At 40.7% G+C, this 56320-nt stretch overlaps 3 protein-coding genes across 4 annotated transcripts in view; all 3 read right to left on the bottom strand.

Annotated features, from left to right (window-relative positions):
* Window positions 1–2844: 2844 nt before the first annotated feature.
* Window positions 2845–13749, bottom strand: mmaa (metabolism of cobalamin associated A). The gene is made up of 6 exons (XM_085163152.1): window positions 12936–13749; window positions 11272–11394; window positions 10513–10683; window positions 9923–10008; window positions 8788–8937; window positions 2845–3858 (listed from the first exon to the last, which is right to left on the bottom strand). Exons 1-6 carry the CDS (start codon window positions 13333–13335, stop codon window positions 3562–3564), a joined length of 1227 nt encoding a protein of 408 aa, XP_085019278.1. The 5' UTR covers window positions 13336–13749; the 3' UTR covers window positions 2845–3561.
* Window positions 13750–15659: 1910 nt separating this feature from the next.
* On the bottom strand, window positions 15660–32700 carry smad1 (SMAD family member 1). 2 transcript variants are annotated; one of them, XM_085163150.1, is made up of 7 exons: window positions 32544–32700; window positions 23631–24189; window positions 20515–20778; window positions 20297–20422; window positions 18303–18524; window positions 17832–18088; window positions 15660–17253 (listed from the first exon to the last, which is right to left on the bottom strand). In XM_085163150.1, the coding sequence occupies exons 2-7, from the start codon at window positions 24028–24030 to the stop codon at window positions 17110–17112; spliced, it is 1413 nt and encodes a 470-aa protein (XP_085019276.1). In that variant the 5' UTR covers window positions 24031–24189; window positions 32544–32700; the 3' UTR covers window positions 15660–17109. The 2 variants fall into 2 exon arrangements, with proteins under 2 accessions (XP_085019276.1, XP_085019277.1); XM_085163151.1 differs by having other exon boundaries at window positions 20306–20422; window positions 32544–32692.
* A 16727-nt stretch (window positions 32701–49427) lies between these two features.
* The window catches only part of LOC146517100 (epidermal growth factor-like protein 6), a 16290-nt gene continuing 9397 nt past the window's right edge, over window positions 49428–56320 (bottom strand). The window contains exons 6-7 of the mRNA XM_085162967.1: window positions 54962–55090; window positions 49428–54298 (exon numbers count right to left, since the gene is read on the bottom strand). Coding sequence (XP_085019093.1) covers window positions 54090–54298; window positions 54962–55090 — 338 coding nt within the window. The 3' untranslated portion in view covers window positions 49428–54089. The remainder of the gene's footprint in view (window positions 54299–54961; window positions 55091–56320) is intronic.

The following is a 56320-nucleotide window of genomic DNA, read 5'->3' as shown; positions in this document are numbered from 1 at the left end:
TCATTAGGATAATGAACCCACAGCTGAGTGGGATTTGGGAGACCTCTAGTGGCTGAAGAAAGCACAAACTTACATTTACAGAGCACTGATTGTACGATAAAGATTATTTACATAGTGTATAAAAGCAAATCCAGTTCTTAGTGACCTGGAGGAAATGAATCACGCCTTCTTGATCTTGTGACTGCTTCAAACTACACCTGCCAGCTTTTAAAGGTGAGATATTTCAGGCATAAGTAAGTCAGATGTACCATTTTGGTTACATAACAGTGATTCTTCCACACTAACAGAAAGACAATATCTAAAATACAAATTCAGTAGCTTATTGGACTTTTTCTCATTTATGCAAATGTGTGAATATTTAATGAGAACATCTCATTTGCATATGATATCCATGGTGGTACGTTTTATTTGAAAACCATAAATATTAGTTTTTCAGTGACGTGACATTACAACAAGCTTGAAAGGCCACATTCAGAGTAATTGTGTTTATTCCAAGCAAGAAATCTCCAACTCAGCTCTTACATCAAACTTCGTTTATATTTCTAAAGCTGCTTTTTTTTTTTTTTAAACAGATGGATTTTATTTATACAGCATTCAGACACTGATTTATGAACATTTATTCATATTTTTCTGATTTATCAAATGATAAAAACTGATTTTATAAAGACTCTAATGACCTTGGCTTTAGTCATTGTCCAATTCGATTTATGATCTGCAAAACTATGCCAATAACAGGGGTGACAATGCCTCATCAAAAATACATTTTCATAAAACTTGCAATACAGAGCATTAGACAGACTGGAAATTTTCATGAGAGATGAGTGAAAATTTCAAGTTATTATTGCAAAATGTTGACTTAATGAGTCAAACTTCTGGGTGAGTTGAAATTTTGACTAATAGATGACCTGTTTTATCTGCCCAGTGGCAGAAACAAGCTTCCATATGCTTGTCTTTTTGGGAAGAGAAGCCTGATTACCTGGAAAGACCTCCCTCAGGCACTGAGAGGAACATCCAAACTCCACACTGAAAAACTGTTGGATCTGAACCCAGGATCTTGTTCCAGCAGGATTACAATCCTACCTCCTTGAGCACGCCTGATCTCGGACACTGAGCAAGGGTCGGGCCTGGTTAGTACTCGGATGGACCGCCTGGGAATACCAGGTGCTGTAAGCTTAGAGTGGCTGCGGTTCAGGAGGTCGAGCAGGACATCTACTAATTGAAAGGTCGGGGGTTCAATTCCTGGCTGCTCCAGGTCTGTGTGCCAAGATGATGATCCCGATGCGTTCATCGGAGTGTGAATGTTGGATAGAAAGGACTTGGATGTACTAAAAAATGCTTGTGTTGTAAAAACTGCTTTTAGTGCTCAAGTAGAAAAGTGCTATATAAGAACCAGCCCATAATGCAAAAGGTAATAAGCTCTCAATACCAGTTGAAGTTACTTACTGTGTGTCAGAAGTACCAGCAAGTTTACACAAATTTAATGCCACGTGTACACAATCTCATAATTAGACCAACAGGACAAACACAAGGGAGTTCTTCAACATCATTGTGTTGACAGCCTCGACTGTTGGACTATGATGGTTACAGAAACCAAACAGCCTGCCGACTTCTTATGTTTTATTTTATATCTCATAGATATATTTTTGTTTTAGCATTTCTTGGCATTTTCAGTGAGCTCAGGGGGTTTTACACTGTAAGGTAACGATTCTACAGTATTAGAGAAAAAACCCCAACAATCACACGACTCCCCGTGAGCGAGGAAACATCTGACAGAAGCAGGCTCAGGGACAGGCGGCCATCTGCCACAACCGGTGGTTAGTGATGGAGAGGAAGAGAAGAAGAAAGAGAGGATAAGGAGACAGGGCAACCTGGGACAAGAATGTTACGAAAGGGATTCTTTAGACTTTCAGAAAACTTGACCTCTGACCTTGACCTTTAGATTGAGGTCACCGGGATTTGAACTCATCTGAGATTTTTAGTAGATGCACCTATGGCATCAATTTGAAAATCCTACGTCGCCTAGTTCTCGAGTCATCGCATTCACACACCTGCTCGCCCGGTGGGTTGAAGACAATACTCCAGTGTGCAAATTCAGAAAATCGAATCAACAAACTGGATTTGAACTTTATGTGACTCGCATAATCTCGCATTTTCTTCTGGTTTAAAGAAAACTTACAACCCCACAGGAGAAACTTAATTTGTGGCTCCTGGACTAAAACCGGAGGCCACAACCAGGCTTTCCTTCAGTCTTCAGATGTCAGTTTGGAGTCTGGAAATTATGATGTGTACGTTTACATAAGTTTATATATTAAAAAAAAAATAGCTGACGGATTAACAGACACTAAAAATAACAGGTGCAGCCTACGAATGCATAATGGGTGGGAAATACTCTGTGTATAGATTAGACTGTATAAGAATATGCCGCTGATACCGGCGTCTGCTGCGGGGTCCCTGAATAAAGCAGCTGCAGCAGCCTCTTTAAATAATAAAGTAATAAAGTAGCTGCACCGGCGTTATGAGTGCGTGACTTCTCTTTGTGTTCAGTCCTTCGGTGGTGTCCGGGAGCGCAGCGCAGTATGAACTTAATTCTGGAAATATTAAAGTGTGTTTTGCCTGAATTCGAAGCAACCGTACAGCTGAGTCATTCAGACGAAGCACAGCGCTGACATTTCTGGCTCCGGAGAGCCGAAAAGAAATGTCATTAAATCTCTGACAAATCTCAGGGCTAATATTCGTAGAGGTAACATTAATCACTCGGCCCTTTTTCATATCGTGAGCAAACACGCAGCGGTAGAAGAGCTCGGCCAACTGCGCCGGCAGATTTAATGTAATTCACTTGTCCACTTAAGATTCAAATTGTTCTTTAATAGAAACCAAACAGTGGATTAAAAAACAAACAAAAAAAAAAAAAAAACAGATTCAAAGCCTCGATGCTTTCCTGAGGAAAACCTGTTATTAGAGCAACATCTTCAGTAGTTCAGCAGCAGGAACACGGGGCCCTAACTAAATCGATTCTACCCAAGCCCGATCCTTTCATTAACGCTTTGTGGCTCACAAATAGGCTGTTATTACTGGTATTACTGATCGTGAGGAACGAGTCACAGCTTTACTGTAACACGCCGTTCATAATAGTGAAAGATACCGCTCAAACTATTCTTCAACTGCAACCACACGACTTTTGAATCCTCCTTCACTGATCTCGTTAAAACTTGTCTGTAGTGTCCAAAAGCGACGGTCGCTTCCGCGTTTCACATCTCGCAGCTCAAATGAAACGCGTCTCATTTTTGCCAAACGCGAGTGCGTCTCGAAGCCGCTGACGAGAAATGACGACTGTCAGCGCTCTTCCTGCTCTTGTGACTTGGATGAAAGCAATCAGAAAGCGAAGCCTCTGTAGACGGGGGGTGACTCTCACGTATTTAAATTTTTAAATCGTGTGTTAAAAGAGCAGAGATCGAGTCTTTTTGTGCAAACCGCAGAGCCAAGGTCATTTTCTCGCTCTCCTTTTCAGTGAGTGACCCTGATCAGCTATCTGTTCCTTATCTGACAGTGCAGTCCCAGTGATTACTGTGATGAAGAGGATGAAGAAAAGGCTCTGAGAAGCAGGTCAGCAGCCAGTCCTGGAGAGATGGCTCCTTTGGTGACCCTCTCCTCGAGGTGGGGTAGAGCTTCTCTGACACCGGGGTGATTTTGGAAATGGCACAGGACGCTCTCCTGGATCAGACTCCACATCCACACCTTCTGCTGGGCCGTCCGCCTGCCCTGCAGCTCACCGCTGGCCAGCGCGGCCTCCCGGTATGCCTCCATCTTGGCCCAGACCTCTGGGATGCCCTCGAAGGTTTGCGAGGAAGCCCGCACCACCTGTGGGTGGAGAAGGTGAGGGGTGGGAAGATTCATGATTCAGCTGTTCAAAATGAGCGTTTCAAAGTCACAGCAAAATATACAGAACAGAGAAAGTTTTATATTGTAAATGGATTTTTATGCCTCCTGTATGTCATGAAGTCTTTAAAGCAAATGACGGCAGCTGCCAGAGGTAAGTTCAGATCTCTGGAAGAGTATGTTTAAGAAAGCTGAAAGGTTCCAGAGCTGAAAGGTTAAGTAAGAGAGCCAAAAACCGCAGTTCCACTAATGGCCACTTGAGGCTGACCCCAAAACCGAAACAATCCCCATTGAATCTAATGTTAAACAGTATCAAAAAGCACATTTACAGCTCCATATACTTTAGACTTCTATGGCAGTTTCCTCTCTTCATGACAGCTGAACAGTGGAGGATTTTTTTTTTAATTTTTAAGACAAATCAACAGATCTGGATGCTGGTAAGATGTGGGCTGTTTGGAAAAAAAATGAAATGGCCTTTAAAATGGTAAATGGCCTGTATTTATAGCGCTTTACACTACATTCAGTCATCCACACATTCACACACTGGTGATGGTAAGCTACATTGTAGCCACAGCCACCCTGGGGCGCACTGACAGAGGCGAGGCTGCCGAACACTGGCGCCACCAGGCCCTCCGACCACCACCAGTAGGCAACGGGTGAAGCGTCTTGCCCAAGGACACAAGGACCTAGAGCAGTGGTTCTTAACCTGGGTTCGATCATACCCTAGGGGTTCGGTGAGTCGGTCTCAGGGGTTCGGCAAAGCCTCCACCGTGACGTGCACGGCTCATTTTGTGCACCAATATCCCATATGTATGTCTTGAATTTCAAAAAAAAAATCATATTTTATTTTTCACTAAAGAGGGGTTCAGTGAATGCGCATATGAAATTGGTGGGGTTCGGTACCTCCAACAAGGTTAAGAACCACTGACCTAGACTGTCAGAGCTGGGGATTGAACCGGCAACCTTCCGATTACAAGACAAACTGCCAACTCTTGAACCACGATCGCCCCAAGAAATGAACTGAAACAATTTTGTGAACTTGGAAAACTAACTAAAATAAAAACAGAGGAACTATCTTTAGCTTCAGCATCTGTTAGCTTGGTGAAAATGCCGAGGCATTGATGAATGTGTTTACTGAAACTCAGGGCGTCTACAAGACTGTGAGACAACCGCATTTGAAAAGTTTTGTGTTTCTCTCATTCTGTAATTTTTTTAATTTTTTGACAAACACTTTCCTTAAAATAATAAAAGACTGAAACTAATAAAAACTAAACAAAAACTAAACATTTTCAAAGTGTAGTAAGAAATACTGCAACTAAACTAAAGTCAAAATAAAGTCAAAATGAAATGAAAATTATTAGATAGTTCACATGAAAACATTCAGCCCGTTGCAGGATTTCCATTAGTTTTACGGACAGTTGCTGCACTTTGTCTTCTCTGCATGCATGCATACCTGCACATCTGGCTACAGGAAGGTCTTTTGCATACACCTGTTAGTTGGGTCTGACTGAGCTTGGATGGGGGACCACCACCACGTCTCCCCAAACAAACCACGCCGGGGTGGGAAAACAAACCAGAGCTCGTCCCCATGCGACCAACAGATATGTTTATACGTTCACTTTGATATACCGATACATGTGTGTTTTTATGTTTTAAAATGTCTCATTTTTTCCTGTCGACTTCAGCTTTAATGTTTTATTTTTCAACTACAAGTGCAACATGCACTGCTGAGCCAACCGTGGCACATTTACATTGACGTTTTTCAAATGCCAGTGATGATTAAATCCTGAGCAGGTTACCGGTTCACCAGTACAGACTGCTGAACAGGAAGTCTTCTTGGGAAAAGCCAACCTGAGCTTCCTACAATACACAATAAATGTAGAGGTTATTATTAAAAATAAAGGTTTAACCGAAGACAGGCTTTAAAACTGCATTAAGCTTCCCCCCCCACCCCCCGCGCGATCATTAAGAGAACATTTTGGATGCGGTAAATGCATCAGAGTCTGGGAGTTTTGCATTTAAGGTTTTTTCCTTTCAGTGCACCTCCAGCCTACAAGAAGCTGTCAAGTCACTACGCAAATATCAAGCAGTCGTCTGTCCTTAACACCTTGTTCACGCAGGCAATCCGAGGATAAATGTCACTTATGTGTTTAGTACTTCGGCTGCACGTCTCTCCTCAAAGCTTAATGCAGATTCGAGAGCGCATGATGAAATTCAGAGTAACATTGAGTTTGTTGAAAGCGGGCTCCAGGTTTACAGGAAGACACAAAGCTCCATTCAGATGTGCAGATCCTTTCATTGCCGTCTTCTATTAAATGAAGTGATAAACAAATCTCTTCATTCACTCTTCAGTCACTTAAACAGTTCAGAATATAAATGGCAGCTGTGATCAAAATCCACTTACACATGTTCCAGTTACAACGTTAAGGTGAGAAGAAGAAAGATCATGTGACTTACTGTACTTACAGCATATTCTCTCATATAAATGATATTTTTAAAACTACTTAATACATTCACAGACCGCCTTACCTCTGCTGGTATCTAGTTACACAAATGCTTGTAGTTCTCCAGGTTTTCAGGTGTTACACAAATCTTTCTAATATTCGTCTCCGTGACATTGGTTTTGTTTCCGCTGGTCGCAGCATTGAAAGCTTTAAAGCCACTCTCATTGTTCCTCCGTAAGAAATCATCAAGAAGCCACTAAAAGCTGAGAGGGAAAACAAGCTTCTTGTAATCTGGATGTAACAGCTCTTAAAGAGGCACTTGAGGAATTTTGTATCGCATTTCTAAAACACCAGGGAACAAAGAAAGCTTCAATGACCCTACGGCTTTTGTGACATCTAAAATAGATTTGTGTTAACCCAACATGTCTTGGAAATGCCATTCAGAGACGTCGGTCTGTCCGTCTCCTGGTTTTACAATAAAGTAGCCTTGAAGCTCAAACTGAAATCAAAATTAATCTGTCTAATCTTACAAACCCAATATTAGAAGTGCTGTGAAGTTACAAAAAGGGATTTAAAACTCATCTGAAACAACATTTAAATCTAAAAGCACCAAAATAAAATCGGAAATACGAAAGAGCAGAGACATAAAATCATAGTGTTCCTGATTTCTAATTTTTTTTGTATATTTGTCAAACCTGCATTATTTAGATCATGAAACACATTTTATTATTAGACGAGGATAACCTGAGTAAATACAATATGCAGTTTTTAAGCGATGATTTTGTTTATAAGATGGGAAAAAAGTTATCCAAACCTGTGCGGCCCTATGTGATAAACTATTTGCCCCCTAAACCTGATAACTGGTTGTTCCTGGCTTGGTAGTAAGAGCCGCAATCAAGTGTTTGTAATAACTGGCGATGAGTCTTTCACATCGCTGTGGAGGGATTTCGTCTCACTCTTATTTGCAGTGTTGTTTTAATTCAGACACATTGCAGGGTTTTTGAGCATGGCAACGGCCTTTTTAAGGTCACGCCAAAGAATCTCACTTGGATTTGAGACTTCGACAATGCAGCGATGTGAGACAAGCCTTTGTGTTCTTTTTGTGTCAGCAGTGGTTTTTACCTTGAACTCTCTCATGGTTGCCTTTTTTGCCCAGACTCATGTTGAATCATGAACTCTGACATGAACTGAGACATGTGAGGCCTTCGGTTCTCCGAATGTTGTTCTGGGTTGTTCTGTGACCTCCTGGCTGAGTCCTCGATGAGCTCTTGGAGTAATTTTGGTAGGCCGGTCACTCCTAGAAAGGTTCACCACTGTTCCAAGTTTTCTCCATTTGTGGATAATGGCTCTCACTGTGGTTATAAGTCCTGAAGCCTTATAAACAGCTTTGTAACTCTTTCCAGACTAATAGATATCAACGAATTTATCTCTCAGCTGTTTTTAGTTTCTTTAGATTGTGTTGCTCTTTGAGATCTTTTAGCCGGCTTCACTTTATCAGACAGAGTCTGTTTAAGTGATTTCTTGATGCAGCCAGTCTGGCAATAACCAGCGCTGGGTGTGACTAGTAAAACTAAGCGCAGGTTTCCAAAAATGTGATTAATCACAGTTAATTCATGATGTGCATGCACTGTGTATATGAATGTAATTGTTTTTTAAGCAACATGTCTAAAACCTTTTTCTAGTTTCACAGTCCAAAATCTGAGGTTTGCCATTTTTTTTCTGATGACATCAGTGTAATCAGTCTTTGGGGGTTTTGGGTTGTTGGATGGACAACAAAGATTCAATTTAATTTAATTTACTTCTGAACTCTGGGACCATTTACCTTTTGCAATTTCCTACATAACATAGACCAAAGGATTAAGTGATTGTGAAGAGAACCATAAAAGTCGCCTCACATGCCACCAAGAATTTAATCATCAAGTCAAAATAGTATTTATGTCAAATCATAGTGCCACACAAAGCAGAGCAAGAGACTAAATCTCTGCCATACAGTCGGGAAACAGACAAATATGCACAACAAAGCCGAGCGTGAAGCATAAAGAGAGAGGAGCTGTAAGAGAAGCCTATCAGATTTTATGAGAACGAGCACTTTTCTAATCAGTGAAATGCATGACACAGCAGCCGAGTATCCAGTGCATTGGGAGCGGGGGGTGGGGGTAATAAGGGCTGGTAGGTGGGGGTGCTTCCTGGCTGCTTGCCCGGTGGGCAGATGCAGCACTGGGCTGGGAAAACAAAGGGACAGGGCTAGCCAGGCGAGCGGGTGAGGTGGGACACTGCAGCACTGATGCCGTAATGTTATGATGACCCACCCCCACACTCCTCCTCCTCCTGGGTCAGCTGACCTCTCTGTGGGATATCTTGTTGGGTCCATGTGCTGCAGCTGCCCAGCAGGGCAAACACCAAACACCACCAAATCCTTGTTACCGACTCCTTGCATCATTGCATCACTACATCACTACACACACACCTTAGGGTTCCAGGATTTGGACTGTCTCCTGAGCAGTTTGAGTGCGCTGGTGTATTCCGCCTGGATCCTCCTGGCTGGCACCACCAGGTCTCCGTCTGACTTTGTCACCACGACCAACTCGGCCCTTTCGATTATGCCCCTCTTGATGCCCTGAACAGAGATTTTGTCATTAGAGAGGAGGATGATTAAACGATGAAAACGCTGCCTGATGCCTGAGCTCCTCAAGGCTCCTGCACGGAGCTGCGGTCAAGCGTTTTCAAGCCTGAGACTTTAAAAGTCTTAAGACTTTCTTTCCATTCAACATGGCTGATTTTTGCAGTCGATATCCAAAGATAGATGGAATCTAATTGTATAAATATTTTCTTTCTGTACAGAACTGTGCTAAAGTAAATGGCCGACCCTTAACCCTAACCCCAGGTATGAGAACTGGACTGAAAAAGCAAAGGAAAACTTTGAAAGTCCTTCAGAAAGCCTGGAGAAATATTGCTCATGACCACTTAAAGAAATGAAACTTTTGCACATTACAACACCTCTGATATAGTTAGGTTTTCTATGATTAGCTCAAATAATCCCATACCTATATAAAAATATATGGTGGTATGTGTAGACCATGAGCTAACTGTACATTTTGACTCTGAGTAACACAGGTTGATTATTAAGCACTAATTTACTGGAATGAATTTTCAAGCGTGCTGCTTTCCTCATGTGTTCATGTCCGAGTGTTTCCACATTACCAATAGTTATTATAATTAAAACAAATGCCACTTCAACTACCTACTGTCCCACCATAATCACTGTAGCATTAATCATCATGAGGAAGGCTAATGAAGTGAATAATTTTCCTAATTAATTAAGTGGCAAGCATATAGTTATTGTGAGCATGTTTATCTTTACAAAAAAATGTGGACACACAATCTGCTTTTGCTTATAAACAGTGCTTCATAAATATATTCATTGGGTAATTTAGTTTAGGTTTTATAATTCTGATGAATTTAAAGATCGTTGATATCAGATAATCAGCAGCTGATAAATGACAGCAGCTCAATCAAAAACTGGTTTTATTCCCCTACACATTAGCACAAATTACTTTGTTCCAGCTCCACAGATGAGCTGAAGCAGGCTTGTTTTCACTGACCTGGAGTTCATCGCCCCCTGCTGGTGGAATCAGCAACACAAACATGTCAACCATGTCTGCCACTGCGAACTCTGACTGGCCGACTCCTGGAGGAAAAACAAAAAAAGAAGAAAGATGACAAAACAGAGGACTAGTTTAACGATCACTGCTGACTGATAGCACGACGAAGTTTGATACGACACAGTATCCTCATCTGAAACTAAATCTACAGTCTTATACAGCCTCACGCTTTTCAAATGATACATCCAACAGTCACACTAAATATTTGCCTGTGTTTGCGTTGTCTGAAAATCTAAAGAATTTAAAGGAAAGCTGGTCCTGGTGAGGACTTGCTCAGTCATTCAAAAATCATGAAAGCTGATGAATAATCATGAGCTTTCACAAACTTCAGAGCACTCACAGTGAATAAATTTTAGCCTGGAGATGCAGAGCAGGTGCCTGATGACTGGCGCTGCTATCAGACATCACACTGAACAAATTATGTTTGCATTAAAAAAAAAAAAAAACTTAGTACAAGCAGAAGAACAAATACTTGCTGAGATTATGGCTTTAACACGCTTACTCCGAGGGTTCGCGTCACAGCGTCTTACCTACAGTCTCCACAAGGACGATGTCGTAACCTGCTCCCTCGCAGAGAACAATGGCCTCGTTGGTTGTTCTGGTGACACCTCCGAGTGTTCCCGAGGTCGGCGATGGCCTGATGAAGGCGTTCATGTCTCTTGAGAGCTCAGTCATACGAGTCTTATCGCCCATCAGAGACCCTGCAGCAAGAGGGATGAGTCACTTGGCAGCAGTTTTACTGTGCGGTGCTGCTTGTAATTACTCAGTGATTTCAGCCTATTCAAAGGGGACCTATTCTGCTTGTTTCCTGCTCTATATTTTATATTCTCTCAAATAAAAATAGCCTGATTCATTTATGGAAAATAAATGGTTTAAAGCAAGCAGCTTTAACTTCTCTCTCTTTAAGGCCACCACCTGTGTTAGACAACTTTCTGCTGCCCTTTGCAAACAATTTTGAACAGCAGGTGGGCGGGGCTCTGCACCTGAAATAGTTGTGTAAAGAGATCCCTGCTCAGTGACTTTACACCAAGAGCAGAAAGGAACAGTCAACATACCTCGTTATTTGAAACTTTGATCGATATGAACATTTATCTCCGTCATCGTATGTTTATACACAAATCAGAAAAAGCACTTTAATACAGCCAAACATAAACAGCACAATATTCCCTGAACCTAAAGCCAGCATCTTTAATCATTACATAAAATTTCCCTGTGCACTGTAAAGCTCAAAATAATAATAGTTCATCTGCATCACAGTAAAAGCAGATGATGTACGTGTCAGAGGTTACCCCCAGTGGTGCAGGAGGATGGGTCGACAGCCAGCACTGCAACTTTATGTCCACGTCCTGTCAACATCTTCCCCACCACCTCGATGAAGGAGGACTTTCCTGCTCCAGGGGGTCCAGACAGACCTGAGAAATCAAAGAGACCTCGTCAGTTTGCAACAAACAGTGACGATGACAATTTTATTTACGTAGCACATTCCATTACATCAGTCGGTTATTGAATGTACGCACAGATGTAATTGATCTCAAGCGAGCAGGCAGCTTGTTCCAAAGACGCCGAGCACAGTCACTGAACGCACCTTCAGGTTACTTGGATCTGATTGCGGAACCAGTTAAAAGAACCTGATGACCTAAGAGGTCTGACTCAGTTGTCAGACATGTACTGGAAGGCCAAACCAGTGAGAGCTTTGTGAACTTACAGAAGTTATTTTATATGGTAATGAGAGCCAATGAAGTGGTCTTCAATACTGGGATAATGTGGTCAAATTTCCAAGCACCTGTAAGGATTCTGGCTGCTGTGCTGCTGTGTTTTGGATAAGCTGAAGACGGCCTATTGATGATTTGAGTGTTGAAATAATCTAACCTTTGTGATATAAATGCACAGAGTCAGTCTGAAATAGTAATTTCTAACCTTAGATATACTTTTAAGTGACAGGTAACCTTATTGATCTGGTTATCAAAAGTGAGATCACTGTCCAAAATGATGCCTGACTTGTTCACTGTGTGAAGAGAAATGAATGATAAATATGAACAGGTTTTTCTGTCTCGTCTCTGCTCAGTTCTAAAAGGTTTTAAGACATCCACCAGTTAAGGTCATTAATGCAGCTTATTAGTTTCTGAACAGAGGTTAGATCATTAGAGGAAAGTTACAAGTACAACTGTGGATCATCTGCATAAAAATGGTAGTCATGATTCTTGTGGGAGGGAGGTTAAACTGTAATGGATGGCACCAAACAGCCCCAAGAGCTGATTTCTACTAACCTAATTTAAATTTATGTGTTACAGTAACTACACAGTATAATCTGAATATTGTTTCTACTTTCTGCTTTTAAAGCTTTAATAACGCAGCTTTAACGCAGCTTTTTTTTTTTGTTAAACACACACTTGCCTTTGGGGTCAAGTCTGAAGAAATCTGAAAGCAAAATTATGTGACTGTTTCTTTGCACCACATAGAACATCAGAGCCACTGCTGCAGAAACCGTCTGATGAAGGATTCATGGCAGAGGTGACGTGTTTATACTACAAGGTGTGTTAAACATAAGGCCCCGGGGGCCGAACTAAAACACAAAAGGGTCCAAATAAGCCTACTGCAATCTTTGCAAAGCCTGAAAATTTCAGAGAATTCATCCCCCTGGAAAATGCACCACACTGTGGTGGGGATTTCAGCATTAGGACATATTTACTGGCTGACTTTGTTTTTTATCGTAATAAAAAAGTGTGAAGTGAGAAACTATTTTATGAGAAACTATTTTACAACAGCAGTTGTAAAATAGTCTTCATATGAACGTTTCATGTCTTTATAGCTCCACTGTGATCTGTAGGTTATAATGCGGATACAATGGCAGTAGCCTTAGTTTAAATGTACTTATTTTAATACATTTTAGGTTCAAAGACACTTAGAGACAAGAAAAAGTTCAGACAACCGCCACAGACTTAAGCCTACACACCTACTCTGAAGGCCACTGGCTTCCCTCCATTACGGCTCTCCTGCTCCCTCCTGTAAGCCAGGACCCTCTGCAGCAGCACCTGGGCCAGCTCTTTCTTTCTGGGATGCTGGGTCTCCACCAAAGTGATGCACTCTGCCAAAGACGCCCGCTGTCCTCCGATCAGCCCGTCATAAAGTTTATTTAGCAGTCTCTGCTCAGGCCCACTTAGGTCCTGTATGTGCTGGCTGGCTGCTGTGCTTTCAGTCCGTGTGTGCTGGCAGCTGTGAGGCGGGACGGTGCTCCGGTACTGAGGGCGTGAAGCATTGAAGCAGTGCCTTCTGTGAAGGCGGCACGTCCCGGTGAGTGCGGGGGCAGTGGATGAGGAGATGTGGCGGAGGAGAACGAGGCTAAACTGTCTCATTGTGTGTCAAAAGTAGGGTGGTCTGGGAGGGCGTACAGGCTTACAGTTAATTTATCCAGCGGTACTTCCAGCTGACGTGCTTACAAACGTCACCGTTACAGCAGTTATAATAGTCACCGTCAGGCTAATCTTTATTCTTTCTAACGTCAGCACGTAATGTACTCGTTGAAGGCAGTTGTTAAAGACGTAGTTTGGACAAAATAGCCAAAGTGTGAAAACTAAACTCACGCTGACCTCGTCCCAGTTGTACGGAGACGTTACAGGTTACCTATCGCCATCGTTTCATTCATTCACTTCCGTTTCCGTTGACGTCTGACACCGCCCACCGCAGTATTTCCGTCGGTTTATTTGGAAAGTAAAACGTTTCCCAAATACATCTAAAATCTGCCACAGAAGTTTAAATGTGCGATTCGTTACTTTTTGTTACTTTTTTTTTCTTTGTGTGTGTGTTTTTTAATAACAGACGCAAGTAGTTAAATGCACATTTAAATATGGCAGTTGGCCATTTTAGCCAGCAGGTGGCAGCAGATGTTAACCTTCACATCTTATCAACTCCAGGGTAAATTCCCTTTAAAAAAAAACAAAACTAAAAATAAATAAATAAATCAAACTTGATAATACATGCATGTGTTCCGTGTCCTGTGCCACTTTAAATTAGTCAGTATTTCTGGCATGGATCAAGTCTTTAACTACTGTGGCCCCAGGCTTTGGAGCAGTCTGCTTCAGGGTGTGAGCAACACCACCATTTTTTCCCTTACAGCAAAAAGTACTAAACTTATTTTCAGCTCGGCTTTATTTAGATTGTCCAATTCATTTAATTTTAAACAACTCCCTTAGTCAACAGGGATCACCTAACTGGTAGCTATGGATCTTGGGAGGCAATTTTGGGAAGCAAGGCTGAGATGTTTTGGACACGTGCAGAGAAGAAATAGTGGAAACACTTGACAAAGGATGGTGAATATGGGGCTTTCACCATTATTAAAGTCTTCAAAACATTGTACTTATTGTACTCTGGAAAGAACTCTGGGTTTTAGAAAGATAGCTGAATTCAGTATGAACCTCATTAGAATGCTTCACTGTGCTGCTGAAGCTTGAATAGTGGATCATACGTGAAAGTAATGACAACTCATTTATATTAAAAAAAAAAAATCATTTTTTAAATTTATTTGATCAAAAACAGCAATTTGTTATCATTTTACTGGTAAAAAAAAGAATCAATTAAAGGGGGATTGGAGAAGCTGGTTCAAAAAGCCTTAAAACAACTAAGATGTGTTGAATACTTGGAAACATGTAGCACAGTAACAGGAGCTGGAGACTCAATACCTGTGAGAAACAAAACAAGAATTACAGAGAAAATAATCTATAAAAATATATCTTATAATAAACAAACAACTATTATTTTATCCCTGCTGTTTTTTGAGGTCTACAGTAAAACAAGTTTTCCTGTTTGGCTCAAATATAGCAACAATAATTTATACAATGCCATTTATGGCCTGTATGTTGTGGTGCTTTAAATTCAGTTCTGTAAACAGTGGGGTACGTATGCTGTATGTCAATCTCATAAGGAAGAGACTCACTTTTATTCTGAGTACACTGCAGGCCTGAGACAGTCAGGCTAGAAAAACACTGGGATTATTCCACCTGACATGCTCGTCTGAGCAGCCTATGAGAAACATGCAGCCTTGTGGGAGGCGGCAGCACTAACCACACTGCAACCATGCCACCCACATCACAAAGTCAAATGAAACTGCTACACTCAAACCATCCAGTCACCAACTTCTACAAGACCTTCCTGGAAGGTTGTTAGAGTGCCATCACAACATGTGTCTTTAAAAAAAAAAGAAAAAAAAAAAGTGTGTTTGTGTGTGGTGGGGGGATATTTTATGCATTTCCATGCAATTTACTTGAAAATGCAATTATGTTTAACACTGGTGCAGCTCTTGTAATTGCTCTTGTAATTGTGTGTTTCTAATTGAAGGTCTACTTCCAAATATACATACAAACACAGGAGGAGTTCTTCCAACACTTCAGAGGACATTACAGTGACTTGCATTCATTTCCCACTTGACTCTTACCTTAAACCAAGTCTACTCATTAAAAACATAATTAATGAGGGGAATTGCCGTTTGTCCCCAAAATCTGACTGGGTGCAACAATTTATGTCCCTACACAAGTACAGGCGCACACACACACACACACACACACACACACACACACACACACACACACACACACACACTTTCTTAGCATGGGTGGCCTGTAATTAAACAGAGTCACACAAAGACAAACGTGCAGAGACAGTGGTCATGAAAGACACAGAAATATTGCAAGTAATGAAACAAATTTATTGACTCTTCCAGTAGAGACTTGATATTCATGGAATAAAACTGCTTTTCTGGGAGTTTTTACTGAGCAAACCAGACAGAGGAAGCGGAAACAAAATAAAACCAAAACAAAGAGGCAACATGTGAAAGTGCAAACAAAACTAAAAATGTTCAAAAAATACAAAAAGAATGTAAAGAGTATAATAGTTTTACAGCAAACAGGATTGCTCAAAGCATAAAAATAACTGAATGGCAAAAATCTGCATTTTATTTAAAAAAAATGATTTGGGGAAGTCAGTAGCTGACACCCTTTTTCTCAGTCATGATTATAATCTGAATACTCAACTTTTTCCCATAACAGTCATTTAACACGTTTTGCTCAATGTAATAAGATGATGAGGCGCAGTCACTGAAATATTAATGTCCTCAATGCGACTCGACTCTGCATGACACATCAGATTCAGCTGCAGAGAATACAGCAGGGGACAAACTACACTGTACTTGTGTTTGCCTCCGCTTCATTTCATGTTCAGCTACCGGTCTTAAATGTGTAACACTACACTAACCAAACTAGGCTTTGCAAAACCAGACTGCACAGCACATAATCTAATAGTGAATATATCTAAACACTATCCGTTTCTTCCTCTTAAAATTCATGTGAAACACAAGATGAGCAACACTTTAAACTGTTTATGTCTGAAATGCCCTTTGAGTGCCATGCACCACACTAAACCCTACACTAAATGCTCAAATGGCCCTAAATTTTGCCCTCATATTATTCTTCTACTTGTAATAGTGGATTTTATGTTGCTGTTATACAGATAACTTTAACTGCTCTCACTTATTATAATCTAAGAAACATTTTTGACAACCCAGCACACTTCTTTACATATCTGGAGATGAAAATTTTCCTGCTAACAGTTTACATTTCAGAAGCACATTTCATGCCAACCTGACTACAGTTGGACAGAAAACAGAAACCAACTGCATTTCGGCGACCTGGAATGTCCCATAATTATTGTGACTACATGTGTATATCAGGATTTCCGAGGGAAGAATTAGATGCAAACTAGTTATGAGTCAGAATAGTAGAAAGATGGAAAAAAAATGTTGCGGGAGCAAGATCAAAGAGGATACTTGCATCAATATGAGTATGATGGTCTAATTATTACAGTTGGTCACAGAGATCAAGTATCTTCCAGTTGCATCACGCTCACCTTGCTAACTCCTCTCCCAGTCTGTAAATGTGCCCAATTCAGACATCCTTCAAGTAGAGAACAAACCCATTTAACAACCCGCCCAACCTTAAAGTCCCGGATCAGTTTGTGTTTCAGTCAAAACTTCAGTCTGACTCAAACACAAACCAGTCTGGCACCAGCTAACCCCTGTTCCTGCTACTTAAATCAAAATGCTGGGGTATGGACATCCACAGTGCTGAGCACAGTGAAGCCTAGGAGACGGAGGATATGGGGTTGTGAGGGGAGCCCATCTGAGTCAGCACCTTATCCAACCACTGCAGGGGGCCGTGCAGGTGAATCTCAATCCAGCAGGGTGTGCTGGTCACATCTTGGCGGTGGTACTCTGCACCCCAGCCCTGAAAAGCACAAAAACACAGGTTTTATTGTCTTACAATTTGGTGGTGATTTGAAAGAAAATGGAAAATGCTAATTATTTTTGGACTGTCTCATTCTAGATATTTTATTACTTTAAATTAATTTTCAGCTTAAAAAAGTGCCTTTTAAAAAAAACAAAAAAAAAACTCCAATGCAGAGTTTTAAAAACAGGGCACAGTTTAAGTGTGGCTTGACTGAAATTTCATGGTATAATAAATCTCCTGTCAGCTGTGAAAGACCATCAGCTGACATTAAAATTACAGATTATCTGTAAACATTAATGTGCATTTATTGTAGTTTTATGAGAATTTAATTTATAACAATGTAAAATTATACAGCGTAAGCACAAAATAGAGACAGGCAAATGGTTACATGCTTAACTGGAATTATGTTACACAGCATCAAACAAATACTGTGTGTGTGGCTGCTCAGCTGTTTGTACAAATGCTGCCATAGACCATATAAACCTTTTTTAAAAGGTAAAAACGGATTAAAAGCGGCTAAACATCTATTGTCCAAAAACGTTAATTTTTTAGAAGGAAAATTCAAACCAGACTACCTTAACAAAGCTCATGCGGATAGTGCACATCTTGGTGAGCTCATAAACGGCCTCAAAGCCGTGGTTGACGGACTGAGCCAGCAGCTCAGCGAACTCCTGGTTGTTGAAAATCTTTAGGCTGCAGCCACTGGGAATCTTGCATACAGTCGTGGGATGGAAGCCGTGATGATAATTGCAGTTACGACTCTGGACGAAGATACTGCTGTCACTCAGACATTCTGCATACACCTCCCCTCCAACGTAATACAGATGGACGCCTAATAGAGAGTAGTACAGTATTAACAGTGTGGATGAGTCCCTTTTATCAAAAGAAGACAAACATCCGTGTGGTCAACCTGAAATCAACAGACTGGAACGTTTAGTCAATTTGTCGTTCCGTTTTACGCCACATCTCAGTCCCTGCTGACAACATGAATTGATTTAGATTAGTCTGGCGACAAGTGCTTCATTTTGGTCACTGACAGGTTGTACCTTTGCCAATGTGCCTCCTGGTATTCTCAATAGTAGAGTTGCGGTTGACGTTTGAGAGCAGGCCGAGGCAGAATCGGTTGCGGTTGTTGGAGGGATCTGTGAAGCCATCGACGAGCACACTGGTGGAGGAAGCCTGGAAGGCCTCTCCAACACGATTATTGAGCTCGTAGTAAACAATAGAGCACCAGTGCTTGGGTTCTTCATAGGCCACAGGCTGCACATCTGCACAGGAAACACATTAACAAGTCACTAGAGTGAGTAGAGTACACGCTACATGCCTCACACCAGGCACAATTGTGAGGCGCATTTAAGAGTCGTGTGCAGAGAAGCTGATGACAGGAAACCAAATATTTAATCAAATTCTTTCACACTCTTCTTTCATTCAAATGATTCCATGTTGCCTATAACCATAAATAAACAAGCACATTTCCATACATTTATTCTGACCCAAATCAGTGTATTCTAAAGTGTCAAGGCCAACTGTGGTCTGCATGCCAGGGTTTATTGAGCAGGCAAACAGTCAAAAGACGGGACGTGAGCATGCTCACTGAGAGCCTGGTATCTCAGGGTAAGCTGGTGCCAGCTGGCCTCACCCTCTCTCTGTAAGGGGAATAAATCATGTTTATTTAAGCGCATACTTCTCCCAAACTTCCTCTGTAGCGTGGCACTGGCTAGCAGGTGTGTTTTGTCTGTCCTTTTCCCAGAACTGGCCTACAATAGAAACCTGCTCCCCTGTACAGGATGCAGCTTGTGGAAGAGAACTGGAAAAAAATCCCCAAACTCCAACTGCCAGGAATACTTTTAACAGCTCTGCTGTCAGCATGCATGGGCAGAATCTCTAAGCTTTAATGACACAAAAGTTCAGGCAGCAGTCACAGCTTTATCAGCGTTTGCACCAGCAGATAACTGCAGAGTGCAGCCATTTACGAGTTTAACTTTAAACAGTAAATTTTTTTTTTTAAAAAGGGTCAAAATCAAGTTCAGTCCCAGAGTATCACCTGATCACATCAGCTGATACCTTAGACCAGTGGTCTAGACCGGTGTGTTGCATTGTGCCGTGCATTATGAATGATGCACACTATTCGAAAAGTCATGACAACCACATCATTAAAAGTTAAAATTTAAAATAAGAAAACACTAAATTATCCATTTTCTTCCATTTATCTTGAGTCGAGTCATAAGGGCCAGGATTGGGTATCAATTAAAATGTAAAACAGATTAAACTAGTAGATTTGGTACAGACTAGTGATAATAGCAACAATTAGTTGACTAGTCGCGCATAATCCCTACAATTTACCTTTGTTCCCTCTATATTTCGGTAGTCTGAAGGTTAATTTAAAACCTCTCATCATCTACCATCAAACTTCTTTACAGCTGTAATCCAGCTCTTTGGATTACTGATTGAAATGATTACTGCTATAAGATATAAAATCTGAATCAAAGGGCTTTGGAGTCCAATACATGTCCACTGCTTAGTCTGTTACGCATTTATGAATGCAGTGCTCAGTTGCTGTCTGTCTAGCACAACAAAGTATACAACACAAAGTCAAGATAGCAGCAATTACTGCACCGCATTTTAGATTTAAAAGTAGGAGGCAATTAGTGAACCTTATCATTAACAAGTTTTAAGTCATTACCAGCCGCAAAGATGACATAAGCCTAAGCTTTTATAGTCCCCATAAAACGGCTCTGAGGCCTGTCTTAATTTGCTGAGGCTTTGAGCTTCCCTTGAGCTTGCACCCACAGACAAAGCCTACTGTAAACTAGCATGCCCTGCCCACACACCGTTTTATCTGACAGGATAAAGAACAGTGGCCTCACTGAAGTTTTCCTCTCACTTTGTGCATTTCCATGTGACCCACCCCAAAAAAAGAGGTATAAAGAAAAAAGGTGAGCAGGTACAGACAGCTTTTTGCAGATATCACACAAAACGTGTGTGTGTGTGTGTGTGTGTGTGTGTGTGTGTGTGTGTGTGTAAGCAAGACAGTAACTACCATGGTTACCTGCCCGGTTGTTACTCTCCAGGGGCAATGGTGGAGCCATGAGGTTGGTGTCCATTGGCTGTGGGCAATCCTGGCTCATCTGCTCCTCTGGGGGCATGTAGGCAGGAGGGGGAGTCTCTGCATGAGGAAGGAGACAGAGCAAAGTAAAGTGAGCTTTAAAGTGGAGGAAAAGTGTAGGAGAAGAAAGAAAACAGAAGAATAATTACTACCTGGCATCTGGAATGGACTGCCGGGGTCAGAGCTAGATGGTGAATGAGGAAAGGTGACGCTGCTGCCACTTCCAGGTGAGTTTGGGTAACTGTTCCCAGGTGAATGTGGGAAAGGCAAGGTGTTTGCCTGACCAAAGGATTCTGGGAAGGTGGCATTTTGGGGCATGTGTGGCTCGTTCTGTTGTAAGGGGTTGCGAAAGCGAGGCAACATCGTATGCTTGGCATTAAACTCGCTGTTCCTTGGTACCAAGACAGGTGGCAACACTGTAGAGGAAGAAACAAACAAATTGTGTTCAGAGAGAATATACCGAGTCGAGTTAAATTGGACTCCACCTGTTAGTCAGAAAGTCCTATTATGTGACACTAAAGCTTGCAAATTACAATCCCCCCCATAGCTAATCATCTATAAAGAAGGTCGTTTTTTTTTTTTTCATGCTTCAGATCAGAGGTGGATGAAAATGATATATTGATATAAACTGGGAGATGTAAAATCTGCCAGCCAAAACAGCAGCGACAGCAGTCATTCAGCCTCATTTACTAACAGTAAACACAAATGAGTACATAAATCGTACTTACAAACCTTTCATGCACAAATCAATTTACTCGTACAAACAAATTTAGAAGTGCCTTTGACTGCTTTTTCAATATCTACTCGGCCAAGGTTCCAAGAGAGCCGAGTTGAGCAGAAAATGTGGCGTCAGGCTGCTTGCCAATGATTGGCTAGGGTAAAGTCATGGGATGAGCCCCGAGAGAGACTCCTTTACAAGAATCAAACCCACTACAAAATTCCTCAATGTGTAGGGCCCAAAGAAGGTCTGGGACAATTAAACAAGCATGTGGCAAATTATTTTAGTTGTTTATTTTCTGATGTTCCAAAACATATTTATGTTGAAATGCACGTATGCTTTGTCTTTTTTTTGCTAATCCGGTCTCTTGGCGATGTGATGTACAAGATCAGATATCCACTGTTTCGAAATAGTGTTTTGTCTTCAGTTTTTAGTTCATTTTGACAGCCCTTTATCAGAAAAGGAAACTGGACATTAAATTCTTTACTTGTTTCATTTCTTTCTCTTACATTGAGTGATCTCTGATTTATCTAACACCACAATTACCCACTGAGGTAAATTCTTCATTAATCCCAATCTTAAAAAACAAACAAAAACAAAGGAAGATAATTACTTTAAGCGCTCATCATATCAAGCTCTACCCACGTAGAAAAAGATACATCTGAACTCAATAAGTTATTTGATTCCAGCACAACAAAGGAAATCTGTTTCTGGCACTTTCCATGACTCAACATTCTGTGCACAGATGTCGCTACGTTTTTCAAATGTCAGCTTCCAGGCAGTAGGTCTTAGCCAGCAGTATAGGCCCAGACTCTCAGGTTTCTGCACTAAAAAAGACATTTTGAAGCAAGCTGTTCTTGTGGAATTCATCACTTGGGGTAAATATCCTGGCTGAAGGCTGTTCAGGTGCAGTAGAAACCACAGACATACACTCCGCTTGTGTCTATAAATACCTCTGCAGATAAATAAAGCTAGTGGTGAAACTTTAGATGAGACTCGGGTTGCTGTCTATATTCCTGCAGGTAGCCTGAATGTGCTGCAATAGGCCAATGGATCAATATATAAATAAATGTTTATTTTACAGGCTATTTGTGGAGCAGTCAGACAGCTGTGCTTTTATGTAGAAGGTTGAAGGGAAATTGGCAGGATGTGTTTGAGTAGGTGGGCTGGGTTAATAGAGGAAAAATAGGGTGTGTTGTGGTGTTGGTTGTGGGGAGTCGTGTGGCCAGACAGGTGCTGTGGGGTTAAATCACCTTAGCCCTATCTTCCACCCGCTGTGAAAACAAAGTGTCTGTATGGCAGCCAATAACTCTTTCCTCCTATTGTGAGAGACTAAGTATCTTCCTGTTCCAGCCATCGTCGGAGAAACTGCCTGCAGTTATACGTGTGTGTGCGTGTGTGTTCTAATTTTTGTGACATGCGTCCAAGTTTGAGAGTGTGTCTGCCTGTATGTCTACATGTGTTCAAGAAAAAGGAAAAAAAAAAAAAAAAAAAGTAGAACGTGCAGTACTGAGCATGCCCAAAACAAAGCCCTCATTCTCCCCAGATGGAATTTTCTGCTACATACATACACACACAGCACCCTGCAGACAGCTGTTTTTATCTTGTCAGCTGACTTTCATTTTGTGTTTAGTAAAAGGCCAGCTTGTGTTTGATTTGTCTTATTTTTGCAGGTAGAACCCCAAAGCAGTGGACAAACCTAGGCAAAGAAATAACTCAAACTCGGGTAGTACAAAAAGACATTATCCTGACTTTATTTTTTTTACCTGAGATCTTTATTTTTATTCTTTTTTTTCAAAGTCATTTTTATTGTTTTTGGTTTTTTTACTATATATATATATATATATATATATATATATATATATATATATATATATATATATATATATATATATATATAAAATCTAAGTGTGTGCCCTGCCGCTTTCCATGTGGCCAGCCTCCTGAACTTCTCCTTAATAATAATAATCATCATCATCATAATAATAATAATAATAATAATAATAATTTAAAAAAATGTCATCTCTCTATGATCATCCATGTAAATAAAAAGTTGTGTGGACATTCTGGTTAGGGACAAAATCTGTCAGAAAACAGGAAGGTAACTAAAACAACATACAAAAAAATATACAGAACTGATTAAAGGAACTGATGAAAGGAAAATATAGAAACTTGAGGATCCTAAAAGTTTTAAATAGTTATATTGTCATGATAAATATGAGATGGCCAGGAAAACCACACCAGGAAATCACCATTAGTCCAAACCACTAGGCCCAAGTGTCCTTGAATTTAAAAATGTGTAGATTTTTTGTTCATTTTACAGTTAGAATACTTGTATTATACTTTCATCTTTTCTCTCATGAAAGCAATTCCTCTACCTTGACTCATGGCGTAATCTATACTTAAATTGCAAAGTATCTGAGTTTTGAGTACCCTTAAGAGTGAAATGTAAAATTTATTACAACACTGTCAAAGAGTCTGCACATCTTAAACAGGTATTAAGGTCAGTGTAGAGGCATGCTGTTCAAGTTACCTCGGGATTTCACTCACCTGGACTGTCCACTCGTTTGTAGTGGTAGGGATTGATGCACACATCCTTCTGTTTGGAGCCAAAGGGGTACTCGCAGCATTCCAGCGCTTTCAGCTCATGGTGGGATTGCAAGTCAGGCCAGCGCCACACCCGACAATAGATGACGTGGGGCAGGCCTTTCCTGTGAGACACCTGCAGCCGTCCATCCAGTGAGCGGGGGATTGTCACACAGTTACTGGGCTGACCCGGGCAGCTGAGAGCCCGCTCCAGCTCCTCCATGGCTCCCTTTTTCTTTTTCAGTTTCTTAACCAGAGCATCCACTGCCTTTTCCGCCCATTTCTCTTCCTCATCTCCCTGTTTCCAACCCAGCAGCCGTTTCACTGCTGGGCTGGTGAAGGAGAAGAGCGAAGTGACATTCATGTTGGCCAAGCCGCCCTCCTCCCCACTCCTAAAGGAAGCGCAACCAGTCGTTGGACACTGTCCAGTCTCTGAACACAAAGGTTTAAATATTACTTGTTTGTTTTCTTATGTTAGAATCCTTGGCTTCCAAGATGCAAGACAAGGTCCTCTTCAGAGTCACTAGAAAAAAAGAAAAAGAAGTGTAAGTTAAGAAGTATAAGCATAACTTACATAAGTGTAAGTTAAAGTCCTTCACAAAAATATGTACACGTCACTGCCTGCCCGTTTCACAAAGCTGCTGCAACTACAAAACATGAACATAAATCACCTCCTCCTCTTTAACGGCACTAACAGACCTGCTCGTGGAAGCAATGAAGCAAGCAATGATTTCACCCATACAGCTGGTCTGGTCATATCAGTCATGGGTTCTGGGAAAAGGGCTGGAGAGTCAAAGAGGACACCCTCCTCTGATCATCAGCCCTAACCAGACATTCTCCCAATAGCTTCCTGTCCTGTCTTGTCACATTACCACCAATTACTGATGTCATTTACAGGAGAACAGTTCTTATATGTGCAAAGTTAGCGCATCCCACAGAGAGAAGCAGCCGTGCAATATGGCAAAACACCTGGAGAAGGTATTTTATTACATTACAGTGCTGCCTAAATCTTTGTGGAACAAATGATTATATTCAGTCAATAATAGCAGAAATTAAAGAATATCCATATATCAGAGAGGTAAAAGCCAGCAAGTTCTCTCAATATTAAAATTATATTATATTTTTATATTAAATATTTTCAAACAAAATCAGATTTTGAAATTAATGTCAATTACTTTCCTGATTAAGACTCATCGACTACTAAATACACTTTTTCCCAAACAAACATGAAGGTCATATTTAGTCAAGAACTTTATTTAAAGTGTGCGACTTGAACAGAAACAGCTGCATCATGTAATGCAGTCATGGGTTGGCAAATCAAAGATTAAAAACTATTTAATTCCAGGTTTGTTCTTGTTCTTGTTCAGGTTCTTTTCTGAAGGCCATTTGTATATTTTACTCTGACCTACCCAGAGACTATCGAGACTGTGCTTGGAAGTGCAATATGACAGCATATTGATTCACACCAATATGATCAAGGCTTTTAGAATTATTTTCTTTCTTATCTCTTATTCTAATCTTGTTTCTCAGCTTAATTTTCTGAGAAGATTAAACATATTGTGTACATACTATGAGATTTTATGATTCAACACTGCAAAGACAACTTGCTAGGTAAAATAGTGCGCTTGATAAAATCCAATATTAGTTTTAAAAGGCTGTCTTTCAGATTTCAGAGGAAGGAAACCTCTAATGAGTAACCTGCTGAGGCGAGCAATCAAAAAAGCTTCAACACTGCACACTGGTTCTGGGCAGGAATCTGGCAATGTGTAGGACAATAAAAAGGAAGTGCATGTGAACCCCAGTATAAATGTGCCTATTCACTGGGGTCCCACAGGAGCAATTCAGTAGTCAGAAGGTACACACATTTTGGCTTTTGAAAGGGAAAACAAGAGCACATTCAGCACTCGTCGTTCCACCTTCTTTTCAAGTTATGCCTGAATGCAATTAGGCAGATAAAACAGAGTTATGGTTGAGGTTTGGCTGAGGATGAATGTTCAAATGTGATCCTTGAATCAAATAAACAGCGTGTCAGGAATCCACCAGCGTTTATCTGTAACCGATCGTGGGCGAGTGTGCATCACTCTCTGACAGTAAAGCCTGCAGTATATTGGATTTCCTAAGAGCAGGAACAAATACATCATTAAGACTGCTCTGTAGTTATTCCTGGCCCTTCAGATTATGGGATGAATAGTGATTTCTATCTTTGACAACTACTGCCTATGTAAGCTACCTCATACTGGCATCTGGGCTGGGAAGTTTGATACGAACAGGTGCTATTTACAAAGTGTGTGTGTGTTTGTGTGCATGTGTTGTGGAGGCCGTGGACACTTACTACTGCCAACCACACTGACTGGAAAGCTGCAAGTTACAACTAAAATTAGCTTGAATATAATTGGCTCATCTAAAAAGTAATACAAAGCTACAATCATTGAAAGGACGGGACATATGGTGGGAAAACTACACCTTTATATTGACAAAAGACTCGCCACCTTAACAGAAACAGGAAACAAGCTGTGGAGTTTTATCTTCTTATGTGTCATCGCCTGAACAGTGACATCACTTCCTCCTGCTGAGACTTGCAGGCTTTTCCACAGGTGCAGGATGGAAAACAAAAAATGTTTCCTGAATTGACCATCCCTGACTCTTTTTTCCCCTCAGGCTCTTTCACAATGAACATCTTTTCATTGTAGTGCAACAGTTAAGGAGGGGTAAAAAAAAAATCCTTGGGTGTGGCCTCTCTTCTCACTGAAGTCAAATTAGATTTCTGTCATGTTACCCCTAATTTCATTTGCAAACTAACTCTTCTATTTATGAGGAACATGTATTAATACCAAGACTGTTACAGTTACATAAAAGTAAAAACTAGGTGTGAATTTTTTTTTGGTAATTAAAATTAACATTTGAGTGAAGTGGATGGCATTGTGTACTCACAATATCTTAGTTTTGTCAAGGTGGTCAACTTTATTAACACAACAAGCATCAGGAGGCTTTGGCATTTAAGGTTTTAGTAAATTCTATGGATACCTGTATTGTCATAACTATTCTGAACTTCTGCCCCTGAAAAATACCACCAAATTATAACTAGTAATAATCCTAGTTACTATTTTACTTGTTTTTTTTAAACAAGGAAAAACAAACAAATAACTGACTATAATTTAATGTACACTGGTAGCTAGGGGTGGGCAATATATTGAATATACTTTTTCTGCGGGTCTTGTGCCTTTGCTAATGTTGCCTTGATAATAATTACACACAGAATAAAACTACTACCTTTAAAAAAAAATCCTAAAACAAATTATACTACTAAAATTAGGTTAAATGTCACTGAAATGAGGACCACTGCATTTTTAAACACACACAATGTCAGACTAGTTTTCTGTGTGGCTAACATTATCAGGACAAGCCCCAGTAGCCCTCCCTTCTTGCATGCAAGCATGAAAATTAAAAAATTTTAAAACAAAATTAAAATGACAATTAAAAAATATATATATATATATATATATATATATATATATACATACATATATATACATACATACACACACACATACAATGACAAGTACAATTCTTACCAAAACTTGGGAATTCAGCTAAGATTCTTACTACCACTAATAACAGGATTTTTTTTTTTTTTTTTAAAAACTGACTTATTCAAATAATTGTTTTGCTTACAAAATGAGATTAAGGTGACATTATCAACTGTCTTTTAAGTAATCCACACCGACTGCACCCTACATTAACTAGTGGCTTGATTAAAGTGAATATAATAAATCATATAATAAATAAAATAAATCAGAGAAAAGGGAAAAGGAAGAAAAAAAAGGTTTCTATAAATAATTTATATTTGAATATAATCAACTCTTAATTATACCCCCCCCCCCCCCACACACACACACACACAGTTTTGTAAATCAAACACCAAGTACAAAGAACATATGTATGACCAAACTTCTGACACTTGTCTTGCTTGTTTTAAACCTAAAACGTATGACGCATTTCTCTTGGTCTAAAAAAGCTAAAATAAAAAGAATGGGGGAAAAAATACAAGTCAACTTTTGCTGTTACTGGCTGCCTGCTGCTGTTGTAGCATAAACTCATCCATTCACAAAGCTATCAATACAAATTAAAAATCTCTAAGAGCTGACATACACTATATCTCTATGCTGGCCTTGTCTAAAGCAAATCTGACTGAGCACATTTTCAAAAAAAAAAAAAAATGAAACAAAACATTTACTCGAGAGCTGAGGGTGCTGTGTAAAAAACAAAAAACAAAACCCCACACTGTTCAGAAGGTAAACGTCAGCATCATCATATTTCTGTCAGGGTCACCACCCAGACATATAAGAAGTTATTCGGATTCCAGCCACAGAGCGTCTTTGATGGTCTCTCAGTAACAACCAGTGCTATCAGTACAAGCTCAGGACTAACTGCACAAAGACTAACTTTAATGCATTTCAGATGGAGGATTCCACAAAGCTTTCTATAGTAACATCTGGAGCAAACCTAACAATCCTGTACTGTCATTCAGCTGCAGATGGAGGCCATGTCTCTGAGATATTTCCAGCCCTGGCAGTCAATAACATCTGACTGCTAGCCTGACCACATGCTTATTTAAAGGCCCTGATATGGCACTGTGTTTCTTCTTTGGACAATGCTAGTTTGGAGTTTTCTGTGAGGCAGTCAAAACAAAAAGGCGCCAATGCGCCCCTCTTCCTATATCTATGTATAGACTAAGATGCCTGTATGACATAACGGCCTTTCTGTGAACCAACTTTCCAAATAAGTGCCTGAAAAATATTTATGTCCTGCAGCAACAGCATATCTGGTATTGTTTTTGTCATGTATGTGTGGTTTTATGTGGTCCTGGAAAACTCTGTACCAGGAACTATAACATAGGTGATGTTGAGTAATTTGGTGAGTATACATGTGCCCATCTACGTCCAAATAAAACTTTACAGGTATGTCACTGATATTATAATAAAGACCTCATCCAAAAACTCTCTGGCATTTTGCGGATAGAATGAACATCTCCAGATTCTTCTTCATATTATTATTATTATTATTATTATTAAACGAATTTTTAGCTGAAGTGCCTCCTGAAGTTTGACTTCAGTTGGAGAAGTCACACCAAACCTGACTTTGCAATTCAAAATTGCAGTGGTGAGTGTAAACAGTAGTAGAACATATAATCTGTACTACAACCATTGTGTAAATAAGCCATACATGGAGAACCCACCAGGCTTTATTTGGGAACATGCTGCAGAAATGTTTTTAAGTGCAAATTAATGCAATGCAGGAAAAAAATAAAATTAAATAGGATTGTTACATCATCACTTAGCAAGCAGATGGGGAGAATGTCATAGGATTTCACATTCAGGTTAATATTTCAAACACATTTTAACCAAATAAATTATTAAATTAACTCAATCCACACAGGATCCATACTTCAAATTTCTATGTAACCATCAAACTTTGAGCATCATCTCTAATCTGTGACACAGGCATTAAAGAAAGATGCCTGCAGTGGCCTTGGCCGTTGCTCTCTCCTCTATGAAAATGGAAACGGATACTATCATTTAAACAGCTCCATAAAAACATTACCTATAGCCAAGTCTGAGCAATGCTCTCTCACTATTGTGTTAGCAGTAGCTTGTTATGGCAATCAGTTAGCCCACTGGACAGAAACTGAGGCTAATGGGAGCACAGAGTGGGATGATGCGACACTGACAGGGAAGGCTTTGACCCAGTGCGAGCTGTTAGCCACTACACTAGCCCCATGGATCATTTTGCACTGCTCCAGTGTCTGTTAATCAATTTAGGCCTGGGCTGTGTAGGATGAGCAGGCAGTAATGATGCTCTCTGGACCCTCCCTGGGGATGGAGCATTATAAAGAAGCTACATTATTTATCAGCAGGGTCCTGGATAGGGCCTCCATTAACCCCCGCTCAATGGAGTCACTGGCTATAAACCGTGGAGTGCAGGAAAGAAGAGAGTGATAGATAACGCGAGAGGAAGAAAGGAGGAATGATGCAGAGACAGAAGGAAAAAAGTGAGAGTGATGGTGAAGCCTGAGATCTAAGACAGGCTGAGTGTTTGGGAGGAAGAGATATGGAGAACACGCACATATCTGGTCTCTTCAGCTAGTACTTCAACATCAAGAGCCTTCAAGGGGCATTACTGTGTGAATCGTGACACTACAAGGATGCACTACGGGCTACTTTACGAATACCATTTCTAACAACGAGGCTAGGATATTTTTTTTTAATGAGCCAACAAATCGCTTTTAAAAACAGGAGACCAGCTGTTATTTTTAACATCCTTTTGAGAAATCAACATTAGTACTAAGAAAAATACTTAAAGTACTTGTCATTTAAATCCTGCCGTTAAAAAAGAAAAGAAAAGAAAGAGCTAAAAGATCTCTGGTTCCAGTTTCTTAGTCAGATGTCCTACATTTATCAGTTTCATATTATTGCAAGCTAAATATCTTTGGACTGTCGGTCAACCAAAAAAAGCTGCCATGTTTAGCAATTTTATGCAATAAATAAATAAATGTAGAACAGGACATTTTACATGAAGAATATATATAATTAACCTGTCAAGCTTTCCTTGTTGTACAGTCTTGCAAAAGCAGCATATCTTTGCATAAGGCATTCTGTGGATAACATAAAGTAACATATCTGCTGTAAAATATGATGAGTTCATTTTTCCAGGCTCCCTAATAACTACTTCAGTTGGTTGCAAACAACATTAGGTGGACATGTACAATTAATCAAATTTTAATTACAATTTTGGCTTCAAACTATATTTAAAACAAGACAGTTATTGTGCTGCACTAACAATTTGGCTTTCAGTCCCACTTACAATACTTTTGTCATTCTCTAAAAATAATTTTAAGTTCAATGAAGCCACTATGCCAATCGTGAGAAATGACTTTTGCCATAAAGGAGCAGCCCTAGAATTAATGCCGAACAGTTAGACCTAGAACCAATCAACACAATAGTCTAAGAGCAAACCCCGAAGTAATCACAGTCATGGCATTGACCTGAGGGGCTCCTAAAAGTCACCAACACATCCACTGCTCAGCATCTTTCCAATGCTGATACAGAAAACTCTAGAAACCTGCACCAGAAATGTCAGGATGGTTCAGACTCTGATGAGACTGAACTGGGATCAGATTCTTTGCATCCCAGACATGTCAGTCTACCACAGCAGACAAACTATCAAACACATGGGTTTTCATGGTGCTATTTCAAACATGCTCGGAACTCAGCATTGGGTTTGTGTTGTGTTAGGGTGGACACTTCGCTCCAACACATAGCAGACATGTTATCCCAACCATACAGTGACGCAGGGACACAAGACTTAAGGTTTAAATTTGTCATGTTTCTTCTTCTATTTATCCAACAAGAACAGTGCTTGTCTAAAACTGTCAACTAAAGAGTTTATATTGGTTTAAGTCTCTCATAAAGGAAAACCTGCAACGTATGGAGACCTTGCAGTTTACTAGTTACCAGCAGCTGTTATAGTGGATGGATGATAGAAAATATCATGCTTTGTGTTCACTGATGCAGATATCAAGCTCATAAAAGCCTCTGATAATGACAGTCACATTCAAGAGGCTTCCTGCTCATTTTTAAGCTGGAAAAAAGGCGTAAATACAAGTTAAAGCACAACATACTGAGAATGCGATCACAGACAAGGACAAATTCCTGTCCTTTGAGTAATCTGATATGTCATCTTCAATAATGTCAAGAGAGCTAGCTCTAGTTGTTGTAGGTCTCTGCCTCCCTCTGCAATCTTCCCTCACATGCACTCTCACACAGGCAGAAATTCGTAAACACGTGGGGACACTGTCCTCTGAAGTGCACCAGCTGAACAGCCACGTTAAGTTTCTGATGATCACCTAATTAATTAGCTAAATCTCTTGATTTAAAGCGTTACACACTTCGAAATGTATCATATTTGGATACCACTAAACGATATATCACTCTATAATCAGTAAACACGTATTACACCTTGCCATTTGAAGCTTTAAAAAAAGTATATTGTTGTAGTGTTTATTAATGTATGCAGACTTAAAGAGTAGTCTTGATAAGTTTATCAAGCATTTTCAGTCGTTTATCACGGGGAAAAGAACACTTGCTAAATCCCCAATTTCTTGCTTCTCAAGAGGAGAAGCTTGGCTCCTTTTCTGTTCAATGTCACCGTAAACTAATTTCTACACAGAACAAGATGAAGCCCTCGGGCGACTGGTGGCCATTTCTTCCATTTGTTTTTTTATGTTACAGACTAAACAGCTAATTGATGAAGCAAAAATAACAACATATGACACAGAAAGACCACCCGTTTATCCGCATAATGCATGCCCCCCCCCCCCAAAAAAAAGCAAAGCAAAAAAAGAAAGAAAAAAAGAAAAAGAAGAAAAAGCGGTAGTTTAAAAATAGCACAATAATCATCATTCCCAGCTGCAAATGGATTACATAGTTAAATACGGAAGAACACGTCCCGGTGACCCCTTTATGGTGATTTAAGGGTAATTAAAGGGACTTTAGCTTTTAGACGAAAAGCTTTGCTTCTACAACATTTCTGGGAAACCTTTGCTGCTAAATTCCTTAAGTCCCCCCCCCCCCCATTTTTGTGAAAAATTTGTACAAGACATTTACAACTTTGAGGCTAAATTTCCACTGCTGTCTGATAAAGTGTGTGCAAAAAGAGGGGGAAAAAAGTTTGAAGCTGCCAACTGACAGTGATGAGCGGATAACCGCTGGGATCTACTTCCTTTAAAAAAAGAGTCGAGCACACTCTGGTTACCGAAATAAAACAATTAAAGGCAGCTTTCATTTACAAATCTGTGAAGAAAGAAAAACTTTACCGCACCTTTTCTTCCTCTGTAGCTTTCTGTTTCTCTGTGTCGCTGGCTCCTCCTGTGTGCTCTCGCCGCCTGACTGTGGGTCTGCTCGGCCTGGCGTCAGTGAGTCGCGGAGCCGTCTCACACTCTCCCGAGCGCCAGTATCACACCGCCGCGAGATGCGGCCCCACCGGCAAGAGGCAGACCTACTTTTTGCACATCTAACGTCTTCATCGAGAGAGTGGAAGTGGATTATGTAATAGCGAAACGGTGCGGTTTTAGTGCAAAGGTGTGCGGTTTCTTTAGTGCAAAACGTGTCTGTTAAGATAGGTGAAATGTCGGGTTTTTTGGGAAGAGAGGCTCTAAGTAATACGTCTAAGTAATAAGTCTTTAATCTTTACCACTCTGTTGACTCCCCTAATACAACAGACATCAATCGGGACTAAATGGGGAAGTATTTTGAAAAAGCTCGCTTTTATCTAAAGCAGTAATATTTCCGAGAGGCTGTTTTTAAGTGACACATCTCTGTGGTTTCTCTGTGAACTCCTGAACTTCAAGCCTACCTCTCGGTTTCCCCTCTCGCTTTGACTGTGACATGATAAGCACAGTTCAGCCAGGAGAACAAACGTGTCCCAAGAGCACAGTAAGCACAGGAACATGCTCATACACGCCACCATCTCCACCTCCTCAGACACTGATGCACGCTTTTTTGGGTCCCACTGAGTACTGCACGATGACACATGAAAACACAGCCTTCCTGCAGGACAGCAGCTGCAGAGGACATGAAAGTTTCTTGGACACGAATGAGCCCAATCTGTGCATACTTGTGCCGCAGACTCTGAATTGACCATGAGGGCCAAGGGGAAGTAACCTATTATCTGATCAGATCTGAATAAGTCACTAAAGCGACAAAAGCGCGATATCTTATCTGAATAATAAGTAAACTTTAAACAGTCTTTTTTAAACAGTCAGAGCTTGTAGATGTTATTAGAGATCCTCGAAACGATGAAATATAAGTTGAAAAACGCCACAAAGTGTCCAAAGGGTGACCACAGGCTTATCAGTGTAATAATTTGCTCAAACATACAATGACGACTTAAATATACTTTAACACTGGCAAAAAACGGGCTTAGATTTTTATTGTTTTTTTTTTTTCATTATATTTAAAAAAAGTGTAGTAAGGAGGAGGGAGGAGGACTAGATTATCTTGAAGACAGGCGGAGGGAAACGTTCAGAGCGGAGGAGGCTTCTGGCGCAGATGACGTCACGGCGCTGGCGACAGAATGTCTGAGCGAGGCGGGAGCGAGCCGCACGTGAATAAATCTGGGAAAACAGTGCGAGCGGGGGGGGAGGGTGGGTGGAGGTGGGGGGTGTAAGGGAGGGAGGAAGGGACGGCGATGATGATTGTGATGATGATAATGAGAAGGGATAGGAGGAAGGGTCCCCAAAATTTGTTTTTTTTTTGCTAGAGGATTCCCCTCACACACGCACACACAGGGCAGCAGCACATTCATTAGACCTCATACATTTATAGTCCTATTAGGGAGAAAAGCCTACTGAGTTTTTACAGACTCTATGGGGCTTCATCTCATTAGAAGAGCAAAATTTAACCTCTAATATTCCAATTAAGGTAATTTAACTTTTATATTCGCATATCACGCGTTCAGATGTTTACACTGCTGCTTCCTAGTGCTCTGCTCTCTGGTGAGAAGCGGGCCCTGAACCAAAGTACCTTGCTTCATAATATTTTTGAGAGTGGAAACAAAAAGTGGAAACAATTCCACTTTGTTACACATGACAGCTCAGCTCATAAAATATTAGTCATTGTTACAAGCTTCCCAGACAGCTTAATGTGGTCAAATGGATCTCCACCTCGACAAGCGACCTTAACAAAAAGAAACAAATGAACAATGTAAAGAACACATTTCTAAGTTTACGGGTTTTATGCTCTATTATAGACAACTCCAGTACTCCAGAGCTACCAAACTGCCAGCTAGGACAGGGTTAAGAAATATCTGCCTATATTTTGCTTTATATTTTTTACCATTGCAATGATATTGTCTATAAATGAATATGAAGCGCCTTGAGGCGACTTTTGTTGTGATTTGGCGCTATATAAATAACATTGAAATTGGAAATTGAAATTGAAATAAATGTATAGATTCCAGAAATTAGAATATTTTAAAGCCTTTTCAACACTGATAGGAGTATAATCTTCTTTGTCACTGCAATCTAAAAACACCCACATGCCCCCCCCCCCCCCCCCCCATGCTTTCCAGCCCCCATGATGCAACGGTAAGGGAAAAAAAAGATGTTACAGATCCTCAAAAGATTTGCTGGCAAATTTAATTATTTGACAGACGAGTATCGGCCATCTTCTTTTTTATACAGCAAAAATGCAAATGCTTGCATTTCTGGAGCGGTGGCTAACATGAAGCAAATTACATTTCAGGTCATACAAATTCACTCATGCAGTCGCTGGAAATGAGATTATGTGAGCAATAAAAATACAAATCAATTACAGTTGCTTATTTACCGTGCTTATGTGCTTATTATTGTATCAGTGGCAAGGAAACTACCCAAATGTTTATACAGAGGGTTCCTCATCATTGTAATGATGACAGTAGATACTGTAATGGCTGCAACTCACTTTGCTTTTTCCTTTTATGTGAGACGTACAGTGCTCATGCATATTCTGAACAGAGCGGTTTCCTGTCCTTACACTGGCTCTGTAGTGGCAAGGACTCAGCGTGGATTAAATTAGACTATATCTATTGTGGAGCCATCACACAGCAGGACACCAACCGCGGATGGAGACGAGGAAAGAGCAACAGAGGGGTCAGCTCTTTCCCAGTTTTCTTGATTGTCATGCATGTGAATTCAGCCTTAGGTCTGCTGTATTTGCACGACTAAACACACCATGAATCTAAATCCACCACCAGACATGGATGAGATATATATGTTCATGAAAACCACGTGAATGGTCTTGCTTCAGTTTAGCTGTGTTTAAAATGCATCTGAAAACATCAAACAGACTTTGATCTCTGTTCACAGCAGCTTGGAGACATGAAGTGGCCACTTCACAGATAACAAACCAACCTTTTGTTGTGGTATAATGGACCTGCCAGGCTCCACTGGTAGTGTTCAAGAGGCACAAAGGTGATAAGAGTTTGTAAATGTTCGCTGCATTGTCGTGGTCAGGTTTTCTTTTGTTCTAACTGACTCTGAGAAGGAGAATTTTTACCTACTGTGAGCTCCTTTGAGGTCAGACACCTTAGATAGAGAATATAAATATGGATGAATAAGAATAGGATGCTGGCAGATAAATGCAAAGAGCAACTTTCATTGAAGTACTTCTTTGTCATTTATCTCCAAGTCTGTTATGCTGATATATAGCATATGCTTTACTTATTAACCTAAATAAACTTGTTGGCATTATGAGAAAGGGTCTACTGCCTAGTGAAATGACTGTGCTGCATGTAATTGTTTAGATAAGGAGATTTAGCTCGTTAAAATCTACAGTACTGTGCAAAAATGTCGAGCGACCGCTTATTTCTTTATATTTTACTGTGAAAATTGCAAACATACATGAAAATACAGTATAACAATGTATATAAGGGGGAAAAAACTTTTAACCCGACTTAAAAATGTCAATATTTGGTTTATTTTTCAATGTACCCTGAACTCTTTTAGACAAGCTTTCCTCAGGAATAGTTCTTCAGGCTGCTTAAAGGACATTCAGAACTCTTCTTTGGATGTTGGCTGCCTTTTGTTCTGTTTGCTGTCAAGATGATCCCACAATGCTTCAATAATGTTCAGGTCCAGGCTCCGGGGAGGCCAATCCATGACTGATAGTGTGACATTATGTGTTTTTCTATCGAGATATGCTTTTGCTTAACTGACAGTGGGGTTGGAATCACTTTCATGCTGAAAAGTGACACTATTGTCAGCCAGGTGGTTTTAAGATGGCGCTGAATGTTGGGTTAATATCTAACAGTACTTTTATATGTTCATATTTGCATAATGTTGATAAGATCCCTAACACCACTGGCTGACATGCAGACCCAAACCACAACATAGCCTCCATTATGGTTTATAGATACCTTTAGAACAGGGGTAGGCAACCTTTCTGATGACGAGTGCCATTTAAAATTTCCTCAGAGATCAGTGTGGCATATGATTGCATTAGCAATAAATTTAATAACGCTCTATATGAACAGTTACACAATATATAAAACCACTTTATAGAATTATATTTGTTTGCAGATGTTGGCAGCTATCAGCGAATAGTTATCAGCTATTTTGAAACAAAAAAAGGACACTTTTTATCCATAAAGGCAAATGAACTGTACAACAGAAAATGCAAATGCTATTTCTGGTCTCCTCACAACAATGATAAGAAAAATAAACTAAGCCAATATGGCCTGTCTGTTAATACACACGTTAATGTGATCTCTGGTCTCCCACTCAGAGACACAGGTCTCCGAGTGTCCAGCATTCAGACGGCTACCTGAGGACATTCATGTGAGAGAAAATCTGTTCACACAGATATGTAGAGCCAAATACTGTCAGTAAGGCCTCTGCAATGTTCTGAAGACAGTTAAACTTGTCAGGTAGTGATGTCCAGCAGGTGAAAATGCAAGCTCCATAAACACACACAGCTGTGGATTCCAGCTGCTTCGATGTTGCATTAACTGGCATTAACTCAGCCAGTTAGTGCGAGACAAATCGAGCTGCTCATTAAAGATTTCTGGTTTGATCAGGAAATAAAACATTGGTCCATACGCCTGAAAGTCCCAATTTGCGATGTGCACCGCGGGCGCGGCCATTTATTTTTTGATGCACCTTCTCAGATTAATTCACTGCGTGTTGTGCCCAGGGCTGGACTGGGACAAAAAGCCCGGGCATTTTGACTAGAGACCAGCCCACCAGGTATAGGAAAAGCCATAAAGCCTTTGAATGAAAACAAACGCTGTTGTGACAGTGATGTACACTGTCTTGTTGGTATATGTATGATTTCTATACATTTTACATCAGATAAAAACTTTAGTTGTAAGCTTCAGATAATTATTTAATAACAGTCAGACATTTTAAATGAGAATAAGAAAGTATTTCATTGTGCCCCCCTTTCGCTGTTAATGAACCTCCTGGCCCCCCTGGCAAAACTTTGCTAGATCCACCCCTGCACAGTTACCAGCTGTCAGCTACTTAGAAACAGATCCTGGTGTTATTTGTCTCTCAGAAACAGTTCATAACTTCTCTTCAACTCATTCATGTCACCTAAAAGATAAACCTGTTTCTCCATCACCTGTTCAGCTCTGATGATTCAGTAAGTTTCTGAATCATAATTTCTCTGAATGCGGACGATTCTGTCTTTTTACGGGACGGTTGGCAAATCTACTAACTAACCTTATGAATAAAATAAAGTTCACTATCAGTAACATCATAGCACCCGCCCAGCTGTATAGAAACTCCGTCATGCTAGCTATAGTACGCAGTACGAGTTATTGTAACTGACAGTAAAAAGTTAGCACAACGAAAATAAACTCCACCTAAACTTGGTTTATATCTGACCCAGATAGACTGCAGGTCATAACTTCTTACCTGAAGTTCAGTTCACCTGACACTCGGATCGGCGGCCGCCTCGGGTCTCTCCTCCTCCTGCCTCCCCTTTCCCTCATCCACCTGCTGGCCTCCACCACTTGCTAATGTTAATGAATCTGTGGAAGCTCCGCCATCACTCCATGAGACCTGTTGCCACTGATTTTCAGTCACATTCTTGTGTAACTTGGCATACCTCAGCCTTTTCTTCTTGTTTCCCTTGCATAAGAATGGCTTCTTGACAGCAACCGTTGCATCAACTGAAAAAATTCTTAAAATTTTGCTTATTGGAAGCAAAACGTAAAGACATGAATGGTGGCTCAAGAATTTTTTCACAAAACTGTACACAAGCAGCATAGACAGACCTGCAGTGTGAACGTAGCCAAAGTGACCTGGGTCGGATTTGAAAAAATCTGATTTGTGCTGTTCAAACTGTCATCCCATGATCAGATATGGGTCGCATAGGGTCAACAAAGTCAGATTTGATGCGCTTTCGCCTGCAGTGTGAACGTAAGCCTAAGAGAAAAAAGGGGATAAACTAAAGGAAAAATAAAGAAACAGAGGGCGCATACAATGGCAAAACCACATGTTGACAAAGACAAACAAAAGACAAATATCAGATGTGATCATTAAACATAATTTCTTTAGGCGCATAACTGCAACAATAGCAAGGTTTAACTTCCTTACCCTTGCATGTAGGCTCATTTCCTACATGCATTTATTTAAATACAATTTCTCAACCCGTCACTTTTGAAGCTCAGTTTTATTGTCCGGTGCAGAAATCACAAGGGTCTAAAAGAAGAGCTCTTGCTCTCGAAATAGTCAAATACTCATCTGCTACCTCAGGCCAAAACAGGACAAGCACTACAAGGCCAACATGCTGCCTTTAAAATGTGTAGACAGGACATTAACATTTAAACCACTTAGTAGTAGGCTGTATTAGGTCAGGGTTCACACAGAGCCATTTAGAAATCTTGGAGAGCTGCCTGTCTCTAACCAGGCGGAGGAAGAGTGGATTCATGGGTTAGGATTGATTACAACATTAGCTCCATAGACTTCCATGAATTAGTGCGTGGTCAAAAGGCTTAACGATGACTGACACACAGGCGTAGATGACACTCCTTCACACATGAAATTCATTTTGCCATCCAAGGGCTCTTGGCAGGCCCCATCAAATTTTTTGCAGTAACGTAAGGCATGGCAGCAGTGCATCGGGCCAGCTCACATTTCAAACGGGTGGCTCATCTGGTGCAGCTTTTTTGCAAGTCCTTCTAGAAATAATGTCCAGGGTGGTAATATTTGAATGCTGTCTCCAGGGGCACTTAGCTTACCTCGCCTACCTTCACTGCACAGAGACAGAGGGTGCACCAATCAGAGGGTGGCACTCCCCGAAGCCCTACTAGCTTTTCATTTTAAGGTCAAGATGTCCTCTAACATGCCCTGAGGTTTTTCGATGAGCATGCTCAGCAGATACGTACCTCATCTGACACTCAGAGGTCTTTTAGAGGTTTGATCTTTGGTCCTTTCATCAGACAATGCTATAATTCTAATCTAAACCCACTGTGTAAAATGACACTGTTCCTGCAACCCCCAACCCTCACCATTCACACTTACATACACACACACATCCAATTTTGTTCACCCACGACAAAGAGATTCCCTGGGCTCAGTGTGGAGGGTGGTCTGCCCTGGTTTATTGAGTCGAAGTGTCAGAGTCTGACAGCAGCTGTCACGGTCACTTGTTAGCTGGGACAGTTAACCCTTGATAGCACAGTTGTCAGATGCAGCACATTGTGCTGGGTGGTGACATGCTGAACTTCACCCAGCTGCTGACACAAATTTATCTGGGGCTGGGCACTTTGATGTGCTCAGAAGTTTGGTCCTTTATGCCCTAATCATGTATGTTTTATGAAAAAATGTTGTGTTTTCGTTCTATTTGGAACGACGTGAAAGTCGAGGTAAGTTTGAGATGCTAAATTGCCTCGGTGTGCATTCTGCTTGAGATTGAAATGGATTCACATACAGTCCAATTCAATTTTATTTATATAGCGCTAAATCTCAACAACAGATGACTCAAGGCGTTTTATACTATAAGGTAAAGACCCTACAATAATACAAAGAAAACAGAGAAAATCCCCAAAATCATATGACCTCATGTGAGCAAGCACTTTGGCGACAGTGGGAAGGAAAAACTCCATTTAACAGGAAGAAACCGCCAGCCGAACCAGGCTCAGGGAGGGGCACCCATCTGCCAAGACCAGTTGGCAGTTAATAGATATAGATAATAGACAGGACAAAGACATGCTGTGGAAGAGAGGCAGAGGTTAATAATACCAAATTACAAGGTGTATAAACACATAGTGAGTGAGAAACACTGAAGAAGAAACACTAAATGCATCATGGGAATCCCCCAGCAGCCTCTACCGATTGCACCATAACTAAGGAAGGATTCAAGGTCACCTGGTCCAGCACTAACTATATGCTTTAGCAAAAAGGAAAGTTTTAAGCCTGATCTTAAAAGTAGAGATAGTGTCTGTCTCCCGAATCCAAACTGGAAGCTGGTTCCACAGATGAGGGGCCTGAAAACTGAAGGCTCTCCCTCCTATTCTAAGCCTGCAGTCCGAGAGCGAAGTGCTCTAATGGGGTGATATGGTACTATAAGGTCATTAAGATAAGATGGGGCCTGATTATTCAACCTTGTATGTGCGGAGCAGGATTTTAAATTCGATTATGGATTTAACAGGGAGCCAATGAAGCCAATATAGGAGAAATGTATTCTCTCTTTCTAGTCCCTGTCAGTACTCTTGCTGCAGCATCGAGAAACTCCCTTTTAAACCTGCCAGCAGAACAGGGCTCAGGTAAGGGCGGTCATTGACCAGTTGGGGGTGAGGGGAGGAAGACAGGACAAAGACAAGCTGTGGAAGAGAGCCAGAGATGAATGATAACTAATGGTTAAATGCAGAGAGGTGTATAGAGACATAATGAGTGAAGTAGAAACACTACGTGCAAAGCCCCAGATGTCATGGTCCTGGGTCTGTGACCCAGCGTTTATGAGTCAATAATATGAGTTTAAGATTCTGTTCTAGGTTTTGGTTCTTGTGAAGTTTGTGTGTCTCAGGCTCTGTCTGCATTTTTTGCATTTTTCATGTTGTATTGTGATAGTCACTTGTCCTGTGTGCATCATGTTCTTTTTTGCTTCCCCTTGTTCCATTAAGCGTATCCGGTTCAGCTGTGTTCCCATGTGTCTCCACTTTAAACACCTGCCTGTGTATATTTGTCTGAGTCTCCGTCTGTCCCCTGTCAGAGCATCTGTTATGTTCCCATTGTGCATTATCTGTTTAGTTCATGTCCCCTGATGCCCACCTTGGCATCTCCCTGTTCTGTGTCATACCCAGTTTAGGTTTTCGTTAGTTCCCGTTTATGTTTTGGACTTTTGCCTTTGTTTTGGACCAGTTTCACGACCTCAACAAAAGTGCTTGCTTTCTGTTAAACCTCCGTCTGCATCTGTGTCAGCATTTGTCTGTCTCTGTGTGTTAGCCCTGCAACTTCCCTGCTGGCAACACGCACACTTGGAATGCCACAACCAGCTGATGAGTAAATAAGTAATTACACATTACACATTTTTATAAAAATCTGATCATGTATCAGAAAGAAAGAAAAAATCTGATATCAGCCAGGTGTTACCTTTAGCATGCACTGGGATGATTCGCAGCTATGTGTGAAATAGCTGTGATGAGAGTCAGCACCTCAAAGTCTACGGCCATGGTTCTCTACTAAAAAAACAGAGCAATGCTGTTATGGTGACGAGAGAGCTGAGACCAAAGATGAAGGTTCTTTAGATCCATGTTCTGTTCCTTACCTATGGTCATCATATCTGGGTTAAATCTACGAGGATAAGGTTGTGAATACAAGTGACCACAGTGAGTTTCCTTCATAGGGTGGCTAAGCTTAGTCTTAGAGATAAGCTGAGGAGCTTGGTGATCAGAGGGATTTTGGAGTAGAGCAGTGGTTAGGTTCTGGTTAGGGTGCCTCCTGGGCGCCTCCAGTTGGAAGTTTTCAGAGGCATTCCCAAGTGGGAAGAGTACCTGAGGTAGACCCAGAGCTCACTGGAGAGATTATACGTCTCATCTGGCCTCAGAATGCCTGGGACACCCCAGGAGAAATTTGAAAGCGTTACTGGGGAGAACACTTTCCCCACTTAGCCTGCTGCTCCTGCAACCCAACTTCAGATAAGAGAATGATAATGGATGTAGACTAGATGGATTGATCTTTGAAGTACCTGAGTAACATGCTGCTTTGAGTGAGACAAAATATAAGTGGATGAAATAATTTAATAACTCAACACACATTTATCAGATTTACCCTGAACTTTACTCCTGCCAAAGGAATTTCCACATTTTCTGAAACAAAAAGATATTCCTAATGATAAAATAGTCACCAAAAATATGAGGGTAATCATACATCAGCACACATTATTACACAGTGACACACACAAACCTAACTGATTTGATCCAGTAATTTCCAGTAATACAACACACTTCTCTCCAGTGTTAAGTATTGCATCAGATCAAACCTGATTCTTTCCAACCAGATCATCAAGCAGATGCTCCATGTGAACACGCGCACTGAGGTCATACCTCAGGAGAGGAGGAGGTCGCTACATCTGGATATGGCTGAAGCATTGTAAGCGATAGCCATCATGACATCACCTCTTCCTGATTTGGCCTCTAAAGACAGATCTGCAGGGCAAAAATAGACTGGTCCTCAAACAAAGATCATGACTGAATGCTCACAGAAAATCATTACACTAGTGGGCAAACCACAAAGAGATATGAGGTCAAATGTCAAAGAGCAAAGCAAAGTGCTATAAATGGATAATGAGATTCTGTTTGATCTATTTAATGCCAAGTGGATTAAAAGTAAAACAGAAGAGACGTTTTCCTTAGGACGGTGCAAATGCTGTAGGCATCTATGCAGAGTAACTTATTTTAAACATACCTGAGATTTTTTCAGCATCAATGCAAACGACAATAATGGCTTTAAAAAATTATTACAAGCAAACTGAACTTAAAGCCGAGATAAAAATAGGTTGGTTTTTTTTTTCAAAACTTCCATGATGCATGATTCCTGTTGTGGCCATTTTGAGCAACAGATGATGTTTTTCTTTGTGCTTGGCATCATTTAAGTTATGTTTGTGTTTTTTTCCCACCATTTGGAGCATTTTTTTAGTGGAATTATCCATTAAAAATGGCTTGCTATGCAGTTAATTGTGCTAGCAAACAGTCCAAGACGTTTATGCGTTAGTTTGCTAGAAAGGCCCTTTGTCCCTCCTGGAGAATAGGCCCACTTCCCACCAATGCTGCTCACCATGAGGTGGCTTTATCACCTGCTTCTATTCCAGTCTTAGTTCTATGACATACGTGACAAAAGGTCACAGTGGCAGGAGTTTTGCTGTCGTTCCCTGTTTCTTCTTTTTTGTGGGTTTCAGCAATTTTGTGTTGTTGTTTGACATCTTTCTCAGAGTCTGCTTGAGCCATCCCCACCTCCACCTTTATTCTTTTATCAGAAGTTGCTCACGTGCTGCTAAAGGTTGAAGTCGCTAGTTTTGTCATTTTTCTCATAACTGGATTAAGAGGATGTGGTGTAGGCACTGGTTCAGAAAAGTCTGGACTTTAGCTATGGCTTTTGTAGCTTTTGCAGTTGTCTGTGTCTCTGTTGTACATAGCAGCAGTGGCTTGCTGTGCTGATTTTATGCAACTTTAAGTTGTATAAATGTAGCTTGGTGGAAATTCTAGTTATTCATATGATAGTGCTAACAGGCAGCGCCTTCTAGTCTGCCAAGCTAAATAAGCTAGCTAGCGTATTTAGCTAAAATCATACCCAGTATGGCGGCATCTGACACCAGGAAAACCAAAATTGTTGTAGCCAAAACCTTAATTGTGAGGTCATAAACTAGCAGGTAAAGTCATGTCAGCTATCTCAGCAAAAATCACAGTGTTCAAACATAAATAGAGGTACAACAGAGTTTGTACAATTCTAATGAGCTTGAAAGTGATTATTTGGCATGACTGTCTTTATTCTTTAATCCAGCCTAAACTCTTTTAGTCAAACTTTCTTTGGATTTCTTGAAGGACATTCAAAGCTCTTCTTTGGACTTTTGCTGCCTTTTGTTCTGTTCTCAGTCAAGATGATCCCACACTGCTTCATTAACGGTGAGCTCTGGGGAGGCCAATTCATGACCATGTTTTAGGGATGACTATAGGGACTCACTGTTGTACTTCTCTCCTGGCCCTTCATACATATTGATGATGATCTGAAGCAAAAACCAAATTTGGATTCATGGCTCCATAAGCCCTGTTGACACTGATTATCAGTACATTTTTTGTGTGGTGACAGCCACATTTCCATCGAGACCGTTACCAGTGAATCTTTGGCAAACAGTAGATGGATCAACTGAATGGCTAGATACATCTCTCACGTCCTGTGTCAGGTATTTGTTGATTTTTTTCCCCATTTCTCAAGAACCTACTTTCAGGTACTGTTCATCTGCTGTTGACAACTTTTTAGGCTTGCCATTTCTTCCTTTTTCCACACTTGTCCAGTTACCTCTAAATTTTTGAGTACACACTGCACACAAATTGTGGGGTAAAGACAGCTGTGTCACAGCCTCACAGAGCTGCTCTTAGTCTTAGTCTTAATCTGCTGGGTCGTGCTTATTTAGGTCGCGCTTTTGAACATTGTCTATTTGTTGAAATATTTAGAAATATCAAAAAGTGATTATTAAACCTCCCCAGCATTGTCACAGCAATAGTGATTGAATCCTGACACTCTATTTCAACTAAAAATGTCAGTGGAGTTTAACACTGGAAGCTCAAGCTACAGTGGGTGAAGGAGCCACAAATGAACTAAATACAGACATGGGCGACGTGGGAATTCACTCTTCATTTGCACCCTGAGACAGAAACCATACCCAGACACGAGATGATGTCACCAATCTTTAATTGATCCCTGTGGTTGCAGCTGTCATGTGACTGAGACAGATGTGGATATCCATGTTAAATCAGCTTCATAAATTAAATTATAATCATACATAATCATATATAATATAATCAGGGCTTTCTAGAAAAAATGGCTTTACAATGTTATTACATAAACCTCCATCTCAACTTTCACTTAGCTCATTCCTGAGTAAACTCACAGAGGCTGTAGTGAGGTGTCATGTGTTCAGCTGGCTAAGTGCACCACCCAGCTTCTCTCTCCACTGCCTATCATCAGTTTAAAGGCTTGGCTCACCCCTGGGGGTTAGGGGGCATTTACAACAGTTTTGCTATAGGACACCAGTGCAACAGTTTTTACCACTACTGTGCTTTATGAAGCCACAATAAATCTTTAATATGGTATCCGCACTTAGTCACTTACGTCATTTTCTGTTTTTATCAAATCAGACTAAAGCTTACATGATGATCTAAACAGGAGATACACAAAATAGTTAACATTTGAACAATGATTTTATTCAAAAGCACTAAGCCAAATTTAAATCAGTTTTACTTTATTTACACAGATAAAAATAGAAAACCGATCTTCTTCAATCACCTATTAAGGTCCCCATTTATTTTTCACACAAACCCCCTTTAATCATTAGATGCACAATACTCCACATGCACCAATAAATAAACCAAAGTGGGGCAACACACACATTTTCATAATACTTCAAATTTCACCCAGCATCAAATTGCACAGCAAGTGAGTCTGCGACCAGATAAAGAGGTTTAAAGTCCTGATTTTATGGCTCTATTTATAAATAAAGCCATAAAATAAGTAGAATTAACTTGAAAGTATCCTATAAACAGAGCTTTACGCCAAACAATTCATCTAAAAGTAGATTCAGTGCACCACCTGGTGGTAAAGAGTGGTCAGTAAAAAAAAAAAAAAGCTAATCTGCATTTGGTGATTAGCTCAAAAACATGAACACGTGAAATGTGTTTACAATTTAAAAAAAAAATCCTTTAAGGATATTTAAAAATAAAATAAATAAATCAATCAATCAATCAATCAAAAACAAAGCAGTGATACTAATGAGGTAAAGGCACACAGCCCAGCGTCATGGTCTCAAGGTTTTTAAGCATTTGCATGGTTGGTTATTTTGGATTTTGTGATTAATTAGAGCTTCTTTTTTTTAGTTGTTTTCATGGTCTTAGTTTTTACTGTTGCTGCTTAGCTGACCTTTGTTTTTTGTTTGTTTCACTATTAGTATTAAGTATTCTGATTCCAGTTCTTTGAATATAGTTTTTGTATTAATTGCCTGGCCTTCTCCAGTGTTTTCCTTAGTGTAAAGTTGCTGTACATATGTATGTGTTTGACCTCTGTTAGTTACTTTCTGTTGTGGTGTCTGTTTTGGCCCATTTGCCTGTTTATTATTATACCCAAATACATTTTCTGGTTTCCTGTCATTTATAAATCTCATGGGGCGAATATAATAGAAAAGGAATGAAGGATAAAACTCAGACTCTCCAGCTCCAGAATCCTTGATCCCTGGTAGTGCACCTCAAAAAAGAAGATACAGCTAAGTCGGTAATTTGTTGGACAATGACACAATTTTTTATGTTTTTGTAGTTTTGCCTCTGTAAGCCGCCTCAGTGGTAATGTATGTGGCTGAAAGAGATTTACAGAAAAAAAATGGATGAAATGTTTTGGACTAACAGTCATTCTAACAAACAGCCAAAGGCTCAAAATAAATCAGTAAAACTAACACAGGGGACAACCTTAGGAAAGCTTCTATAAACCTACTAGTATCAATAAAAAATGATCAAGTATCATGTTAAAAACAAACCCAATATCCTAAAAAAAAGGAATTTTTTTTAGTTTTTTTACATTTTTTTTTATTGTAATATCCAATAATATAATCATGACAATCATGTAAACACAGGCTCACAGGCTTAGCCTTCAAAGTGAGCAGGCTTTTAGTTTTTGTGAACTGTGAGTGGCGTAAGTCAGATTCCTGGGCTGAATCTTTGTGTTCCTCACAGAGATGTGGCCATGAAGTTTAATCAACACTTCTTTAAAACAGCTTAATCAAATGATGATGAATATTATAACCCAGAATAAAGCAAATAACTGTAAACATAACTGTAAAAAAAGCAGATTTGGAGAAGCATTCATATGTATTAAAAAAAGACACATTCTATGAACCAGTCAAGTCCAGTTTGGTACTATTAAAGTTTGTAAATTAAATTATTCTTACTATTTTTCATATAAAGTATGTTGCTATAATAACTGAAGCACAAAAGTCCCCCTCAGTGAGTTAGTAGCTTTAATAGCTCTTCCCCCCTCTGTTCTGTTTAGACAGAGACAATAGAGCCTGAATTATATGTATATGTCATTATGTGGCATGTCTGTATGGGGATATTTATGGATGCACATCCTCTGGTCATCCATGAGATGTCAGTGTTGTACTACTAACGGTTAGCATGGTCCAAAGTGTTGCCTCAAAGGCGCCTTTGAGAGTCTCTTGGCAGCACCTGACTCACAGCTAAACACTGGAACATTTGGATGGAAAATGAGACTGTAACTCGGGCTTCAAGAAACATTCCACGTCAAATTATTTAAACTTTTCCGTCAAAATAGACTACATTTTTTTGAGAAGCCTTTTAAACTGAAATGGTTTGCCAGTAATTCATGGCGCTAGCATGGAGGCCAGTGTTGATTTCTTTGATGCCAAAATAGACAGAGTAAAGCCTAAAGTAAAACAATATCTCGAGCGATCGTTTATAACATCTCAGATCGACTGCCAGCTGTGGTTGCAATGCGGTCAGGCTGAGGTGAGGTTTTTGGGGTTTGCCAGTTCGACCTCAAGTTTAGCTTAAGTGGACATTGAGGTTTGTATGGGTTTAGAAATGGAGCAGGAAATGAGGGAACTTCTTGAGCACCATGCAGTTCTTTCAAATTGTGAAAAGACGGACAGGACATCACTTAACAGCATATCAAAAACGGGCTGCGTGTGTCTAAGTAGTGTAAACACAGAAAGCACCCTGTTCTGTGCTCTGGTTTTGCACGTCAAAACAGCTAATTTGGACATCAAATCAAGTGTATAAACATGCAATTTGAGCACTGCGGTAATAAAACAATTTCCATCCATTGAAGTTTTTCGCAGAACACGCTGTTTCAATTTCCCAATTCAACTCTGAAAATTTAGAGTGCGTCCCCGTGGGCAGGGTGGGGTCACTGCGAGCACAATGAATGGGAAGGTATTACACAGCGTGACTAGAGCCCGTCTCCGCGTCTACATCTATGCTCCCCGACTTCTGCCCTTGTGAGATCATTGACCACTGACAGGGAATTGGCTGCAGTCTGCTCTCACTGAATGATTCCCCAGTGGGACAACCTGCCAGGCAGCGAGCTTGCCAGCTACCCTCTCATGCATTTCTCAACAGAGTGGCCGCTGCCAGCTCGGCAAGTCTGGGTGTGTGCCACACAGAGCTTCCTTAGCTATCCCAGACACCTGAACTAGCACAGGAGAAGAGGGAAAAAAAGGGGGAGAAAACAGGGATAGCACGGTGGGGGAGAGAGCTCGGTTCAATAGCCAGGAAACAGCCACTGCAGCTGTTGTGGCCTTTCTCACAACGATTCCACTGTTCAGCCTTCCAGCACAGCACTAATTAAAACTGTGCCCATCCCTCCGCTTGCCAGAACTTTCTTTTTACACATACATTTAGGGCACATGCAATCAGAAAAATGCTCTCTCAGACTCATATGGCATCCCCAAATCTACACAGTCTTTGCCCCCTCACAGCATATTACCAGTTTGCTTCAAGTTTGTAGTTGTTGTAAAGCATGGCTGGAAGATGTGGGATATAAAAGGTAAACAAAAAGCGGGAAGAAGATTAAAAAATTAGGAGTATTGCAGAACTGGATCAAACTTGTCTAATGCGATTGTGACTTGTCATCTTTCCTACTTTTCTTTCACTGTTTTTCCCTCCTGTCATTGTCAGTTATGTATCTGTTTTGTAAGACTTGCCTGTTATAAAAAAACAAAATAGTGATGAAAAATTCTTCATTCCTTGCTCCCAAAACGAGTTAATCCCTTTGGTTCCCCGGGTTAAAAGATAGACTGTATATAAAAGAAAGAAGACACCCTTTTTGTGACCACACCCACATTATAAAATATTTGGATTAGCCATATTTGCATCAAATATCATTAGTTCTGGATCAAAATGTATTGCAGAACTGGATTTTCTCAACTGTGATATCGCTTCCTTTAGGTCGGTGATTTCCCAACTGTTGGCAGGGGGCCACTTTGTGTGCTGCGAAGGTACTGCAGGAGGGCTGCAGTAATAACAGAAATTGAGTTTGAAATTACTCTCAAGTTACACATTTATATGCATCTATTTATTTACATAAGAAGTGAATTAAAACTGGAAACAAGAGGTGGTTAGCTTATACATATATCACTCTTTACTTTGACTTAAATTTACCACTCTTGTATTGAAGTTTGTGTCCCAATGGTCTTCGGGTCACACATTTAGCTTAACACTTAGCATATGATTGGGTAGCATTAGCAATTTACAGCCAACAGCCTGTGCTGTTTATGCTTTTTGAATAAAAAATATCAAGGACATATGTCACATTCTTTTGTATTTTTATTAGAGTGAAAATTTACAATTGTGTGGGCCTCATTGCGATTGGTTGTTAAGCGGACCGCAGCACTCTTGACTTTAGGAATTGCTGCTTTAGTATCTTTATCTTATATCTTTAATTTAAATATATGGCAATTAAAAATAGCTTGTCATGTAGTCAATTGCTCTGACAGCATGTTTAAAAACGCTATGCTCCAGTTTTTTTTATCAGGTGTGTGCATGATCCACTCATATAGTTATCTGCTAACCACATCTGCTAACCAAGCTAGCTAGCGTTAGCTGATCTATAGAAGTCCAACTCGGGTACAGGTTGAACTGGTGACCCTTTGTGCCACAAGGCTATTGGAACAGTCGAGGTTTGAGCCTGTGGCTCTGTGCTCCCCTACACAGCAACAGGCTCATTATAAAGGCCCCCAAAATATTTGTTAAAACACAATATGGTTACTTCTGGCTTTAAAAGCAAGATGGTGACGACCACACTGTCAAAGACAAAGCTAGTTCACAAACCAGTGAATGACATGGATAACACTGTGGTTACTAGGTCCACCTTTTAAAACCAGAGTGCCTTCATTGAAACGAAAATGTGATACAAAATAAAGTATTATTTTTGTGACTGATTAATCTGTACATATTTGTTGTCAAGAGCTAACGCAGCTAGCATAGTCAACAAAATGTGATAAAATGATAAAAACAAACCCTCACATTTCTTTCCCCAGACCATTGCAATGATACAAAAGAGAGTTGAGCAATGGATCATATCACATGAGCAGCTGGAAGCGGCCAATGTTTGCTTGATGAATAACACAGAATTAAATGATGGTCAGAATTGTTGATAATTAAATTAATTAGAGCGAATCACTTCTGCAGCAGAACAAAACAAACGCTTCCCTCCTGCTGGAGGACACGCAGGCTGCAGCTGAACAGGAGTACACTGCTTTCCTTAGCGGCTGGGCCCTACTCGCTACCCAGTGTGTTGGCTTCCAAGAAACCTCTGGTCCCAGCCACTTCCCCTCACCTTCTCCAGAGTGGGCATTCCAATATAGATTAGCTGGAAATCTTTCCTGTTCTACTGAGGATAATCCTCCGAACAAGGCTGCTCGGCTCTCATATTAAGAATGATTTAGGCACAGCGAATTCCGGTCAGGTTGAGACTGCTTTCATGTTATGATGTGGCTGTTTCAGTTCTCCTACATATTCTGTGGAGAGAATGGGAGCTGACAGAAGAAAGGAGAGGAAAACTGAGTTCAAAGTCATCATGTGGATTTGTAACATGAATTAGGGTCACTGTTACACTACAGCTCCATCCATTTCAAAGAAAAGAGGAAGTGTGGGTGTGTGCAGAATGAAGGGTGCCTGGGAGTTAACTTTAAAGACGTTTGAGGTCTTGGGGATATTTCCACATCAGGTTTTCCTTCAGCCTCACATGCACACACACACACAAACACACACATATTACCCACCACATAGCAAAACATTCATCAGGACTGTGTTAGTATGAATGGGAATGACAAGAAAGCCCTTCTGGGGGTCACACAGTGGAGAGTATTTACTCCACATAATGTGATTTAAAAGTGACTGAGAGGACACTGCTGCCTTTAAGATAACAGGAAGCTTTAATTATCACCATGTCAAAACTGGGCTAAATGGGTTAGTTAGGCTGCTGTGATGTGACTGAAACAAATGAGCCGTTCGTTTTTCTCAATATATATTCAGCTCATTTCAGTCAAATTCATAAAAAGAAAGAAAGAAAGAAACCCGGGGATGTTACCACAGGCAGTGAGCCGTCACACTTTCTCCACTCCGGGGTGGATTTCTGTAGGCAGAGGCAAGAAACGAGAAAAAGTCTTCCTAACAAGATTTATAATTTTACGCCAAGGGTTCAAGCTTTTTGGCTTGTTCTACCCCCGAGTGGGATTGGTCAGCATTTCGTTCTTTAATTCATTCATGGAAATGCCACCTTATGTTCTTCCTCACAGCGAGTGTGTGTAAGAGGAGATGGGTCCAATCGGAACACAATGCGAGTTTTAGCTGTGGAGAAAAAAAATAAGAAAACACTGGCTCGTTCCAAACGAAAGTGAAAAGGACAGTAAGCGGAAGGACAGGGGTTTTTAGTGGTTTTACACTTCAGTGGTGCTGTTTGAAAGGCCTTTCAGCAACTTGGGTGGCACGGTTGTTCCTAGCATCTCCGTTAATGTATTGTCATTGGCTCCGTGCACTTGTCAGCATCATTGCTCACTTTCTCGGGACAAAAATGTTGATTTTGCTTTATATAAGGCGAGGCCAGGCAGCAAGCAGCAGCTCCTCAGAGTCGTACGTGAAATCGGACTCGTTTTGTGAGAGCTTGTGTCACCGCAGACACGTCCAAATTCCTCTGACGTGTTTATTGTTGCCTTTTATTTCACCGAGGTCATACTGCATGGCTCACCCCCCTTTTTTTGCTGCCCCTCCATGAGAAATCTTGTGTGTCGTGTAAACAGAGGACCAGAAAATAACAAGCACAAGAAAAAAGGAAAATTTCCACCCCGGCGTCCCCTCGCCTCCCTCCCCTTTCAGTGTACCCACTACTTGTTGTCCTTTATTTGTAGCCTAAGTGCCTTGGCATTAAATCTTATTATTTTTTTGGTAAATAAACCAGTTTCTGGTAGGAATTACACACAACTTGGTGTGAGGTCCTTTTCAGTAAAAGGGGCCTGGATCCTTTTATCTAAAATGTTTTCTATTTCTGCTTTTGTAAGACACTTTTGAGTGCTTTGAAAGAGAGAAACCAGGTTTTTCTTGCGTTTCTGGGGGTGAGGTTGGGGATTTTTCTCAGCATTGTGGTGAGATTTATTCTAAGAGGCTGCATTTTTTCCTGATTTCCCTCTTTGTTCTCTGTAAGTAGTTCCAGGCCCCCCCTCACTCTCTCTCTCTCACACACACACACACTCGTCTGTGTGTGCGTAGATGCGCACAAAGCTCTGTGATTTTGCACATGGGCGTACGCGTGTGCGCAGGGGAGGCACATGTGTGAATGTGTGCGCGCGAGGCTGAGGCGGGGACTCAACGTGACACCTGCTGTTGGGATGAATAGGGTCAGTGGCAGGGCCCTTCAGCAGGCAGCAGCTGCTTGTTCTCACTACAAACCCGACTCCCCGTGAGCATCAAAGCCTCGGGGACTACAACCGAGGGCCCTGACACAACACACAGTGCCCTCTACCACCATCTCCTATCATTACAGTTATTATCCTCAACTATTGCAATCCTCCCGCTCACCCCCTCTCCCAGGGTCACGATCTTAATCATTCGGAAGGAAACTTGAAATTGACCTGAGAAAAACATCAAAAAGCAAACTTCAATTTCCATTCTTGCGCTCTCTGAAAGCAGGAAGAGGTTTCCAGACAGCTGCTGACAGACAAGGATTCCTGGTATTTGGTTGGTCTGACCTGTCTGTGCTCTCTTGCTGTGTGGTAGTCTGCCCCACGTGTGACTTAGTGGGTCTGAAAAACATTCCCTGTGGCATAACAGAGGGAGAGGGGCAGAAGATAAACAGTGAGGTAGGAAAACATCAGTCTGTGCTTTAGCTGCTTCCAAAGCGAGTCCATCACGTTTATATACCATCTGTTTGGACAGGTTTTTTTTTTTTAAATTAGAAATTAAGAAAAAAAATAACATCGCATTAATCCATAATCACATGGTAGACTTACAAAGTACACATCCTTTGGTAGCATTTTGTTTCACCGGCATTCTTCAGAGTTCACAGTGAAGGTAGGACAAATCCAGCATCTTCCCTTATCTATCCACCAGAGGTCAGCCTTTTATTAGCAAAATCTGCAGCCTCACAAAACCGCTTTTTTCATGAGAAAATTTACATTAAAAGGGGGTAAAAATCTATAAATTACTAGCGATGCAGACCCGATATATGAATGATTTTGCTTTGCTGTGTTGTGCAAACAGGGGCGTGTGTCTGAGGTTCTGAGATGAGTCACGGCACTAAAGCCTCCTGCTGGTTATTTGGGCTCAAACATACTATTAAAGTATACACATTGCAGTCCTTTTGCAGTGCACTTGTTAAATGAAGGGTTTGTCTACTTGATACTAAACAGGCAGCCGATGGTGCTGTGAATATTTCACTTTTTTGCCTGACTGGGAATAAAAAAAAAAAAGAAAATGCAAAAAAAGTTTCCAGCTGAGCTGAAAATTCTTAACAAAAACAAACAAGTCGGCTGAAAGTGTTCCCGCCTATTTTTACAGTTGTGCGTGTGTTTTTTTTTGTTGTTGATGTTGTTGTTTTTGCTTATTAAATCATTCCTTAATGTTGCATGCCCTTTTTTATTTGACACATGTAGTTTGCAGGAAGTTGAGCTAAGATGCAGGTGGCAGGAGTCTGGTCCTTTTGCTGAGTTTGTAGTTGAAGTACATGAGAGCCTTGGACTGCGGGGCTCTCCTGGGTTGGCAGGTGCGTCCGTTGCCGAAGAATCCCTCCAAACACAGACAGGTGTAGGAACCATCGGTGTTGAAGCAACGAGCATGACGGCTGCACCGGTGAGCCCCGGTTAAACATTCATCCTCATCTTTGGAGAAGAAGAGAAGGAAATAATAGTTTGATGGCCTCACAGCATGCGAGTATGCTAGACCTGCTTTACAGTTGTTTTATTGATCAGCGGGAAGAGAGCGAAAAGGTTTTGGGACTGACTCCTCGAAACCTGCCTAATAGATAATTTTGCAGTGTTCATCACACAGATGAAAAATAAAAAATAAAAAACAGCTTGCGGGTGAGCCCACAGCTGAGTGGGTGAGCTATGTGTGCTCATCAAATAAACATGGTCTCTGGATTCTCTGCTGCCAAAGCACATCTTCACATGACCCCTCTCCTCTGCCAATTAGCGCAGATGAGGAGAACATGTGGGGATGGTGCTGTGATCCATTTAGTCATTTACGGGGCTGACATGGAACCAATTTGAAAGAGATTTTCAAAAATTCATATCACTTCTGGCTTCACTTTGGTGGGAAATGTTATATCTTCTTTGCTCTCTCGCTGTATTTCAGATTTTCTCAGTATGCAAACATGCCCAACCATTCAAGTCCAAGAAGACAACAAAGTTCTATGAATTAGAAAACCCCCCCCACAAAATACACACACACACACACACACACACACACACACACACACACACACACACACACACATGCACACATACACACGTGACAGTCTGCTCAACAACATTGCTTTTTACCTCGGCATTTAACGGAGCCCTCCAGCGCCCCCATCACAAAACCGTCTTTGCACACACAAACGAAGCTGCCAAAAGTGTTCTTGCACGTCCGCCGTGGTGGACACACATCCTGCTGACACTCGTTTACATCTGGAACACAATGCAAATAAATGTTTGAATTGCACATCACTGAAGTTTTTGTTATTTTGGGGGACACAACAGCTCAGTATACATCACTTCAGAAGACCTTACACTGACTTACATTCATTTCCTGGAGATTTACACTAAACTCTTAACCTAATCTCACCTTAAGCCTAAACCGTGTGTTCACCTTAATGTTTGATGATGACGCCTTATTTTTCCCCATGAAGAAGACATGACCACATATTGTGACTCTGTGAACAGAGTCCAAACCATACCATGAGCCCACACCTGGACCACACACACACACACACACACACACACACACACATGCGTGCACACAAACACACACAGGCGTGCACACAAACACGGCCCAGTCTTTCCAGGAAAAGGTGCTTTCTTGTCTTCGCTCAAAACAGCAATTACCTTCTAAAACACACAAATGAGTACCTGGACCTCACGTCATTGCTTTGAAAGGTGTGCTGTTAAAAGACAAGGAATGACCCAAACGCATACAAATTCAGGTGTGGACCATGAAGCTGTGTATGGGTTTTTGGCGCAACCTGCAAGTCACTCGTGAAAATATAAAATCATTATCAAAGTCTGTGAACCAAGACCACAGATCTATGGAGTTGAACTAGATTTTAAAGCCGACCTGTTTATGACACTTTAAGCGGGGTATAGATTGAATAAAACCTGGACATCACCAACATTACGTCACAAATTTGGTTTTGGATTACCAGTTTCAAATCTTCATCATTAATGTTTGGTATTTTGGAGAAGCTACCTTATACCTTGCAGATTCTAGATGGGACACCTCTCAATCAACACAACCACACCCCTAACTCAATTATCAAGGTAGATGAGTTGTAAAAAGAAGAGGGAAAACCATCCACAAAGGCCAAAACGATTTTGCCCCCTCTACCAGGTTGTAAATATGCTTTTCAGTGTTGAAAAATTGGGCATTTTATCATGGGAGTTTATAGGGATTAACTCATTTCTGGAGCCAGCCTCAAGTGGCCACTAAAGGAACTGCAGTTTTTGCCACTTACAAGCTGAACTTATACATTATCTTTACTGAAGGCTTCATTAATGCATATAAGATCCTACTGAAAAAAATAGAGCATCTTCAGAAAGTACTAAAAGGAATTTCTTATATTTTGCACCAACTCTGTGAGCGATAAAGGATTTTTTATATATTTGAATTATTTAAATGTCTCTGTACTTAATAAGCTGACA

This window comes from Neolamprologus multifasciatus, chromosome 6 (assembly GCF_963576455.1).
Source record: "Neolamprologus multifasciatus chromosome 6, fNeoMul1.2, whole genome shotgun sequence".
Taxonomy (NCBI): domain Eukaryota; kingdom Metazoa; phylum Chordata; class Actinopteri; order Cichliformes; family Cichlidae; genus Neolamprologus; species Neolamprologus multifasciatus.
Note: the sequence above shows the minus strand (reverse complement) of the source record. Positions and strands in the feature narration are given on the sequence as shown.

What these genes read in the sequence shown, in the direction of transcription:
- mmaa (XM_085163152.1), bottom strand. Translation starts at nt 13,335, where the DNA reads ATGAGACAGTTTAGCCTCGTTCTCCTCCGCCACATCTCCTCATCCACT. An exon ending in CAGGGGGCGATGAACTCCAG is followed by an intron (nt 8,938 to 9,922) that starts GTCAGTGAAAAC and finishes ATCTCTGTTCAG; the next exon opens with GGCATCAAGAGGGGCATAAT. An exon ending in CCAAATCCTGGAACCCTAAG is followed by an intron (nt 3,859 to 8,787) that starts GTGTGTGTGTAG and finishes CTCCACCCACAG; the next exon opens with GTGGTGCGGGCTTCCTCGCA.
- smad1 (XM_085163150.1), bottom strand. Translation starts at nt 24,030, where the DNA reads ATGAATGTCACTTCGCTCTTCTCCTTCACCAGCCCAGCAGTGAAACGG. An exon ending in CAAACGAGTGGACAGTCCAG is followed by an intron (nt 20,779 to 23,630) that starts GTGAGTGAAATC and finishes CTTCCTCTACAG; the next exon opens with TGTTGCCACCTGTCTTGGTA. An exon ending in CAACCGGGCAGGTAACCATG is followed by an intron (nt 18,525 to 20,296) that starts GTAGTTACTGTC and finishes TTTCCTGTGCAG; the next exon opens with ATGTGCAGCCTGTGGCCTAT.